At 40.5% G+C, this 72,089-nt stretch overlaps 2 protein-coding genes across 5 annotated transcripts in view; both read right to left on the reverse strand.

Annotated features, from left to right (window-relative positions):
* The window catches only part of TTC17 (tetratricopeptide repeat domain 17), a 149,007-nt gene extending 141,707 nt beyond the window's left edge, over positions 1 to 7,300 (reverse strand). For all 3 annotated transcript variants that reach the window (XM_023215819.1, XM_023215821.2, XM_023215820.3), the window contains exon 1: positions 7,077 to 7,300. In XM_023215819.1, coding sequence (XP_023071587.1) covers positions 7,077 to 7,235 — 159 coding nt within the window. In that variant the 5' untranslated portion in view covers positions 7,236 to 7,300. The remainder of the gene's footprint in view (positions 1 to 7,076) is intronic.
* Positions 7,301 to 15,379: 8,079 nt separating this feature from the next.
* API5 (apoptosis inhibitor 5) lies at positions 15,380 to 48,448 on the reverse strand. 2 transcript variants are annotated; one of them, XM_023215823.3, is made up of 14 exons: positions 48,195 to 48,448; positions 41,059 to 41,220; positions 39,389 to 39,482; positions 38,839 to 38,904; positions 38,177 to 38,328; positions 36,396 to 36,602; positions 33,097 to 33,201; positions 31,794 to 31,883; positions 30,794 to 30,975; positions 29,658 to 29,751; positions 29,150 to 29,206; positions 24,495 to 24,571; positions 23,898 to 24,034; positions 15,380 to 17,481 (listed from the first exon to the last, which is right to left on the reverse strand). In XM_023215823.3, the coding sequence occupies exons 1-14, from the start codon at positions 48,261 to 48,263 to the stop codon at positions 17,459 to 17,461; spliced, it is 1,515 nt and encodes a 504-aa protein (XP_023071591.1). In that variant the 5' UTR covers positions 48,264 to 48,448; the 3' UTR covers positions 15,380 to 17,458. The 2 variants fall into 2 exon arrangements, with proteins under 2 accessions (XP_023071591.1, XP_023071590.1); XM_023215822.3 differs by having other exon boundaries at positions 15,380 to 17,486.
* Between the last annotated feature and the right edge of the window lie 23,641 nt (positions 48,449 to 72,089).

Below are 72,089 nucleotides of genomic sequence, written 5' to 3' on the forward strand. Positions count from 1 at the left end.
TCTGAATTTTTTTTTTTTTTTGAGGCAGAGTCTCACTCTGTCACGCAAGCTGGAGTACAGTGGCATGATCTTGGGTCACCGGAACCTCCACCTCCCGGTCTGAAGAGATTCTTCCGCCTCAGACTCCCAAGTAGCTTGGATTACAGGGGCATACCACCATGCCCGGCTAATTTTTTGGTATTTTAGTAGAGATGGGGTTTTACCATGTTGCCCAGGATGGTTTCAAAATTTTTAATTACATAAAACAAAGGACAAGAACAGGAAGCTGTGGCAATAATAAGATGGCCTGAATTAGAGTAATGATAGTAGCTAAGGGAAAAAGTAAAATATAATTAGTAAAACAAAGATCTTGGTAAGGGCTAAGGGAGACAAAGGAATTAAAGACAACTGGATTTCTGACATGAACACATAGGTAGTTAGTTGTATTAGTCTGTTTTCATGCTGTTGATAAAGACATGCCCGAGACTGGGCAATTTACAAAGGAAAGAGGTTTAATGGAGAACTCACAGGTCCACGTGGCTGGGGAAGCCTCACAATTATGGTGGAGGAGATTTGGGTGGGGACACAGTCAAACCATATCAACAGCGGTTGGTAGTATCTTTCATTACATTAGCAATAATACGGTTTGATGCAATTTAGGGGTAAAAATGAGTTTCAACTTGGTCATTTTAGCTTGAAGTACTCAGGAGACATTCACATGGAATTAAAACTTATAGGCTGGGTGTGGTGGCTCATGCCTGTAATCCCAACACTTTGGGAGGTCGAGGCTGGTGGATCACCAGGTCAGGAGTTTGAGACCATCCTGGCCAATACAGTGAAACCCCATCTCTACTAAAAATACAAAAATTAGCTGGGCAAGGTGGCATGTGGTTGTAGTACCAGCTACTCAGGAGGCTGAGGCAGAAGAATTGTTTGAACCCAGGAGGCGGAGGTTGCAGTGAGCCGAGATTACACCACTGCACTACAGCCTGGCGACAGAGCGAGACTCCAATTCAGAAAACAAAAAAAAAAAAAGGTCTTAAATCTACAACTCTGGAGGAAAAAAAATACATTACAAAAGGAATGCAGATCCTCTCAGCATATATATGGTAACTGATGTCCTGAGACAAGATGAGGGTGCTCAGGTGTATGCAGAGAGTTTAAAAAAACTAGAACAGAGGGTGGAATTCTAAAACTGAATTTCTTAGACTGATGTGTGGTCTACCTGCGTTATACTCTCCTAAGGAGTCTGATAAAAACGTAGAATCCCTGGCTTTACCACCAACCTACTGAATCAGATACACTGGGTGTCCTGGAAATCCACATTTTAAGCAAGCAACTCCCAACTCCCCAATTATTTCTGTGCAAGGTAAAGTCTGAGACCTACTGATTTAGAGGTTGAGTATGAAAAAGAGCAAGGGCAAAAAACCAAAAACAACAAAGTTGAGAAGGAGATGAGCTGGCCAGGCATGGTGGCTTACGCCCGTAATCCCAGTACTTTGGGAGGCCAAGGCAGGTGATTGCTTCAGCTCAGGAGATCAAGATCAGCCTGGGTGACATGGTGAAACCTTGTCTCTTCAAAAAAATACAAAAATTAGCTGGGTGTGGTGGCACATGCCCGTAGTCCCAGCTACATGGGAGGCTGAGGCGGGAGGATCACTTGAGCCCAGGAGTTCAAGGTTACAATGAGCCATCATCATGCCACTGAACTCTAGCCTGAGCAACATGATATAACTCCATCTCTACAAAAAATAAAAAAACTAGCCAGGTGTGGTGGTATGCACTTGTAGTTCCAGGTACTAGGGAGGCTGTGGTGGGAAGATCACTTGAGCCCAGGAGTTCAAGGTCACGGTGAGCTATGATGGTGCCACTGCACTCTAGCCTGGGTGACAGAGTGACCTTTAAAAAATAAAGAACATTATGGCGGGGTGCGGTGGCTCATGCCTGTAATCCCAGCACTTTGGGAGGCTGAGGCAGGCGGATCACCTGAGGTCAGGAGTTTGAGACCAGCCTGACCAGGAGAAACCCCATCTCTACTAAAAATACAAAATTAGCCGGGCATGGGGGCGCATGCCTATAATCCCAGTTAGTCAGGAGGCTGAGGCAGGAGAATCACTTGAAATCAGGAGGCAGAGGTTGAGGGGAGCCGAGATCATGGCATTGTACTCCAGCCTGGGCAACAAGAGCAAACCTCCGTCTCAAAATAAATAAATAAATAAATAAATAAATAAATAAATACATAAATACATAAATACATAAATAAATACATAAATAAATAATAAAAAATAAAATTGAAAAATTGAAAAAGTAACTGGGAAAATTATTTAACGTTCTAATTTATCTCTGTATATTTCCAAGCTCCTTTCACTGCCCTACAATATAAACAAAGTCTGAATCTGGGTAATTTATAAGACGAAAAATAATAGTGGACAATATCTGAAAAAATGGACTGAATGAGAATCACTTTGAAGCGAAGGTCTTGGACAAACTGCAAAGGTTTGCCAGACGCCTAGCAAATTGGTGAATAACCGCCATGACCTGTCCAGGTGTAACTAAATTCCAGAGTATATAAACATAGAAAGTCTTCTATGACAAAAAAAGATGAGTTACTTTTGAAAAGCGCAGAAATAAAGCTGTCAGCTTCACAGTGCCATATGGATGCTCTCTCCCAGATTAACCAAATTACTTAACATCAGACCAAAATTAAACCAGGCCTTCACTTACAAGCTATTAATGGCTGGGCACAATGGCTCGCACCTATAATCCCTGCACTTTGGGAGGCCAAGGTAGGAGGATTGCTTGAAGCCTGAAGTTTGAGACCAGCCTGGCTGACAAGAAACCCTGTCCCTACTAAAAATACAAAAATTAGCCAGGTGTGGTGGTGCGCACCTGTAGTCCCAGATATTTGGGAGGCTGAGGCAGGAGAATCGCTTAAACCCAGGAGGCCGAAGTTGCAGTGAGCTGGAATCACACCATTGCACTCCAGCCTGCGTGATAAAGTCAGACTCTGTCTCTCTCAAAAAAAAAAAAAAAAAAAAAAGAGGATCTGTACTCTGAAGATGTTGGCCTGACTGAAAGGCAAAATGATTAAGTAAATGCCAAATGAACTCACACTTACTTAGGACCCTTTCACACCCACTTACCCTGAATCTTACATTATCACAAAACATTCTATGGAGATAAAGCAAACTAGAAAATAAGATATCTTTACTTCATTCTTTCCATTTTTGCTTTTATGTTTCTTTGTAGTCCTTCATTTGTAGGTATTATGAGAGGAAAAAATGTACTTGAAACTTACTGAGTACAAAGTGCTCACCTGCATGCTACTGCAGACTAATCCATTTTTATTTACTATTGCTACCAAATGCCACACATTAGTTACATGACTTTGAGTGACTTTCTCTCTTAGGAGTTGTACTATATAATCTTTAAGAATGTTTTCCAAATCTGAAAGTCTACAGTTCTAAGTAAGATTGGAGAAGAGGGAAATGGTGACAAAGAATACAAATATTCAAATGTATAAGACAGTTGATACAGATGATACTCTTTATTTACTTAAATTTTTAGCCCTTCACTTATGAAGAAAAAGAATATCCAGAGGCAGAGAACTCAGTGCTAGCAATACAACTTCTTGATTCAATAAGGCTACAGCTAACAAACTGGTAACATTTCAAGAGTTTCTCTGTTAGCTGCTACCTAGAACATGGAACATATTTTTTTTTCAACGAAATGATGTGCTATAGAGTGGTTAGGCTCTTAGGCAAATGCACAAAAGTTTAACCTTTGATGCAAGTACCTTTATTGTCTGCTAAACCTTGAAATATAAAAAATCAAATGAATTTTCATCTCTCCTGGTAAAGACTCCTTGCTGTGCTTAAAAAGTTATAATGGCCAGGCAAGTGGCTCATAACCGTGAATCCCAGCACTTTGGGAGGCAGAGGCAGGCGGATCACAAGGTTAGGAGTTCAAGACCAGCCTGTCCAGTATGGTGAAACTCTGTCTCTACTAAAAATACACACACACACAAATTAGCCGGGCGTGGTGGCGCGCACCTGTAATCCCAGCTACTCGGGAGGCTGATGCAGGAGAACAGCTTGAACCTGTGAGGCGGAGGTTGCAGTGAGCGGAGATCGCACCATTGCACCCCAGCCTGGGCAACAAGAGCTAAACTCCGTCTCAAAAAAAGAGAAAGTTATAATGACGGAAAATGTCCGTTTAAATCTGTATTTTGGGCAATTCAGAATTTTAAGTCATAAGTATTTCTTTATGATCACTGTGGAAAACAATGACCCACGTATCTACTTTGGATAGGTTTAATATCAAAGGTTCTCAAAAGGTATGTACCACTCTAATTTTCTAAAAGCTGTTAATCCAGTTAGCCCTTAGCCCTTTCCCTGGTAGTAGGTCACTTTAAAACTGAAATCACACTTTTGCTTTCATTCAAATATTGTAACCAAGAATAAGTAGCAAGAATTTGGTATGTCAGTTAGGACAAAGGAGACAGATGGTCCCCACCTTACCATGGTTCAACTTACAATTTCTTGACTTTACAATGTTGCAAAAGTGATACTCACTTGGTAGCAACTGTACTGACTGTCCATACAACCATTCTGTTTTTCACTTTCAGTGAAGTATTAATGAATTACATGAGGTATTTTGACACGTTATTGTAAAAGAGACTGTTAGATGATTTTGCCCAAATTTTGGCTAATGTAAGTGTTGTGAGCAGTTTAAGGTAGGTTAGGCTAAGCTACAATGCTTGCTAGATGCATTAAATGCATTTTTGACTTACAGTATTTTTGACTTACAATGGGTTTATCAGCACATAACCCCTTCATAAGCTGAGAAGCATCTGTATATACTAAGCTTTTAATTATGTTTCTAAATGTACAAATAAATCTGCAATATATATGGATTTCATATACTAAAAGGATATTTCAAGTCCTTAAGTACAGTATACCCAAATGTGATAATTAATCATGACCTAAATTGAGAGTTTGGATTCTACCTACATACAAATTATTGCCAGGAAGGGAAGCATGGGTCATGCACAATCAGCTATCAGAGTGGAACTCAGCAGCTCACCACAGCACCCAACTCCTTTGCTTTATTTAGATGTGGCACCTTTTCTTCAGATTAAATCCAACTTTCCTCCCCTGGTCTCTTATTGTTACACTGTAGACATCAACCTTATTTCTTCTGGCATAAAATATTGCGGCTGCCTGAACATAACACTGTAAATGTTATGTATAGCAAATACTTGGAAAATTCAATGAAAAGGATCACTTAAAAAGTCATGTAATAAAGAAATCTTACTTTTTAAAATTTAAGCCTAATTACTGAGTGCAGGAGTGACTTGGCAGAGATCCAAAAGATTCTTCAGCTCTCCCCCTCTTCTGAGGCAAGTTTCCAGTAACCCCTGCTTTTGCCCGTTAATACATATGTATCCAAAGTGCAAAAAGAAGGGATTTGTTAAAAAAAAAAAAAAAAAAAAGACTCTACTTTCCCATTGCAATGTTAAGCATATACATAAAACATTGCCACCAGCTTTCACTTTTTAGATGGGCTACTTTTTCAGCTGGGTGGTAGGACACCAAAATGGGAAGGAGAAGTCAATGTCATAGAGTATAAATAGCTGTGGCCAAAAACAATATTGCAGAAGAGCCAACAGGAGAAAGGCTCCCCAAATTGCAGCAGGAGTGACTTAATTCCACGTCTCCCTTCATAAAGACCTCAGGGAAAACCACCATCAGGAAACAAAGAAGGGTGGAAGCAACCAGCACTCACATATGGACTTACAGTGTTTTCTTGGGTTTCTGAAACACATACACATATATTCAAACTCTCAGCTAGTACGGCAATGAAAAGGAAACTGTTCTTTATGTATGTCACATAGAAAATGTTACCCAATAGGAAGACGGTCTTTTCTCAGATATGCTGAAAAACAATCATGAATACCTAGGCGGATTTTTAATTATATTTAATTTACTTATTATATTTGAGATAGAATTTGCTATTACATTACACGGCAAATCTAAAGGTAAACCTCACCTTAAACGTTGCAATGTGCTCCTATCATGATTCATTACACACAACCCAAAGGACCAGTAATTTCCCACTACACTAGTTAAAACGTTTTAGATCAGTGGGCTAAACTGCATGGGGCACACACTTCACTTTCTATATGTTTGCTAGACACTTCAAGATTGTTCTCCAGTGTTCGAAGTCAGTAAGTTTACCAAGGTTCTGTAGCGGAATACACACGTACACACTCCTTAGGCATCAGCAGCATTTACAAAATGCAGGCAATCATAAAGTTATATAAGAAAAGCAGTCTCGCCTCTGAGGAATTAGTTCAGGCATACAAGAATCCAGGAAATCGCATATCCTCCATGCAAGGCTGGGTCACAGGAACTAGGTAAAGAAACAAAGCAAAGTACACTGGGAAACGAGGGCAGTAACAGCTGAAAAGATGCAGGCAACGCCACCAGCGGCATCTTCAAGCATTCCTTCGGAAGGGGAGTGTTTCTATATTGTTTCTAATGAGCCACTGCTGACCTAAGTAACGGTACAAGCTGAAACCAACACAGCCAGAACGAAATCCACCATGCGGTAGACGAGACTAGGGGAGCAGCATGAATGGTCCACAGGCTAGGGGTGCAGAGCTGTCACACACCCTGGGACTCGCGCACACCCTGACGCTGCCACCTGCTTTCTATTTCCTCGGGGAGGGCCGGTGACGCGTGAGCCCGAGAAGCACCAAAAGCAGGAATCCTGAAATCTGTGATTTCTAAACCCCGAGCCAAAAAACGGTCCGTAGGGCCCGTCCCCCGCAGCCTGGAGACTCTTCCCTACGCGGCGCGCGACCCGCGAGGTGGAAGGGTGAGAACTTCCACGCGGCCAAACGAGGACCAGGAGACAAGTGGGGAGTGGGAAGTGCCTGGTCCGAATGCAGGGAGGCCGGGGTCGCGGTGCCACCACGGTGTGAAGGTAGGCTGGGGGCGGGGCCGCGCGGAGCCCAACAGCCAGGGGCCAAGCAGGGGAATCCCCCCGGGGCGAGGGCGGGCACGGGCAAAGAGGGACGCCCCGGCCGCTACCTGCTGCTGGATCTTCCCGTCCTCCGTGACGACCCAGTGCGTGGTGGCGAAGGCCCCTCGTGCCGCTACACTCAGCAAGGTTGAAAGGCTGAGGAGCCAGCCTGGGCCGGAGCAAGGCGGCAGCTCGTACCGGCCACGGACCCCTACTGCCACCGCCATCTTGCCCCCCCTGCCGGGCCACTCACACCGGAAGCGGAAGCTAGTCTCCGACGCCTGCCATCTTGGAGAGGTCGGCGCTGGAGGAGGAGCAGGAGGAGGAGTCGAGAGGCGTCGGTCGCTGACTATCAGGTTTCCTCCTCCTGGGTTTGGGCGGCCAGGAAGCGCGACATTCGGCTCTTTTCCCACCTTGGCTTCAGGGATGGAGACCGCTTTTTTAGTTATTGTTTTTCTGTGGGTGGTTCGATCTCGGAGCGTGGGAACCGGAAGGAGAGAAAAGCAGTGGCTTAGGTGGAGCTTAAGCAGAAGTGAGAGGAGTCAGTTTTGTTGTTTTTTAAATCTTTGATTTTTCGTTTTATTTCTGGTAAATAGTTGGGGAACAAAAGGTGTGCTTTCGAACCACCTATGGGAAGAGAGGTGTTGCTTTTATTCTTAAAGTCTCACAATACTGGAAGCTTCAGAATGGAGACGGTTGTTAGTCTAGCGCACCGCTGTCCGGTAATGCGAGCCACGTGTGCAATGTAAAAATAGAGGGAAGTAATCCTACTAGTACATTTTATTTAACTCAAAATACACAAAATATTAATTCAGTGTGGTCGGTACACATCATTGAGGTAATTGAGGTAGTTTCCTTTTTTTTTTTTTCTTTAAGTCTTGGAAATCGGTATTTTACACTGACAGCTTATCTAGTTATATTTCAGGGGCTTAATAGCCGCATGTGCCTACAGTACTGGTCAGCACAGGTCTAAGCTAGAGGTCTGGGTCTGGAGACCAGAAGCATTGGCATCACCTGGGAGCTTTTAGACATGCACATTCTCGGCTCTTCTCCGTCTCCCTGGCAACCTGCCGAATCAGACTACAGTTTAGCAGCAGCCTCAGGTGACTGGTATATATATTAAAGTTTGAGACCCACGTCCCTCTAGTGAACCAGCAGGCAGGCAGGTGACAAGCTTGGCTGCCAGCTTCTTGCTAGATACGTCATTTTAGGTCTTTCAAGATTGTCCTCTGTGTTTGTTATTTAAGGTTGGTATGCTTTTGGTTTTCTCCTTGGGAAAAGAAGGATGAAAATATTGTTTAACCACTTCCTTACACAAGTGTATGCGGGAGAGCAATTGCTAAGTGTTTAAACACCACGATATAGAAATATAGAAACAACCACAGCATTGGGTTTTTTATGTTGTTGTTGTTTTTTCTTCATTCCAGGAACAGCTTTTCTTAAAGGCTTGAAGACTGAACATTCATTTCATTAAAAATATATGGCTTATTTGCTTTTTGCCTGGTACTCTGATAGTCTCTGGGTTTGGAAATGTCACCATTGAGCAGTGTGCAATATAGTGAGATACTATTGGCAGGTTAACAATTAAAATACAGGATAATGGGGGTGTATGAAGGCATATGTACAGGAGAGAGCAACCAACCAGGTGAAAAAAGGCTTGGAGCTCAGGTACTGGTTCAGGCAGAATAATAAGTGAAAAGGTGAAGTCAGCCACGCACGGTGGCTCACGCCTGTAATCCCAGCAGTTTGGGAAGCCGAGGTGGGTGGATCACGAGTCAGGAGTTCCACCTGGCCAAGATGGTGAAACCCCGTCTCTACTAAAAATATAAAAATTAGCCGGGCGCGGTGGCGGGCGCCTGTAATCCCAGCTACTCAGGAGGCTGAGGCAGAGATCACACCACTGCACTCCAGCCTGGAAGACAGAGCGAGAATCCATCTCAAGAAAAGAAAAGGTAAAGTCAGTGGCATGTTGTAAGAGTTTCTTTCTTAGAGTTTAGACATAGGCAACAGGGAGTGTTTCAGAATTTTATTTTATTGTTTGTTTATATTTTTGAGACTGAGTCTCGCTCTGTCGCCCAGGCTGGAGTGCTGGAGTGCAGTGGCACGATCTTGGTTCAAGCTCCGCCTTCCGGGTTCACGCCGTTCTCCTGCCTCAGCCTCCCGAGTAGCTGGGACTACAGGCGCCCGCCACTACGCCCGGCTAATTTTTTGTATTTTTTAGTAGAGACGGGGTTTCACTGTGTTAGCCAGGATGGTCTCGATCTCCTGACCTCGTGATCCGCCCTCCTTGGCCTCCCAGAGTGCTGGGATTACAGGCGTGAGCCACCGCGCCCAGCCTCAGAATTTTAAAATAGAGAAGTGGCAAATGATGGAATCCCTTTGGTCTCAGCATCTTACTTTGGGGGCATAGAGGTCAACCCTCTTTCTTGTGTATAAAGCTGACATCATCATCATCATCTAACATTTCTTGAGTGTTTAATACATCCTGGGTCCTGTACATGCATAGTTCCTATTTATCATCACAACTTTCCGAGCTCTGGCTAGTTAAGTAAGTTGGCCAAGATTGTATTGCTAAGTGGTAGAGCTCAGGTTTGGACTCAGATCCACCTGACTCTAGATCTGAGAACCTGAAAATGAATGAAGGATAGTGAGGAATTTGAGAAAGTCTCCAGCATCACATATTTTGCTATCAGTAATTTCTTCAACCTTCACAAGTTAACCTCTAAAGGGGTGGAATTATAGCTTCTATAGCTTTATTATACCACCTACCTATTTTCTGTAGATAACTCTTGTCTTTTGAGATTCTGTATTAGTTTTCTAATGCTGTGTAACAATTGCCACAAACTTAGCTTAACACATTATCTGACAGTTTCCTTGGGGCAAGAGTCTTCTGGTGAGGTGTGACTGAGTTCTCTGCTCAGTGTCACAAGGCTCATATCAAGGCTTCAATCTCATCTAAGGCTTGGGGGTTCTCAGTCAAGCTCATTCTTCAAGTCCTTGGCAGAATTCAATGTATTGCCAATGTAGGACTGAGGGCTCCATTTTCTTACTGGCTGCTGATTGTGGCCATTAACACTGAGGCTACCCACAATTTTCTGCCATGTGGCTCTCACAATGGCAGTTATTCCTTGAAGGCAAGCAGGAGAATATTTCCACTGCTGAAATCTCTTTAATTCCTCTATCTCTAAGCCCAGACTTAAAGGGCTCATGTGAGTTGATAAGGTCTGTCTGAATAATATCCCTTTTTATTAACCTCAGATCAACTGGTTAGTAACTTTAATGCCGTCTGCAAAAATTTTGTTTGCCATATAACATTATCTTAGTCCATTTTGTGTTGTTACAACAGAATACCTAAAGCTGGGCAATTTATAAAGAAAAGGTTTAATTGGCTTATGATTCTGGTGGCTGAAGAGTCCAAGACTGGGCAGCTGCATCTGGTAAGGGCCTCACATTGCTTCCACTTAGGGAGGAAAGCAGAAGGGGAGTGGGTGTGCATAGAGATCACATGTTGAGAGAAGCAGCAAGAGAGAGAAATCAAGAAAGCCAAACTCTTTAACAACCCACGCTCATGAGAACTAATTCATTCCTGAGAGAGCAAGAACTCACCCCTGCCCCCTGCCCCACCATGAGGGCATTAATCTGTTCATGACAGATCCACCCCCAGTACCCAGAAACCTCCCCATCTCCCAACAGTGCCACATTGGGTACCAAATTTCAACATGAGTTTTGGCGGGCCCTAAGCACATCCAAACCTATAATCACAGGAGTGATATCGTATTCATGTTTTCCCCACATAGTCAAGTTAGCAAATTTCCCCCTTTTCTACTCTATTAAGGTGAAATAGACAAAAACTGTATATATTTAGTGTACAACATGATGTTTTAATATATGTAGGGGAGATTTTATGAGGGCAAGGACCATTGGGGGTCGGTCATCTTAGAATTTTGCCTACCACAGATCCTGACTGCCAAGTACCATTCTTCTAGTCTTTCACTGAACTGTTTTAAGTATCACAGACTAATTTAGACATACTTTTGCTTCTGTTCCCTGCCTAAAATCCTTTCCTCATGCTGCTTTCTCAAATCTATTTAAGATACAGTTGAAATCCTAGCCTGCAAAAATGTCTGTCAACTTGTTTGCCGCCTCTGAATTCTGTAGCAGTAACATGACAATAGTATGCTGCAGTGTGACATTATTTTATAAACTTTGAACAGCCAAACTTGAGTGATTCTTGCCAAAGTTCTTAGTTCTAATATGGTGAGACCGAATGCTCAAACAGTAAGTCAGGCAAAGCAAATTTTTTACGAATAGGCAGCAAAGATACACAGAAATGGAGGATCCATGGTTAGCTGATCCCATGGCTCAGGAAAGCTGCCCTGGGCAGATAGATAGAGCCTCATCTGCATATACCCCATGTTGCAGCACAGATGAGGGACTCCAAAAACACTTTGGGTTTTATACCCTGGATATGACTGAGATTGCTGAGTACAAGTGTTGCAGAACATCCTGTTTTAGGAAAAATGAGGATATGGCCCAGGTTGTTCTGGAAGCTTCCTCCTTATCTCAGGATGTTGCATTCTCAGTACATTCTGCCTGAAAATAGCAAGCAAGTGGGGGAAGAGTTGGCATGGCCAAGGCCATCCAGGGACCTGTCATCTTGCAATTCTTTAATTACCTACACTAGCAACTGAGGGCAGGAAGCATCTCCTGTACTAACATTTTTATCTTCCTTGGAGCTTCCGTACAAAATAGTTACAGGTTTTTAGTTCCCCCAAATGTAGCATTCTCATTTTGTGTGAATAAAACAGTTAAACATCTTAACCTAAATAAAATTGTTCCTACTAATTTTCTACATCCGGATCACTTGTCCCTGTTATTTTATTCTGTTGTTCTAAAATCTGATGTTTCTTTTTTCATTGTACTTTTCCTTAGATGAAACTTACAGAAATACAGGATGGCAGTTGACAAAATTGCTGATATCTCAAATTGTGATTCAATTCTCAGTTCAACAAACGATAGGCAAGCCCCTAACTGCATGTAATTTAGTCTTTGAACATATTTTAGCAAATAGGTCTTTTATTTACTATCACTATAAATCTTAGAATTCTTGAAGTTATGAATTATAATTCATTCTGTTGATAGAATGAATGATCTTTCTGGATTAACTTCCTCCCTTGGGCCACCTTACCTGAAAATTGCAAAGGATTTACATACTACCTATTCCTTAGATAAAATATTTAAGATATAAATACCCCTAGGGAGGAGGGTAACACTCTTTACATTCTGTTATCTTTTGCTTTGTAATGAAACCAACATAAGTCTTAGAGATTTAAATTTTAAGTCTTAAAACATGATTTATTATTTTTCAGTTTGTTGGACTCTGCTGGGTGTTTCTTCTGCTACTCCTGGTGTTGGCTGGGGTCACTCTTATGGCTGCATTCAGCTAGGAGCTCAGCTGAGGCTGAAATGTTCCAAACTGGCTCCAACACATCTGGTGCTTTAGTTGGAGTGATTGAAATGGCTGGGGGTAGCTGGGCCTCTCTCAGACAAGGTAGTTACACAAGCTTCTTACAGGGTGGCTCAGGTTGCTGAAAGAATAAACGGAAGCTGCCAGGCTGTCAGAGGGTCAAGGCCCCAGAAGTGTGGCAAAGCATCACTTATGCATTCTCCTCATTAAGGAAAGTAACAAGCTTAGCCCAAATTCAAGTGTGGATGGAAACAGACTCATCTTGATAGGAGAAGCAGCATGTTTGAGTAGGAATGGAATTATTGGCATCCTACTACATATAATTAAGTCTTTAAGAGCAATTTTGAATTGATGGGAAGCAGGGTCGGGGGGAACAGGTTGGAAAGGAGCCTGGTTATAGCAAGAAGGGCTTTACTTGTGTAACTCCTCAACATCAATATGCACAGTGAGTGAAGAGGATTTTTTAAAGGGAGGTAGAGGATACCTAATACAGTAATTTCATTTAGAAATCATTTGTCAAATAGATCAGGGAATCTTAAGTATGAGGGCTACCATGGATGAGACCAAGGATTCAAACTCACAGTGACACTAGGGCTGCTCTGAGGATAGCAAGATAGTCATCTTAGGTTTTTATTGATACGTTAGATTTTATATTAGTTTAAGCTTTAGTTTCCATCACACTGATTACAATGATCTCTCTCCTGCTGTCTTTTACCTACTGAGGAAGCACATAATAGGTGGTCCTATAACCAACTTGAGAGGAAAGGCATCCCAAGGAGGGTCAGATTTTTTCAGACCTGAATCAGCCAGATAAATGGGCAGAATCAAGGAACCATGATTTTCCAGAGGAAAAATGCCCTAATGTTAGAAAGAGCATGGTGTTAACTGTCAGTTACTGAAAGCAGTTCACTATTGTAGTAGTGGATGAATTTAGGACTTCTGAGGTCAAAGTTAGGAATCTTAGAACTTGGAGATAGCCCATTTTCTAGCACAGCTTGGCACATTCTTAAAAGCCAAGTGTCCTGCAGATTTTGTTGCCTTGATCTCAAATGCTTTTCCTTGAGGTCTTCACGAGACTGGCTTGGTATCATTATCCAGGTCTCAGCTCAAATCAATCACTCAGAGGCTTTTTTCTGACCATTCTTTCTATACTAGCTGAAGCACAATAGAATGCTTCAGTATCCTTATAGCACTTACTACTCTGGTACAGGCTTAAGTTTGTCAGGATCTGCATAAGAGTATGTAAACTCCATGAGTTTGCCTGTTTTGTTCACTACTATATCCTCTAGGCTTAAAACAGTGCCTTCAACTTACTATGAGTTGAAAGCTTACTATGTACAAAACACTGTTCTGGATGTTTGGGATTATGAATCAACAACATGCAAAAATATTTACTTTTGTTGCATTTTAGCCACATTATATTCTAGCAGTAGGGGACAGATAGGATTAAGGTTAGCTTCAAGGATGTGAAAAAGGAGTTAGATGTGTGGATATAAGGAACAGTGACTAGAGGGGACAGCTAGCTAATGCAAGGGCTGTAAGGCAGGAGGATGTCTTTGGCCTGCATGAAGCTAACTGGCTGCGGCAGTGAACAAGGGGAAGAATAGCAGCTGAGGTCAGAATTAAAAGCCATGGTAATGTTCTTGATTATTATTTTGAAATGGGGAGCCAGTGAACAATTTCTGGCAGAAAATTAGATGTGTCTTTGCTGCTGTGTTTCGAGCAGATTGTAGAGAGTTAAGTGTAACAGCAGGGAGATCAATTAGGAGGTTATTATGAAACTCCAGGCAAGAAATAATGGGGATACAAATTTGGCATTCCTTAGCTATAGGCCTGGAAGTAATCCCAGCACTTTGGGAGGCCGAGGCTGGTGGATCACCTGATGTCGGGAGTTCGAGACCAGCCTTGCCAACACGGTGAAACCCCATCTCTACTAAAAATACAAAAAACTAGCTGGGCTTGGTGGCGGACACCTATAATCCCAGCTACTTGGGAGGCTGAGGCAGGAGAATCACTTGAACCTGTGTGAAGCGGTGGTTGCTGTGAGCTGAGATCATGCCACTGCACTCCAGCCTGGGCGACAAGAGTGAAACTCCATCTCAAAAAAAAAAAAAAAAAAAAAGCTGCAGGCCTGGATGTGATCACCTTATCCTGATCTACTTAAAATCCGACTTTCAAACACTCACAACCATCCTTGTTGCTACTTCAGGAATACTTTCATAAAGCCTGGCAGTTAAATTACTAAGTTCCAACTTGCTTTGCACATTATCTGAAGATAGAAATGATTTACTTAATGATGATTTGGCAATTATCTGATGTTTTGCTTTGGTTAAAAAACACACACACACACACAAATCCTTTTTTTCAGAAGATTATATTAGCTCCTAAAAATAAATTCAAATCAGAACTTTGAGGGATCAAAATAAAGATAATTTACCAAATTATATCAAGACTGAACTCCTTATGGGCCGAGCATGGTGGCTCACGCCTATAATCCCAGCACTTTGGGAGGCCGAGGCGGGCGGATCACGTGGTCAGGAGATCGAGACCATCCTGGCTAACAGTGAAATCCTGTCTCTACTAAAAATACAAAAAATTAGCCAGGCGTGGTGGTGGGCACCTGTAGTCCCAGCTACTTGGGAGACTGAGGCAGGAGAATGGTGTGAACCCGGGAGGTGGAGCTTGCAGTGAGCCAAGATCGTGACACTGCACTCCAGCCTGGGCGACAAAGCAAGGCTCTATCTCAAAAAAAAAAAAAAAAGACTTAACTCCTTGAAGGTAGAGAGCAGTTCTTGTCCGTCTTTATATTTTCAGCCTATTGGCACAGCAGAAGCAATCAGTAAGTGTTAATGAATATCCAAGAATCTGAAGTTACCATAATTATAACACATCAAGACACAAAACAAAATTACAAAAGGAAATTTATTTCAAAAGCATAAGGGGACATTTACATTTAAACAAGGCGATAAACAGGTGTCTTGCAAAAGAAAAAAAAATCCATGGCATTAAGTTTTTCATTCAAATTCGGAAGCAAAAATAACCTAAGTTGTGCACTATTACCTTAGGAAAGGGAAGGGGAAGGGTGAGGGATAAGTGAACAGTCAACTCAGTATCAAACTTGAGAAAGTAAAGTCACTTCTGTGCAGTTTTGAGTTTACAAATATGCTTATAAAGAGGAAAGGTGGTAAAATTATACTTAATGTTCAAATTTATGTAGTTGTAGCCTCAATACAATTTCTGTACTTGAAATGGCTTTGGGCCACTGGCTGATCTATCTCTGAGGTCCAGACTAGCTGGTCGTTTTCAAATGACAATTTTATATTCCTTTGTTCAGATTCCAAGGGAGTTTAGGTTGAGCTCATGGTCTTTAGGAATGTTTAGAGATTATTGCCACCACTCCATAGCCAAGCTGACCAACTTTTGCTCACTTATATCATTCTAGTCTTTCAAAACTATTTTCCCCATACACATGTGCAGTAATTCTAATAAAGGAGTTTTGCCTCCTCTGCAGTGTAGAGGTAATGGTAATGAAGACACCTGCATTGGAATCACAAACTATTCCTCAAAAAAATACATCAGACTACTAGAAATGTCATTCAGGCAGTTGATTTGAATAGCAAACTTGGGGAGGGAAGATTAACTGTGAAACAAAAATATACAAAACATTCAAATGCAGAACAAAGGGTCTATGCTACTAAAAATGCCCATGACATTAAACACTCCACAAACCCCCCATCTGTTGTTTTAACCTAAAAATTCTATTGGCTAACTTATACAATAATTTTGATTAATAACCTGAGAAGTTAAAATCTTGAAAGTGGCAAAAGCAAACCGAGAGAGCATCCCTTACTTATTGGTACCATGTTATCAAGTCACTTTTTCTGGGTAGCCCTGGTTATTAAATCTCCAAATTCTAAATTATACTATCTCTTCCTGTAGAAACCTGTATGTACATCAAATTCAATATTTTGGTTGTATTTCACCAATAGCAACTCCAATTTATCTTTGAAAATGCAGTCTTTATTTTTAGTTTTAAATAACAATAATCATGTAAGTGCAACTGACTTAGAATCCCTTGCTAGTGAGAGTAAAAACCTAAATAACAAGTTAACGGATTCAGCCTCAAAAGGATAATCACCGTGTCAGACTACCCGTTCCTGGAATTTAAAAAGTGATTTATGTTGTGTAGTCAAGTTTCACAGCATGCATATATATATATACACACACACACACACACATATATGCTTATGTATGTATGTATATTATACATACACATTTCTATTCAAATAGTAAGATTCCATATTCAAAAGTTTGTATCACAATATATGGAAAAGAATTAAGTAAGCAGTGCAAAGCAACTTACTTTCTCCTAAAAATGTAATGTCATTCCTATATTTTAAGAAAGCTATGTAAGTATTTTGCTTTTATGACATTAGGTAGGAATGCTGCACCACTGCCCAGCAGCTTTATTAAACAATTAAAACAAAATGTTAAGATTGACCATTTCTCTTCTCCATATATTGGGCAAAAAACTAAGAGGGAAGAGGAAAATCAGTGACCTTTCAAAACTGATGATCTTTATCAGCAGAACTAGACTGAATTTCATTACATTTTAGAATGAACAGCTCTCAACAACAAATTATCAAGATGTTTAAAAGTAAAAGATTCACAAGTTGAAGTCTGAATAATGATACTGCAAAAACAAGTCAAGATTGCAGACAAAGCATCCAAAAATATCACTGTGGTTTTACCTTGGACACAACCATGGTCTGTTACAAAAGTAGATCATACATACAAAGGTATAAAGAACGTTAAGTTTTTAGCTGAAGGCAGCAGTCTGTTTAAAGGGACATCCCCGGCAATCCAATGAGTAGTAGAATTTAAGTATATTAAGCTCATGACAATGCTGAAGAATGCTGATGTCTTATTCAGTAGAGTCTTCCCCGACTACGATTTCCTCGTGTGCCCCAACCTCGGCCACCTCTACTTCCCCTGAAGGCTCCTCTCTGCTCTACGAAAAAGCGAACAAGGGTTTAGGTCTTGCTTAGGATTTCATGGTACAGCAAACACAGAAGAAATGTAGCTCATAACTCTGAATACAGCAGTAGGCCCTATAAGAACAGAACTAATATTCTGCTATTCCATCTACAAATTTAGCCTGTACATAAAACAAGAGCAACATATATACTGAAGTACATAAGGCAAGGTACCAACTACATTTGTGATAGTTGCTTAATTAAATGTATCCCAGTAACAAAGTTGTTTCAAGGTGATGTTACGATAACTACACTTTTTTTTGGAGGGTCTTGCTGTGTTGTTCAGGCTTGAGTGCAGTGGTGCGTTCACAGTTCAGTTCACCATAACACTGAACTGGAGTGATCTTTCTGCCTCAGACTCCCCAGTAGCTAGGTCTACAGATGCACACGACGTTTTTTTTTTTTTTCTTTTTCTTTTTGTAGTGACGGGGGTCTCATTATGTTGCCAGGTGGATCTCAAACTGCAGGCTTCAAGGGATCGTCCTGCCTCAATGCTGGGACTACAGGTGGGAGCCACTGTGCCCTGCCCGTACACTTTTTAAAAAACTTAATTATTCAAATTCACAAATAATAATTCTACATATTCATGGGGTAGCATATTTTGATACAAAGAATGTATAGTTATCAGCTCAGGGTAACAAGCATATCAATCATCTCAAACACCTATAATTTCTTTGTGTTGGGAATATTTGCTATCCTCCTATTTGAAAGTATATATTAACTATAGTCATGCTATACTGGTACAGAACACTAGGACTTATTCCTATGTTACTTTGCATTCTCCCTCAAATCTGTCCCTATCCCTTCCTTCCCCCTATCTTCTCAGCCTATAGTATGTGCTACCCTACTTTTTACTTCTATAGGATTAACTTTTTAACACTTCCACGAGGGAGAACATTCATTAATTTTCCATTGCTGGCTTATTTCACCTACTAAAAGTCCTCCAGTTCCTTCCCTGTTGCTGCAAATGAAAGGACATTTTTTTTTTAATGGCTGAATAGTATCCCATTGTGTATAATACCACATCTTGTTTATCCATTCATCTGCTGATGCACCTGTTGATTCTGGGTTGATTCCATGTCTTGGCCAATGAATAGTGCTACAATAAACATGGGGGTGCAAATGTCTGACTTTTACTTTTAATCACATTTACATATGATTTACTTATGATTAAATATGTAAATGAGAAATATCTTCACTGAACTTCCAAACTTCCTCATTGTGGTTTTGATATGTGTTACCCTGATGCTTAGTAATGTTTAGAATTTTTTCATACATTGGCCATTTGTATATCTTCTTTTGAGAAATGTTCAGATCCTTTGCCTGTTTTTAATCTACATTTGTTTTGCTATTAAGATGTTTGAATATCTTCTATATTCTGAATATTAATCCTCTGTTGGATGAGGAGGTTACAAATATTTTCTCCCATTCTGTAAGTTGTCTTTTCACTGCTGATGGTTTCCTTTGCTGCACAGAAGCTTTTCAATTTGATATGATCCCACTGGTTTATGTTTTTGTTGCCTGTGGTTTTAGGTCTTAGTCATAAAATCTTTTCCCAGACCAATGTCCTGAGGTGCTTCTCCTGTTTTCTCTTATGGTAGTTTTATTGTTTTAGGTCTTACATTTAGGTCTTTGATCCATTTTGAGTTGATTTTTGTACAGGGTGGGAGGTGGGGATCTAGTTTCATTCTTCTGCATATGGATACACAGTTTTCTCAGCACGATTTATTGAAGAGACTATCCCTTTTTTTGTCCTTCCAATGAGTGTTCTTGCTACCTTTGTAAAAAATCAGTTGGCTGTAGATATGTGGATTAATTTCTGGTTCTCATTATCTATTTTTATGCCAGTATCATGCCGTTTTGGTTACTACATCTTTGATTTATATTTTGAGATCTGGTAGTGTGATAAATCCAGCTCTGTTCTTTTTGCTCAGGATTGCTTTGGTTATTTGGGGTCTTGTGGGTCCATATAAATTTTTAGAATTTTTTTTGATGGCAATTTCTCTGAAGAATGTCATTGTTATTTTGATAGAAGTTGTACTGAATCTGGAGATCACTTTGGGTAGCATGGTCATTTAAAATATATTAATTCCTCTAATCGATGAGTGTGGAGTGTCTTTCAATTTGTTTGTATCCCCTTCAATTTATTTCATCAGTGTTTTGTAGTTTTCCTTGTATAGAAACCTTTTCCAGGCCGAGCGCGGTGGCTCACGCCTGTAATCCCAGCACTTTGGGAGGCCAAGGCGGGTGGATCATGAGATCAGGACACTATTCTGGCTAACAAAGTGAAACCCTGTCTCTACTAAAAATACAAAAAATTAGCCAGGCGTGGTGGCGGGCACCTGTAGTCCCAGCTACTCAGGAGGCTGAAGCAGGTGAATGGCATGAACCCGGGAAGCGGAGCTTGCAGTGCGCCGAGATGGCGCCACTGCACTCCAGCCTGGGCAACAGAGTGAGACTCTTGTCTCAAAAAAAAAAAGAAACCTTTTCCATTCTGGGTTAATTTATTCCTAGATTTTTTTTCATAGCTATTATAAATGGGATTACCTTGATTTCTTTTTCGGCTAGTTCATTGATCATGCATAGAAATGCTACTGATTTTTGTATACTAATTTTGTATCTTCTAACTTTTCTAAATTTATCAGTTGTATGAGTTTTTTGGTAGAGTCTTTAGTTTTTTTTTTTTCAAATATATATATAACATCATGTTATCTGCAAAGAGAAACAATTTGACTTCTTTCCAGTTTGGATGGCCTTTATTTCTTTCTCTTGTCTACTTGCTCTGGCTATGACTTCGGTAACAACTTCTTAGTTCTTTATTTTATTGTCTATCATTACTAAAGGTAACTCATATAACTATGAAAAATAAATTATCAATTTTGAAAATCAGGTTAGACTAAAAAATGTCCCTCTGAATGCAATAAATATGCAATTTTTGTTTTGATCACAGTATTTCACGCAACTGGACTCTCACAAATGTAGATCTAAATGCTGAGTTTTTTTCACTGCTTTACCAGCTACATAAGCTTCTCGGAGTACTGCCAAAAAGGTGCTATGTGTGTATGTGCGTCTGAGTGTGTTTCAGCTACTGATACAAACTAAGCATATCTTTTGCTGAAACATCAAGTCACTTGTGTTATACAGTAGAACAAGTCTCTCTGATTCATTGGTCAGTCACTTTTATAGCCACAAAGGTGTCGTCCCCGTGAAGAAAACTGATTGAAGTTATCAACAAGGCTGATAACAAGGCTGGACTTTTAATCATATGTAAATGAGATCAAATCTCTTCATTAACTTCTAAACTTCCTTATTATAGCAATCTTGTTAGCAGCAATAGAGAGAGCTTGGTTTTGCTGTTTTTGATCCACAATCTTGGAGGCTTGAAAAATACCTTTTCAGTCAATATTGCAATAAATTATTTTGCCATTATGTCTTATTAGTAGGGCGATGTCTTGATGTCTTTTTTTTACCCCCCCTTTCTGCAGAAAGAAAAGTAATTCAGTTCTAAGACAGGAAACTCAATGGACCTTTCCCCAATTTGGCTAATATTTATCTGTATAATAGAATGGGTCTGATTCAAAGTCACCTTCTTATGCCATGACACATTTTTACAAGTTGATTAGTATGCAAACCATTTGAAAATGAAATCATTATATTTATTATCCTAGTGAACACATTCAGAAAATCAGAAGTGATTTCTCCAAGGGCAAGAAGCTCCCAGAGACAGACGCAGTAACTATGGGGGCATTAAGGTAGGGCAGTAGCCTTTTGTGGGCCATGACTTCTACATTTTTGACTGTTCAGACTTAGAGCCACCTGTGCAGATGCCTGCACATTTCACCGTACCATACTCATTATTCACACCAACACACTTAACACTGTCATAGATACCATTATTAGCTTTAAGCCAAAAGACTACTACAGTCCACTCTTTCAATTTTAGTATGAATTTGGATTACACTCTATTCAGCTGTACCTAATGAGGAAATTAAATACACTGTATGAAGGTACTATTTGACGTAGTTATCTTTTCTATATTGGCTAATGCTTTTTTACCTCCAATTGATACAGCCATTTCTATAGTACAGAGATTCACCAAATTTTCTTTTTGAAGAGCTTCATCCTAAAAATACTTCTGCATTTTCATGATTTTTTCAATGGTTTCAAGCTTACATTTTTTTTAACTCACTGCTCCCAGTTTAAATTAAACTTTAAGGATTATTTTTATATTCCAAAAAGTAAAGAACACAAGTCACAAAATGTAGAACATTTAGTACTTTTAGGTTACTAGGGGAACTTTGTGCACTGGAAGGAAAACTAAACGTGGGTATATGTTTATGAATGCACTGGGAAGTTGAACTAATTTGTGAGAACCAATACCATGTTTGTAAAGCAAAAAACAGAGATACTGGTTAGTAAAGCAATAAATTTGGATACTGAGAACTGCTTTCATTTCAATAGGTGAAATAAAGTCAAGCAAATGCTTCAAATTTTGTTGTGAGAATACCTATGACCTGATCACATTAAATTCTCAAATGTAAAATAATTGCAGAAATTCATTGTTCTTTCCAATAAGAAGAGTCAGATTTTAGTTTGCTTTTGCAGGTTTGCTTTGCCCTTCTGTTATTTTGAAGACTGGGAATAACTGAAGTAGTGACTCCTGGATTTTTGTCTTGAGTAAAACTTAGATTATGTTTTTCACATTGACAGTTTTTTTTTTTTGTTTCTTTTTAAAAAACATTGTATACAATCTAAAGTATCAGATTTTTCACATTCTTTTTCCACAAGCATTATATCACCTGATTCTCACTATTGAGCAGGCAATGAGTTTCACACAATAGAATCCTCATGTAAAATCAAATTGACTTGCCCAATAAAAAGGAATACAATTCTTGTATTGCCACAGCTCTTGATTACTTTCATTAAAGCCACATTCTCCCAGTATGTGAGATAACTGTTGATTTTAAGAACAGTACTGTTAGACACATTAAATCATACAAGTGACAGAGAACGTGATTCAACCAAGTAACAGAGAATCCTTTCCCCTTACAAAATACTTTCACAAATATTGTTATTAGAAGGCTGTAAGAGCTGTTACCTCATTTTCAGATAAGAGGCAAGGAGATGCACATTTACATACTGTTATGTAAGTAAAAGAGTTCAGTGATCATCCTTAAAGATGTCTCAGAGTCTGGAGGGGAAGGGTTCATGTTTCAGTCTAAAATTGGCTTTCTATAATCTGTTTACTCAAACATTAGAAGAATTCAACTGTTACAGAAGTAATTTACTGGTAAAATTATCTCACCTTGGAAACAAAATTACAGGTATGGTTCAGAATCTACTTTTTTTTTTTTTTTTAAATTTTAAGAGACAGGGTCTTGCTTGGTCCCGCAGGCTGGAGTGCAGTGGCACCATCATAGCTTACAGCAGCTTTGGCCTCCTGGGCTTCAGCGATCCTCCTGCCTCTTGCCTCCTGAGCAGCTGGGACTACAAGTGCGTACCACCATACCCAGCTAATTTTTAAATTTTTTTGTAGAAATGGGGTCTTGCTTTGTTTCCCCAGACTGGCCTCAAATTCTTGGGCTCAAGTGATCCTCCCACCTCGGCCTCCCTAAAGTGTTGAGTTTACAGGTGTGAGCTACCACGCCTGCCTAAACTTTGTCTTCTTAAGCAAGGTAAGGAACTGACCTGATATTTCTCTCCATTCTTTTAAAAAAAAGATCCATGAAGAAATAAGCTAATGAGAGATAAACTTTACTTTTGATTCAATAGCCGTGGGAGAGGATGGACTGGTATGAAGCTCTCCTGGCTCTAATGGCTAAAGGGTTTTAGGAAGCACTGATAGGAGGATTGCATTCCGGGTAGAGGGAGAGACTGCAATAGAACACATCTTCCTTGCTAGATGATGCCTGAACATCTGACTCCACTTCTGTGACTTCTTTTCAACTAGCTACAAACGATGGGAGTATAGGCAGCAAGCTGACAATGTCCAAGAAAGAGCATTCATACTAATATCTCTCAGAAGCTATACCCATCCCTGAGGGAGAATGCACAGAATGCCTTGCCTTGAAGCTGCAACTGGGAAAGCATGGAAAGAATGGTTTGGTCAACTTCTTTTGTTTCTGTTGGTTCCTCTGAATACAAAAGGCGTATTTTTCTTTAAGTGCTTACTGTTTAATGTTGCATGCTCAATACAGTGAGCCCACAAGGGTGAATGAGAAAGGAATGGGATAAATCGTTTCCTCAACAGCCCTAGTTCTCCAAGCTAATTCAGAAAAGTCATCGGATAGAACCATGACACTGTATATAATTACTAATTAAAATAAAGTACAACACAATTTCTGCCTAATCTCCCATATTGCTTGTACCCAAACGGAAACGCTCACCATAATTAAAGTTGCCCAAATTGCTGCTATATTTCCCACTGGGAGGGTTATAAATCTGCCTGGCATCTCTTTTTGGTCCTGCTGAAGATTTCTTGGGTGGTGAACCTGAAGTTGTATCTTCACTGGCTCTCTTTTGCCTGTAACAATAGGAAGAACAGCAATTAAAAAACATTCTATTATGCCAAAATCTATCAATACATTTATAATTTAGCATATCAGTTATGAAAAACATCCTAAAGAGGATAATCTCATCAGAAAAAAGGAATTAACATTTGATGTCATCAAATTAACCATAGTTTGGTTATGCAGACGATGTCAGAAGGCATTTACAAGGCTTTAAAATAATCTGAAATATGTAGCTTCACAGACTTACATGCAAGTGACTCACTTTAAAAAACGTGTCAGAAAAAAATCGTTTTGTTACAGGAATACAAGTAAGGCCGAAAGTTCCAGGGTTGCCTCCCACCAGTTTATTTTACAAATACTGAAATCAGATTTTTATATGAATCATTTAACATTGCACCCTTTTGAACAGTAAATGTAACTACTGAATTAAGTTTTGGTAGTACTCAAATCTCTTTTAAATATATTTCTTACCCAATCTCAACCTTCTGTACAGGTTTCCAGGATAGTGTTACTGTGCTCTTATAAGAAGGAGGAATGTGGAAGAGATCCTGGAGAGACAAAAATCAGACAAGAATTCTAATGTATTTGTTGGTGGCAGGGAGTGGTGGTGAGGGTAGGAAACGAAGACAGATTTTAAAGATTAAATTTAGGAGACAGAGCTTACTGCAACAGAAAATTAAACAGGAACAATTTTGTTTACAAATCACGTCTATTACCTCATTAACATAACTTTGTGCACATAACAAACTATAGTGTAGCTAATTTTTTTCTATATGTCAGTATACACTTCAGAATAAAATATATCAATATTTATCCACTTTAATAAACAAAGTCAGCAAATAAATTTTGTTTTGGTTTGTTTTTGCACAGATGCAGTCACCACGGTGCTTTAAGGAAAATACAATGGTGCAATCTGTACATGCTTTTGCAAATTTTTAAGTCGTTCAAAATTAGAAAAAAATCTAAAGCTTTACTGCCAGCACCATAGGTAAAGTAAAAACAAACAAAACACCACTAAAGCTCTGGCTAATCATGTTTCCCCCTGCCCTAGGAAATATCTGTAAATTATTAATAAGGCAAAAAAAACCCTGTAAGATTTAAATACCGAATGATCAATGTGCTAGGAATGCAAATGTTTGCTGAACATGTTAAAATAACCTGGAATTCAAATAATCTAACCTCATAATATCCTCACAACTGAATAAACCGCTAAACACATTTATTCTTAGTAATACTTCTTACCAGCTTTACCTTGATTTTTGTATATAGGTAAAATTAAATAAAAGTAAACTTTTCTCCCAGTTAGAACTAATAAAAAAATCATCCCTGGTATATAAACTTAAGTCCAGTGTACTATATAAATGTAGGGAATTGGCCAATGCAACATGCTTTGAATAAAAAATGCTTGAGATTTCTAACTGGAGTGATTTTGCATATTATAATGTTAACTGAAAAAGGGACCACATGAAGAGGAAAGGACAACTCTTCACTTATAAACATGTTAAATCTCAGATGACAACAGGAAAATGGTGTATAGTTTGGGGATTCATTAAAATCAAAATGAAGTTATGAAATTAGATGAGTCTGCCTGGTAGGTAAAGACTGCAAAAAATGTCAAGGATGGATTAAAACATACCTATGTTCTCCCTAAAACCAAAAATTTACGATGTCACGTATTTCTACCCTACTTAAAGACATTTCAAGATTTTCAGGTAAGGCACCTGTGATATTATGTGGTATGTACAGTTTGCCCGCTGTGTCCATGGTTCCTGCATCTGTGGATTCAAGCAACTGTAGATGGAAAATACTCAGAAAAAAGTTGCATAAAATTATAAAAAAGCAAAACTTGAATTTACTATGCTGAATCCTTGAGAATGAAGTGATGTGTAGGTATTGTATTAGGTGTGTAAAAATAAAATTTAAGGTTCTCCTAAATTTATTATACCAAGGGGAGAAGTTAACTCTTGGAAACTAACTCATAACATGGCTGTCTTCTTCTCTGATGCATGACCGTTGCCTTCCTGACCTCTGTGTTGAGACTGCATGAACCAGAGTCTACTCTTTACTTAAACCTAGACTAAATGAGGGAGATAGAGACCACTGTGACTATTACCTCTTTAAAATAAAATGTTAATACCCTTAGAGTATAATCAATAGTAGCCAATCATATATCTATCTGTTAGCCTTTGTATGGAAAATGTCATTCTTTTTAGCACCTCAGTTTATGCCTGTATCAGTTTTTGTCCATATAAACAATCCTCATTTTCCCCCATACCAGGAGCACTGACCAGCATTCTTTGGTGTAATTCTGCTCGCAGATGGCCAATCTCACACTTTGTACCTGAATAAACTCTTTTAATTGGACCCTGGGACTTTTAATTATTTTAGGTTGATAAGTATGATAAATAATCTAGAGATGCTTTAAAGTATAGGGGAGGGTTTGTGTAGGTTATATGCAAATACTATGCCATTTAATAAGGGTTAATCTGAGGGTTTTGGTATCCAGGGGGGCCTGCAACCAATCCCCCTTGGATACAGAAGGACTGTATTGACTGCATTTTGGTTTCTGTCCATGATTCCTGGCTTATAGCTCCAATAATTCTTGAAATTTCCTAAGTGACTAGAGCAATATGATTATCTTTTGCTAAAACATTTGGCCCTTTGTTACTGTTTCCCGAGAAGCTCCAGAGCAATAAAGGTGAAAGACAATCTTTTATTTTTAACAAGCATCTTTCAACCACATCTGGATTTATATTAATAAGGTGATTTTTGGAAAGTCCCTAGATAACCACAGGATGGGGGAGGTAACTGCCTGGGGAACCTACCACATACTTGTAGGGTTGGAACTCAGTCCAGCCCCACCTCCAGGGAGGAGAGAGGGGCTGATTTAACACCAATAAAGGTCTATCTATCACTGATGGCCAATGATTTAATCAATCATGCCTATGTAATGGAGCTTCCATAAAAACAGAAAAGGACTGTGTGTGTGTGTGTGTATGTGTGCGTGTATGAGAGTGAGGGGGGTTGGGCGTTCCAGGACGGAATATGAACAAGAACACATCCACGTGCTGGGAGAGTAGACGCCCCAACTCCATGGGGATGGAAACTCCTGCACTCAGGACCCTTCAAGACCTCTCCCTATGTATCTCTTCATCTGGTTGTTTATATGTATCCTTTATAATAAACCAGTAAACATAAATAAGTGTTCCCCTGAGTTCTGTAAGCTGCTCTAGCAGCTTAAGTTTGGTTAAATTGTGGGAACCCCTATTTATAGCCAGCCAATGAGAAGCATGGGTAAAACAACTTGTAGCTTGCAACTGTCATCAGAAGTGGTCTTGTGGGACTGGGCCCTCAACATGTGGAATCTGATGCTAGAAGTGGAATCTACCACTATCTAGGTAGATAGTGTCAGGACTGAATTGGAGGACACACAGCTAGTATCCACTGCACAACTATTTACTTACTTGATGTATGGGGAATAACCTCCACCCATCTGGTGTTAGAAGTGCATTGTGAGTATAGCAGGAGAAACTGACTTTCTTCCTACATTCACAGAGCACTCTACACACAGGTTGCTGACCCTATTCATCTCTCTTTCCCCATATCTTCCTTTAGATAACTTACAGATTCCTGAAAAGAACATTTTCTCATCTGCATGCAGGTAATAAGCATTTGCTAAGTTTAAAATGTTCTTAACACATTGTATCTTCAACATAGACATGTATCAGCGGTTCAAATACAGTCAAATCTCACATTTTTATATATGAATTTACTATGCAAAATAATTACTTATATTTAAGATTTGTAATAAATGGCAGCTAATGGAAACATTTCCTTAGGAGATTAGTATAATATTCTTACCTCTTCTGTGTTTAATGCCTTTTCACTTTTCTACTTGGCACTATGATACTCCTTCCTCAACATCTAAATCAGAGCTGCTTTTTCTCAAATGCTTCCCTCTCTCTCCTGACACAAACTGCAGTTGACCCTTGCACAACTTGAATTTGAACTACATGGTCTCACTTATACGCAGATTCTTTCCAATAAAAATTACACCTAGTGTGCCTGCCTCTCCTTTTACCTCTTTTGCCTGCTACCCTGAGACAAGACCAACCCCTCCTCTTTCTCCACCTATTAAATGTGAAAATAACAAGGATGAAGACCTTTGTGATAATACACTTCCACATATTTTCTCTTCTTTATGATAAAACTTTTTTTTCTGCAGCTTTATTGTAATACAGTATATACTACATATACAAAATGTGTTAATTAACTGTTTATGTTATTGGTAAGGCTTCTTGTCCACAGCAGGCTATTAGTTTTTTTAAATGATTTTTTATAAAGCCAGTCAAATTTAGCAGTGGGGTGGGGGTTGTATACCAGTTTTGGTGATGATAATGTTAATAAGTTCTGATAACCCACTACCATTGTACCAGCCAGTGGTTAAGTTTTGGGGGAGTCAAAAGGTATGCATGGGGTCGGTATCCCTAAGCCCTTCATTGTTCAAGGGTCAACTATAATTATTCCATATCATTTTTACATTAGCTTTAAGGCATACTAGTCCCAATTTTTGTTACTGGCAGGTTACGTGCTGTAGGTGTTACAAATACCATTTCTTTTTCCCATCTGGCACAATACAATTAAGCTGTAATTGTATTGTATAATACAAGTGATGGCTACTTTTTGATTTTTTCTGGTTCTCTCAGGTTATTATTTTATTTAGGCTAGCAGATACTTGGGAAGGGTAAAGAGAATCGAAAAGTAATTATGGCTTAATGGAAAGGTATACCCTAGCCTACAGTACAGAAAGCTCTCAATTTATTACGTAGTCAAGTTTATAAAAAAACAAACACAGGAAAACATTTCATTGTGCTACACACCACATGTCCATTCTTAAGAGTAAGCAAAACAGGGATTTACTAGCCACTCAAAGGAACCCAATAGCATTAAGACCACTAGAACTTAAGTCACTGAAATTTCTTAGACTGTATCTATCTGTTTCAATGCTTTGAGATAGAAGTTTGCAAGCCTCCCTTTGTTGAAAGTATCTTATGTAAAACTTTAAAATAAATAAATGTATAATTTTGTGGTAACTGCAGAAATGTCACTTGCTATTACAGACTTACCTTGATTAAAACATTGATATTGTTTGTTATTTTCAATGCAACGACTTTAATCTTGTTCTGCAAAGGGAAAGGAAAATTAAGACAAACTGCCAATAATTTCTATGAGGGGTAATCCATTCTGACACAGAACTAGAGTAATTACACTTCTCTATCAGAATCACTTGTACAGTCATTACATAATTCCTTGGTTTAAATCTATAGATAATGTGTATTCCTATTGCTTGACTCTAAACAAATCTAGATGTGGCAAAGAAAGTAAATAATCTGTGTTCCCTTGACAGGTTAGAATGTACCTAAAAAATGAGTAAGGTCACATACACATAGAAGTTGTTTTAAAATAAATCAGGTTAAGTTATAGGAACACAACGAAAATCTAAAATATTTCATTAGGACTGGGATGAAGACTGTTAAATTAGGTGAGATAAGGGAAAATGAAAAACTCCCAACACAAGTCTATATAGTTTTGTATGGAGCTAGCAGTTTATGAAATGTGAGCCAGTATTCTTACCTCTTCTGTTTTTAAGGCCTCACCCGTTTTACCCTGGAGAGCTAAGCGAAGTTGTCTGATATAAACTTGCAGGCCCCGTGCAAAGTACTGCAGCCTAAATGAAAACGTATTTGTTAATTAGCAATTCATCACTTCAATTTTGTTTTTAAACTCAATCTTATACTATAGCAAAATGATCCTAAGTGCAGAAATGGCTACACGACCAATAAATTAAAGAACAAAATTTTAAGTTGCTTCTGATCAAGAGCTTCATCAAGTATCAAACTTCCGCCTTACCACATGGTAGAGGATAGTAACAGGTAACACAATGGCTCAAGCATTTCAAAATTTAAGATGTGAATTTGTTAATGGAACAATTCAATAAGCAGTCTCTTTGTGAAAACTACTTATATTGACTTCTCCAGGGCTGCTGCTCCAGATATTATTAATAACAGCAGCTACAGTTTACTAATACCTACTACTTGCCAGGTACTGTGCTAAAAGCTGTACATTCATTGTCTTATTGAATTCCCACAACTCTATGAGGTAGGTACTATTATCATTTAACAACTGAGAAAAATTTGGGGGGAATAAGAGATGTTAGGATACCTGCTCAAGATCATAAAACAAGTAGGAAGAGCTAGAGTCCTTTATCCCCCATGGATTTGTTAAGTCATTTCTGTCTTTTTTTTTTTCAAGTTTGCTTTTACTGTTCCTTTTTTTAGAGATATGATCTTATCGCCCAGACAGGAGTGCAGAGGCATGACTGCAGCTCACCGTAACCTCAAGCTCCTGGGCTCAAGTGAGCCTCCCATCTCAGTGTTGCAAGTAGCTGGGACTACTGGTGTGTCACCATGCTCTGCTAATTTTTTTAAGTTATTTTTTTTAGAGATAGGCTCTTACTATGTCTCAAACTCCTGGCGTCAAGCAACTCTCCTGACTTGGCCTCCCAAAATGCTGAGACTACAGACCTGAACCACCGTGCCTGGCTCACTTCTGTCAAATGTTTACAAACATGTAATCTGAACCCTCCATTCTGTACCACTGGGGTAAGGCAGGATACGGAGAAAGCTCTCATAGAACAAAAGCAAAACCCAAGGAACTTCAAGATAGCTACCACCTTTGCCAAGGATTGAGCCACCTCAATCATATATCACCTGATTTTGAAATCTTTGAGCTTTTCTGCATTCAGTTTGGCTGTTAAGAAATCTGGAAGTTTTCGGCCCAACTGGTGAAAACTGTACAACAAACATTCCACATAACTGAACTGTAGCTTGGGTTCCTCATTACCAGCATTCTCTCCATTTTCTGCTTCTTCTGGAGGGAGGGGCATGTATTCCTAAGAGAGAAAAATATACAGATGTTTCCAATCTGCTCTACATATTCGAATTATAAACAGATATTCAGGGAATTATAGTGCATGTTTTTAAGACATAGAGCATTAAAAACTACCAAAACCAGACACTTGGATTTCTTTTTAACTTACTGGATCAACTCTCTAGCCTCTCAGTGCTCCATATTAACCTGTTACAGCTGCTATTATTAATAATGAAAACTAATGTAGCTATCATTTATTAGGCACTTACAGATAAAGGTACTGATGCCCTGAGAGTTAGAGTAACCTTCCCATGGTAACAAAGTTAATAAACTAAAGAGCCAGAATTCAATCTAGGTTTGACATCAAATGTTGATGCTCTTAACGACTATACTATGCTTACTACAAATATCTTTTCTGAACATTAGTCCATATTAAGTACTGACTCATTACAAGCAAAGTGCTGCCAATGGCATTCAGTATCAGTGCTGTAACAACCCAGTAAGTTACATCTGGACGAGCATCAGATGTTGATGACTCAATTCATGCTAAGGACCTAATGCTTATCACTGTGTTAATTATACAAATACATGAAATAAGAAAATCACTCAGTGATGCTGCTAATGATTTTATCAGACAGCCTATTTTCTCCCTAATTATAAGAAACACCAAGATTAAAATAAAGTAGACAACAACATGTGGCCTAAGAAGCTAACAATACTTGTTAGGATTACTGTTTAACTGAAATTTCAAAAACTGGTTCTTGTAATCTAGAAATTAATACTAAATTAGACTTTGAGCTATATACTGACTATCCCATAAGGAAAGGAAAAAGTTCTTACCAATAACTTATCAAATAGTTTCCTTAAATTTGTTTCTAGTTTTTCCATGTCACCACAAAATGAACTCATCTCCGCCAACAATTTCAATACCTAAAACACACAATTCACTATGACTGTTTTTTTGAATAAGCAAGGGTTATAAAATGAGAGTAATTCTAGATAACGATTTAAGACTTTACTTATTTTCAATTATGCTTTTACAGAATTGTTACAACGTTTGAAATGGAAGAAAACCTTAGAGATGCAGCCCAACATTTTACTGTGAAGGAAAGTAAAGGTCAGAGATTATGTCGCTCGACAAAGTCACAGGGAGTAAGTGGCTGGGCAGACCCTAAAACCCAGATCTCATGATTTCCAATGTATCTGTGAGAAGAAGTATGGAAAATAATACATATGACACTTTCTGCTACAGGTTAACGATAGTGCTAATTACAAGGCAAAAATGATAAATATATTAACTATAAAGACACAGTAGTAAGAACTCTCAGCAGCTAAGAACTAATTACTTATGGTTAAGGTGGGCCTCATTTCCTATTAAATTTAGTCTCTGGATATTTACTCAAACTATTAGTAATGACCACTATTCTCAAGGTTCATTCCCGCATTTCCCAATCCCAGTCTGATAGGCCTCGCCCAGCACATTTGAAGCAAACTACCTTGCCAGTGCACAGTGAGATTCTTCTCTATCCCAAAGACCTATGAGGGAAATGGCACACGCATTTCCGTATTTCAGTCCAATTCAATAATCACTAATGGGTGCTTGATTCAAAATCAAGTTTTGTGCCAGATTCTGGGGATACAGAGGTGAATCAGGTTAAACGTAGGGAGAGATTATAAATGTAAATTATTACAGATGCTGTGATAATTATTATAAATGTAAAGTATTACAGATGCTGTGAAAAAATGTTTATATACATTACGGTTGAGATACAAAGGTGGGAGGAGTAGTGAATTCTATTGGAGAAGAAGGAATAAAGGATATTTTGTGTTAATCCAGTTTAAAATTGGCTCTATCAGTTATGGATACAAATGGATGAATTAAACACCTTATTTAAAAATATTAAGGCTACAAAGGTAGAGACCGACTATAAAAACTACAGGCAGTGCTTTCCCACTGCAGCAAACCTTAATTGAATCCATGAAGCAGTCCTAATGCAATTAATTCTGGTCTAGGGAGATTACTGGCTGGCCATTACCAGACATTTAAACTGCTCCCTCTGAAATCAGATCTAAGTTAGTGGTTTACATTTTTGTTAAAATATAAGAATGCCTTATCAGTGCTAAAGCTGAAATTTTTGCTTACCTCCAACTGTATATCAAGACCTTCCACTGGGGTAGTCAAGGTACTGAGGTTAGGGAGAACCTGCTCACAGAAATATGTCACAAACCTTGTGGAATGGACATTTTTCTGTAAGAAATCAAAGAAAATGCATTGTCAAAAAACAAATATTTGCTCAAATATTATAGGATAATTTCATTCAATAAATGCTGAGTGCTACAGCATCAAGTATTCTGACTATAAAGACAATATAGTGCACACCCCAGCATGCCCCAGATATAACCTCAATAGGTGAGCTATGAAGGGGCTTCAGTAAGTTCATGGAAAAATGTAATTAAAAGACAAAGAATAAAAAATATAAACTTTATTTATCAACATAAGCTCCATCAAGGTTAAGACACTTTTGCAGGCAATGATACCAGTCATCCCAGAGAACTGAGGGTCCTAGGAACTTAACTATGTCAATGCAGTCTTTTTATACTATTAACTAAAGAAATGTGGGTGCCCTTTAACGATGTGTTTAAGATTAGGCAACAAAAAGAAATCAGAAGGGCCCAAATAAGGACTTTAAGGTGGATGCCTAATGATTTCTCATCAAAACGTTTAAAAAACTGTCCCTGTTTGATAAGAGGAATGAGCAGGAGCACTATGGTGGTGGAGGACTCTGGTGAAGCTTTCCCAGGCGTTTTCCTGCTCAATCTTTGGCCAGCTTTCTCCAAACAAGCTCATAAAAAGCAGACGTTATTCTTTAGCCCTCCAGAATGTCAACTAGCAAAATGTCTTCAGCATCCCAAAAAACTGCTGCCATAACCCTTCCTCTTAACTGGTCTCTTTTTGCTTGGACTGGGCCATTTTCACCTCCTGGTAGCCATTGCTTTGACTGTGCTTTATCTTCAGAATTGCACTGCGAAAGCCATGTTTCAACTCCTGTTCCCATTCTTCAAAGACATGCTTCAGGATCTTGATCTCACTTGTTTGCAATTTCCATTGAAAGCTCTGTTCTTAGCCGGGCGCGGTGGCTCAAGCCTGTAATCCCAGCACTTTGGGAGGCCGAGACAGGCGGATCATGAGGTCAGGAGATTGAGACCATCCTGGCTAACACGGTGAAACCCCGTCTCTACTAAAAAATACAAAAATCTAGCCGGGCAAGGTGGCGGGCACCTGTAGTCCCAGCTACTCCGGAGGCTGAGGCAGGAGAATGGTGGGAACCCGAGAGGCGGAGCTTGCAGTGAGCTGAGATCCAGCCACTGCACTCCAGTCTGGGTGACAGAGAGAGACTCCGTCTCAAAAAATAAAAAAATAAAAATAAAAATAAAAAATAAAAAGAAAGCTCTGTTCTTGTCTGCAGCTAATCTGAGCGCGGTGGTTTTGACACTCATCGAGTAGGAAGTTTGTTAAACTTTAATTTTTCAGTCAGAATTGTGTAAGCTGAACCAACTGAGACGTCTATGATGTTGGCTGTTATTTCTGCTATTAATCGTCAGTCCTTTTCATTTAGGGCATAAACAAGTTAAATTTTTTGTTGCAAACTGATCTGCTGCGATGGGCTTCGACGTTGTCTTGTCCTTTCTAAAAATGAGTGATCCATTTGTAAACTGTTGATTTCTTTGGGGTCATTGTCTCCATAAACTTTTCATAAAGCATCAATGATTTCACCATTCTTCCACCACGCTTCACCATAAATTTGATGTTTGTTCTTGCTTCAACTTTAGCAGAATTCATGTTGCTCTGACAGGTGCTCTTTTTTCAAACTGATGTCTTACCGTTCTTAGTTCCCCAAACTATATCCTGTTCAGACATGTTATAAATACAAGTTTATTTTGGTGAAAAATGTTTTGAAATCCATGCATAGATTTTTTTTCATAACATGCATTTTCCAGGAACTTTCTGAAGACCCCTTATATACTTTACTGCAAAGTTATCTGGAGCATTGGGACATCTATACATTTTGTTCTCTTCCTTGATTCTCAGATCAAATTTGGGACATGGCCAGGCATGGTGGCTCATGCCTGTAATCCTAGCACTTTGGGAGGCTGAGGCGGATGGACTGCCTGAGCTCAGGAGTTCGAGACCAGCCTGGGCAACATGGCGAAACCCCATCCCTACTAAAAATACAAAAAAGTCAGCTGGGCGTGGTGGTGTGTGCCTGTAATCCCAGCTACCTGGGAAGCTGAGGCACGAAAATTGCTTGAACCTGGGAGGTGGAGGTTGCAGTGAGCCAAGATCACGCCACTACACTCCAGCCTGGGGGACAAAGTGAGACTCTGTCTCAAATAAATAAATAAATAAATACATTGTGAGAACCTTTTAGTGTTGGATTTTCAGACTGCACATTTCTGAAAAGGGATAGTTCTATTATTTAATTTTCTTTGTAGAGACAAGGTCTTGCTATGTTGCCCAAGCTGGTCTTGAACTCAGCCTCAAGCATTCTCCCACCTTGGCTCACAAAGTGCTGGGATTGGGATTATAGGCACAGGCCACCACACCTGATCTAGGATAGTTCCTTTAAATTGTGTTTTTCAAATGAATGTATGCACATCCCAGAAGATGCAATGGCCAGAGGAAACACACAGCCTGAGACAGAATACAGAATCCTCATGACTTTTAAAAAGTCTCTGGGAAGACTAAAAATTTTTATTGGCCAGTCGTGGTGGCTCACACCTGTAATCCCAGCACTTTGGGAGGCCAAGGTGGGCAGATTGGTTGAGCTCAGGAGTTCAAGACCAGTCTGGGCAACACGGGGAAGCCCTGGCTCTACAAAAATTACAAAAATTAGCCAAGTGTGATAGTCCATGCTTGTAGAAGCAGCTACTTGGGAAGCTGAGATGGAAGGCTTGAGCCTGGCAGGTGGAAGCTGCAGTAAGCCAAGATCGTGCCACTGCACTTCAGCATAGGTGACAGGGCAAGACTGTCTCAAAGAAAAAAAAAAATTCTTTCAAAAAAATTTCTTGCTGCTTTGGGTTCTCACCAATTCCACTGTGGCCTTTATAAACACAGACAAAGCATCCCTCATCTGAAAATCCCAAATCTGAAATGCTTCAAAATCCAAAACTTTTTGGGCACCAATATGATGCTCAAACATCATGCTCAAGGGAAATGCTCACTGAAACATTTTAGGTTTTTGGATTTTTGAATTAGGGATGCTCAACCAGGCACAATGCAAATATTCAAAAATCTGAAAACACTTCTGGTTCCAAGCAAGCATTTCAGATAAGGGACACTACTAGAAAGGTTTAAGGGGAATGTTAAAGTGAGTATTTATGGAAATATATACAGCTAATACAGTAATCCAAATACCAGGTGTGTAAAAATAAAGAGCTTACAGAGAAGAGGGGTACTGCCTGCCGAGTGCACTGTAAGAGCCTGTCCACACAGTCAGGATCCGAGGGATTAAAGGTCTGTTCTAGGTCGGCCTGTTCAGCCACCAACTCTACAAGCTGCTGTCTTCCACTCACTGTCTGTAAGCTTTTTAACCCAGACAGTATCTTCATAAATAGAACAAATTCTTCACCAGTCACATCTTCTAGGACCTGGAAAAGAGACAATTCAGAATAACAGTATACTCATCATTTGAATGGGACAGATCAACAGTGAAAGAAAATAGCTAATTTATTTCAGTTACTAAGTCAGTTTGATATTAATGCTTCCAAAATACTGAAGAAAAGGCAACTTCTAGCTTCAGTCAATTGAACTTCAGAGTAAACCAGGCATTCTCCAAAGGGGCAAAAATTGGTTCTTAGAAAATGTTACATTTTTATGTACAAAGCACAGATATACATATAGTACCATAAACAGATATACAGTATATATGTGGCATTAAAATTTCAAGGAAGAGCAGTTAAGAAAAAAAAAATTTTTTTTAATTCTTAAATTGGCTATTCAGGGGAGTGACTTTAAAAAATGGCTGGAAAAATTCTGTAGCAAACTGTTGAATCAGATTGTTTCCTATATTTAAAAGCAGTCTAATTCATATTAATATGGTAATTGTTGTACACAAAATAGGACACCTTGCAAGTCTCATGTTAAATCTTCCATATCAGTGGGTCTGAATTTTTCTATTCATGGACCAAAGGAGCTCATAATCACGACATGCTCTACCAGATTACTAGCTGGGGCATAGGTAAAATAGTCTGATACTCCCAGCTAAAGATCTGTCTCTTTCTCACTGAAAAATAATCTTATCAATAAGGAAGTGGGTAGTAGTAGTCTGAAATTTCTATAGCCTGAACCATAAGAGTGATCACATTCTTTAGAGAAAACACTGAATCTTCTTGAACATATTGCTCAAGCCTGTAATTCCAGCACTTTGGGAGGCCGAGGTGGGTGGATCACGATGTCAGGAGATTGAGCCCATTCTGGCTAACACGGTCAAACCCCGTCTCTACTAAAAATACAAAAAATTAACCAGGCGTGGTGGCAGGCGCCTGTAGTTCCAGATGCTCGGGAGGCTGAGGCAGGAGAGTGGCGTGAACCTGGGAGGTGGAGCTTGCAGTGAGCCAAGATCGTACCACTGCACTCCAGCTTGGGTGACAGAGCAAGACTCTGTCTCAAAAACAGAAGTAAATTATTCCCAAACTTTGGCACATTAAGATGAATGAAAAGTTAATTGTGACACACCTTGCCAATCCTAGCGTCTACAATTATGCTAGATGCTGGGAGCAAAGACAAGCATGGTTTCACCCTTGAAGAGCGGATAGTGTCAAGGGCTAAGGTGAAAAGAGGTCACTTTGATGTGATAATATGTTTCATTTTGAAAAATTCAGAATACTATGAGAGAGTATCCTAAAATGGAAGAGAGGGGTAGGACTTAGAGAAAGTTTCCTGAAGGAGGTGATTTGCAGAGGTTGCACACATTTTAAAGACACTACCACAAAAAGTTTAAATGTAATCAGATTCCTTTAAATTACCAAATTGATTCATCATTACCACTGACAAAAGTGCTAAATACAATCTAAGAAAAACTCAGAAGTTCTATGGTGGTTCTAATGGGATATATGATATACCACTTTATACACAAGCCACACATAACATTGAGGAATACTGCCAATGTCATGTATGCTCTTTTGCTTTAGAGTATTTCCACCAAATGAAGACCAAAGCTCACCTTTTTGGATTCAGTTAGTATAAGCTCTTCCACTTCCTTTGTTAAGACTTCATCTGGTAAAGTCTTAAGTTTTGTAGAAAGGAATTTAATTGCTCGTTCTCTAACAATGTCCTCTCCTTGAAGTATTTGGCTGAACAACCCACCTAAAGTCCCTGCAAAATAAAATAGTTGCCTGTAGGAAGTCAATTCTATAGTGTAATGGTGTTTTCCCATTTAACTCAACTTATAGTATTTCTTCTCAAATAAGTTAATGAACTTCCCAAATATCATCCTCATTACTAGTTAAAAGTAGTCTGAAATTTCTACAGCCTGAATCATGAGAGTACTTTCTTCATGAAGACATAAGTCAACTTGAGCATAACTTTCCTTTTTTTATCATTACTAATAGTAAAACCCAAGTATTTTGTAAGAATTTCTTTAAAGTGTCAAAGGGAGTTCTTCCAACAGATTTCTAATGGAAAAATTTGATCTGTTTTTGCAGTTATTTCTGCTGGTTTTTCTAGTTATAAACATCTTGACCTAAGGAGACTTTTTTCACAATACTTAAAATTTTTATGAAATAGAACTCTGGGTAAACCCTATAGTGTATTCTTAATGAGTAACACCTAACTTTGTGATTCTGTAAGACATCAAACACAATTCAGAATAAGAACTGGCCTTACCTTTTGCATCCATTTTAAATATACTTAACAGGGCATTGTTCACTAGGTTAAATTCTGCAGAGTCATCTGGATAAAGAAAAAGTGGCATAATGAATATAAAACATATCATCTGCTTCAGTTTCAAACTTGATTCAACATAGTTTCTCAAGGTTACATTGACAGGAAACTTATAACTTAAGCCATTTCCTCAAGTACCAAAAGGATACATGTTCCTTATAAGGGTAGAGAACCCCATCTGGCATGCCTGAAAAACTTTTATTAAGATGCTACAATTATGAAACGACAGGAAATTGGGGGAAAATTATGATACATCAAAATGCTCAAAAGAATCTAGTCATTACACCTTAATAACAATTAAAAACAAAACAATACTAGGAATTAGATAACCAGAAATCATTACACTTTAAACTACTGAAGGAAAGTAGGAAATTTAATCTCTATCAGATGTAGGACCTCCAGCTCTCCTGCACCCCATTCAAAACCTAAAAACAGAGTCAACATTTCAGAAAGAAGATATATATTTAGAGAAAAAGGTAATAAAATCCCTTACCTGTCTGCAAAAGTTGCGTCAGTATATCGGCCACTCGAGGAAGATTTTCTCCAGTGGCAAATTGAGGCAGTTCTTTAATTGCTTGACGTCGAATCTGGGCATGATTTCAAACAAAAATTAACCAAATACTATATCACCTTTAAAATAACACACACACAGCTTTTTTTTTTTTTTTTTTAAAAGACAAGGTCTTTCCCTGTTGCCCAGGGTGGAGTGCAGTGGTGCAATCATGGCTCACTGTAGCCTTGACCTTCTAGGCTCAAGAGATCCTCTAGCCTCAGCCTCCTTAGTAGCTGGGAGTAGAGATGCAAGCCTCCACGCCTGGCTAATTTTAGAGGCAAGTCTCCCTATGTTGCCCAGGCTGTTCTCATACTTTGGGAGGCCAAGGTGGGCGGATCACAAGGTCAGGAGTTTGAGACCAGCCTGGCCAACAGAGCGAGACTCTGTCTCAAAAAAAAAGAATTTGCTCCAATTTAATATTCAAGTTACACAGAAAAAAATTTAAAAAGTGATGTTAACAATGTCTGGCTGAAGGAGAGACTTCAGATTATAAACAACTGTTGACAGGCTAATTAATGCAACTGTTAGGTTTTTACTACCTATGGGCTTATAATATAGTATTCCTTAAAAATGGCTACTGTGGCAATGTTATATCTAGTTAACTATTTACTTTAGAATTTTCAGTATTGACTACTAAATACAACATTTGTGCCTATATCCTGCATGTTTAATTCCAAATACTGATCTTGGCTTATTCGATTTTTACATAAAAAATGTACAGCAGGCTAGGTGAGGTGGCTCATGCCTGTAATCCCAATGCTTCAGAAGACCAAGGTGGGAGGACAGCTTGAGGCCAGGAGTTTGAGACCAGCCTGGACAACACAGCAAGACCCTACGAAAAAATTAAAAATCACCCGGGAACGGTAGCCTGTGCTACTTGGGAGGCTAAGGTGGAAAAAATCCATGAACCCAGGAGTTCAAGGCTTCAGTGAGCTATGGATGTGCAACTGCACTCCAGTCTAGGCAACAGAGTGAGACCATCTCTATTAAAAACACACAAAAAAGTATATCCAGCAAATTCTGCATGAAATGTTGGCAATTCACTGTTTCATCTGAAAAGACAAGAGCTAACAGTTGAATATTCTTAGGAACCTGTGTCAGCAGCCAGAAATATTACCAGTTAATTCTGTTCAAAAAAAAAAAACCCAAAAAACAAAAACTATTTCTTTTAATCTAGTAATCCTATTCACTTATTACACAGACCATTTTTCTGCCATGCAAAATATATAAGGGTAGTGACAGTACATTTTATTTTATAACACTTAATAATTTAAATAAGTAAGCACAAATTGATTAAAAACAGTCTAATTTCATATGCACAATGAATAACAATCTATGAAACAAGATGTGGGCCACAATCCATTTTTAACAGTGGACAAATAAGCAAAACTAAGTATTTTGAGATTCTATGCATTTTTCATAATTTAAAGGTGGTGAAAAAGGCTAATACATTTTATCATATGTAAATTTAAGCCTGGGTATGATGCCATGCCAGACCATACTGTAGTATTTTATTGTGTACTCTGATATATCAGATTGCTACTCCAATTGTGTTAGCCAAACACAGAAACATCTGAAAGACTGCTATAAAGTGTCACTCATATACTTACAGATACATCTTCATCCTCACAGAGGTCTAACTGTGCATTGATAGCAGAATCGGCCAATTCTGGAAAATGCTTAAAGAATTTTGGAATAAATTGAGCTGCTAATCGTTTTTCCTTAGTACCACCTTTCACACCATCCAGTATCACTTGATAGGCATCTTTATGCTGAAATAAAGAAAGACACATGACTTTGAAAGATGGGAAGCTAAGTAAAAGACCATAAAACATGTTAGTGTGTGCTTTAAATTTTTACACAGGCTAAGAAATAAAGTTGATTTTGGGAAGTTTACTACTTTTTTTTTGAGACGGAGTCTCGCTCTGTCACCCAGGCTGGAGTGCTGTGGCCGGATCTCAGCTCACTGCAAGCTCCGCCTTCCGGGTTCACGCCATTCTCCTGCCTCAGCCTCCCGGGTAGCTGGGACTACAGGCGCCACCACCTCGCCTGGCTAGTTTTTTGTAGTTTTTAGTAGAGACGGGGTTTCACCGTGTTAGCCAGGATGGTCTCGATCTCCTGTTCTCGTGATCCGCCTGTCTCGGCCTCCCAAAGTGCTGGGATTACAGGCTTGAGCCACTGCGCCCGGCCTTGAGGTTTACTACTTAAATGGGACACTTATCTTCCCAATTCTGTTCTTCCTCCATCTTTGGTTAATTTTTGAGTTGGGGGAGATGGACGAGTCTAATTTTAAGTGGAAAAAGCATACGTGTGTTAATATACCAACGCTTCTTCATTCTAGTGATTACTGACTCTAGCCTTGTGACTGTGTCATGCTTAAAAAATTTGTAATGGGCTAGGTGTGGTGGCTCACGCCTGTAATCCCAGCACTTTGGGAGGCCGAGGTGGGTGGACCACCTGAGGTCAGGAGTTCAAGACCAGCATGGTCAACATGGTTAAACCCCGTCTCTATGAAACACAAAAATTAGCCGGGCGTGGTGGCATGCACCTGTAATCCCAACTACTTGGGAGGCTGAGGCAGGAGAATTGCTTGAGTCTGAGAAATGGAGGTTGCAGTGAGCCGAGATTGCACTACTGCACTCCATCCTGGACAACAGAGTGAGACTCCGTCTCAAAAAAAAAAAAAAAAAAAATTGTAATGATGGCCAGGTGTGGTGGCTCACGCCTGTAATCTCAACACTTTGGGAGGCCAAGCTGGGCAATCACTTGAGGTCAGGAGTTCCAGACCAGCCTGCTAAACATGGTGAAACCCCTCCTCTCTAAAAATACAAAAATTAGCTGGCGTGGTGGCAGACATCTCTAATCCCAGCTACTCAGGAGGCTGAGGCAGGAGAATCACTTGAACCCAGGAGGCAGAGGCTGCAGTGAGCTGAGATCGCACCATGGCATTCCAGATTGGGTGAAAGAGCGAGACTCCATCTTAAACAAGTAAATAAATCATAATGAATACCACAGACTTCACAAAGAATTGCACCATATTTACTTAAAAAAAAATTTACCTGTTTCCAATTAGCACCATGAAGAAGGTGAAGGGAATACATTCCAGAAATTTAGCAATTCCAGCAATGTTAGGAAGTGTAGCTTAATTTTACCTCATAGCAGTATATGAAAGCCATGACCATTCCATAGAGCCAGACAATTTTGGATTAAGACAGACTCTAATGTCACATGTTTAAACTTTTTATTGGAACAATACACTCAAAGCTCATTTGTTTCCTTAAAAAAAAAATCACAAGTGCTCTCCCTCAAATACTCATAATGGGAGGAATCAATAAGTTCCCAATCCTCCTTAAGTGCTTGCCTCTAAACCAGTTGTTTTATGAAATGATGCTGATAAAGATGGTCAATAACAGTAACAAATACAGAAAGACTACACATATATCTTCTGTTTGGACATATTAATAAAAGTAACTGGAAAAAAAACTTAAAAATTATAATCCTGACCAAACGTATACACAGTATAGTGTTTATTATGTATAAGGAGTGTTCTAAGTGCTTCAGACACATGAGCTTACTTCACACCATCTAGTGGGGAATGACCAATAAATATCCAATGAACTACAGAATTCCCAGATTTATTTTACTGTGATTCTTTTTGTGGATAATGCTAAGTGAAAAAATAAAGCAGGATGCAAAGTTACAGAACAACTCCCAAATAACAGAAATTTCTGTGAATAAGGTTAGCTTCTTCATGAAATGCAGATGTATCAGCCTTCAGGAGTCATCACTGAAAAATGTATTATAAACACATCCAGACCCCGTCTCTCCAAAAAATATAAAATTAGCCAGGCATGGTGGTGTGTGCTTGCAGTCCCAGCTACTTGAGAGGCTGAGGCAGGAGAATCACTAGAGCCCAGGAGATAGAGGCTGTGGTACGCTGTGGCTGCGCCACTGCATTCTAGTCTGACAGAGCAAGACCCTGTCTCAAATAAAGAGAGGTGTATGACATACTTTTCACCGCAAACATTCAAAAAAGAAATCATGCTGACTTCTCCACCACTTTACATTCCTGTGGTTTGCCTCAGACTTCTAGGCAGGCTTCATAAAATCAAAGTTTGTTCTGACATCCTTACTTTTTGCAGGGTATCACAAATCTAATTCCCTGTAACTCAAACTTACTTATAAAGCCATCTGAAGAAACTCCTTACGCTGTCCAAAATTAAATGAAAAAAAAAAAAAAAACCTACTTAAAACAAAACTTCCTTTTGCCAAGAAAAAAATATTAAATCTGGAATCAAATAAAAAGGAATCATTAGCAACATTTATTGAAAGTCTACCAGGGACTGAGTGATTCCCTGTCTATATCATGACAGGTGTTACTACTACTCCTATCTTCTAGATGAGGAAACTAGGGCTCAGAGAAGCGAAATAAATACTTCCACATATTTCTGAGGGATTACGAACTTGGTTAGTCAGTGGTTTTAGCTTAATCATACAAAAAACGCTACTACAAGAGTGGTATTTCAAGAAATAAAAGTCCAAGAAGCCTACACGCCAACCCTGCAAAGCTAGTGTACTCAATAATTGACAGAACAGGAGGAATCAGGGTTTCAGCGTTATAGACATCTCATCAGCCAGACTGCCGTGGTCTTTTAACAGGTGTCTGATACATTTTTTAACTTTTAAGATTTTGACTACATCATACAAAATTAAGTATATTTTAAGTAAATTCATAATAATTTGAAACAGAATTTAAAATAATGGTGGGCCCACAACTTGCTCTATTATGGCTAGTCAGGAGCCCTGGGCAGAGTGCAGCAGAAAAGGAGATTAGAAAGGTAAAGGAGCACACAAGAGTGAGACCTGAAGGAGTGGCAGAGGCAGAGTGGAGGAAAGGCAGGATGAACGCATAGGCAGAACATGGGGGTTACATGAGAAGATGATAAGACTGGAAGATTTGAGGTATTAAATAATTCTGCACTTAGAATTTGTCATCTGCAGTTTGCTTATTAGAATATACGTGCTCATAGATGTACGTATGTGTGTATGATAAAGTTCCCTTTATCCATTAGAGATAATCTGTGTAAATGGTTTTTCTTTTATTTTGTAAATGGTTTCTCTGTTCCTTCTTTGAATACATTTCTTCAACTATGAAAAAGAAATGCTTACTGAAGGGCAAGGTACAGTGCAAGAAGAGAATCAATCAATCAATCAATCAATCAATGGATTTAACCCTTGAGACGTTATAATGTAAGTATAGGAATAAGAAATAAAATAAAATACAAGTCTGAAGTATTGTTAATAAGTACATCGTGCCAAGGGGTTCAAAAAGAGAAGGATTTGATCTGCTTTGGGGAAATTAGCTGATAAAACCTCAGAGGGCTTGTGTTTACCCTTATATATTTAGAAGGCACTACTCTGAAAGGAGTATTGACAATAACGGGGAGGGACTAGTCTGTAGTGGCAGCAATCAGAAAAACTGTTGTGCTCACCTCTCTAGTAAAGGATGATAATCAAAATAAAAGTTAGAAGGAAGTCAAGACTGACAAACTTGAATGCAGTCTCAGAAGTATCCAGACACGTATTTGCCAGGAAACTTAGTACTGATCATAAACCTCGTAAGTTGACCTGAAAATCAGGCTTTGCTACATCAGGAACATGAACACGGTTTTCTCTCCTTAAAAACAAGTGAAATGGTGTCCTCTCTACTAAGTTGGCTTTTGCATTTGTTAGTTAAAATTACAAGCAATATCCTAAAACCTACTGTTTTTTAGTAAGTGATTTTAGGCATTTTATCTAAAAGGGAGAACTATAACCCAACAGAGCAAAATTAGTAGGCATTATCTTCGGTTCTCCTAAAATTCACAATGTTTGAGCAGCCTGAGCTAATCACTACATCTCATTATGCAGAGATAGTTTAGATAGTCGCTTGACAGCTGTCAATACAGAACACGTTGATGACCCATAATCTACAGGGAACTGTGTTAAATTCCAGTGTCCAGCCGGGTGTGTGGTACATGGTAGGTGAAACCTACTGAATAAAGCATGAGTTCTCATTAAAGTGTAGACAAAGTTATCCTTTTTCATTTTTTCACAAACTTGTCTCTTAAGTACTCTTATTAAATAAAGAGTACATTTTTGGCCGGGCGCGGTGGCTCAAGCCTGTAATCCCAGCACTTTGGGAGGCCGAGACGGACGGATTACGAGGTCAGGAGATCGAGACCATCCTGGCTAACATGGTGAAACCCCGTCTCTACTAAAAAATACAAAAAACTAGCCGGGCAAGGTGGCGGGCGCCTGTAGTCCCAGCTACTCGGGAGGCTGAGGCAGGAGAATGGCGTAAACCCGGGAGGCGGAGCTTGCAGTGAGCTGAGATCCGGCCACTGCACTCCAGCCCCATGGGCTACAGAGCGAGACTCCGTATCAAAAAAAAAAAAAAAAAAAAGAGTACATTTTTGCTGCAAGTACATTTTTGCTCCAAGAAAGACATTTTGACTCCTTGGGGGAGAACTCTCAATTCAATATGGTTTTTATAAAGATGACATGAGAAGGAAATGTAAGCAAGTCTCAAAATTAAAGTAGGGGAATGGGACAGCACTATGTATACGGTTTCAAAGGCTTCTTAGAAAGATTCCTGAGAGAACCACAGTTCTAGCTTTCACCCTATCCCCTCTACTGATGTGCAATAAAGTCAAACACAGGTAGAACAATTTGTTACAAAGTTACCCAACTAAGTCCCAGATAAATTATACGATTGAGAATATCTTCACTACTGGTTCTTTTTAGGAATAACAAATTCAAACTGATTGATCCTACATAGTTTTTATCTTTTTTTAAAAAAAATTTTTTGTTTGACATGGAGTCTCACTCTGTTGCCTAGGCTGAACTGGAGTGGCCTGGTATCAGCTCACAGGAACCTCTGCCCCCCAGGTTCAACTGATTCTCCTGCCTCAGCCCCCCCCCCCCCAAATAGCTGGGACTTCCGGCGCATGCCACCACGCCTGGCTATTTTTTGTATTTTTAGTAGAGATGGGGTGTTCATCATGTTTGCCAGGCTGGTCTCGAACTCCTGACCTCAAGTGATCTGCCCACCCAGGCCTCTTAAAGAACTGGGATTACAGGAGTGAGCCTCCGTGCCTGGCAGTTTTTATCTTCTTAATGAACAGAATATTCCTCCTTCACAACCGACCTACACACTCTATCCACATGTACAACAGAATATCCGTACACATTTCTCACTGATAAAAGTGAATTTCCCTACTGACAGGGAATGAAGGAAAAAAATCATTTGCTATTTCAAACTGGTATATTCACAATTCTAGATTAAGCTAAAATAAAGCTCCAACATGAATTTTTTTTTCTTTCAGTTCAGAAAGGTCTTATTTGAATTATGTCCAGAAAAGGGGACGGGAAAGGTACTCCCACGACTGTTAATAGACTAGAATCTTCCACTTTCTCCAAGAAGGGATGCGTAAGCAGAAAAATCACAAAGTTCTAAGCACTGAAAAGCTATGGTGTGGGATTTCTAAAATTATCAAAGTTGTCTCCAGGACAGCCTGGTTCCTTTCCCAGCCACTTATCAAGTTCAATATACTCCGGTACTTGAAAACTCATACATGGAACAAATGGCTCGTACGGAGAATTCAACACTGCTGAGAAACTGTGTATCGGCGGCAAGCATGGCAAGGGCGCTCGTAAGAGAACTCCATTCAGAGCTGCACTCTCACACACTCCTTCGCCCAGCTCTGTTTTATTTTCTTCAAACACGTTTCATTAAAAACAATAAATAAAAAAAAACAAAACTTTTTTTTTTGACGGGGTCTCGCTCTGTCGCCCAGGCTGGAGGGCAGTGAAGCGATCTCGGCTCACCGCAACTTCCGCCTCCCAGGTTAAAGCAATCCTCCCACCTCGGCCTCCTGAGTAGCCGGGATTACAGGCGCGCGCCACCACGCCCGGTTAATTTTTGTATTGTTAGCAGAGACGGGGTTTCACCATGTTGGTCAGGCTGGTCTCGAACTCCTGACCTCGTGATCCGCCCGCCTGGGCCTCCCAAAGCGCTGGGATTACAGGCGTGAGCCACCGCGCCGGGCCTCAGGATGCCTTTCTTATTTATCACTCACTACACTCCCTCCTAACTGTACATTCTGAGAGCGCGCGGACCTTTCCATCTGTATCTCTAGCGCTCCGCGCTCAAAAAATGTACGGAATAAATGAAACCGTCAGCCCTCATCAAAGTCTGGACCAAAGAGTCCCTCTCCTGTTTCTCACAAACTTCTGTCTCTTAAACACTCTTCTTCAACTAGTAGCAGAATTTTGCCTCCAAAAAAAACAAAAACAAAAACAAAAAAACAACACATTTTGACCTCTTGAAGAAAACTCCCGATCTAATCTTGGAAGGACTGAGCTCCACCGAAAAGGAAAAAGGCTTAAGAGAATCCTGTAGAGGAAAGCTCGGGAGGAGAATTAACGTGAGCCTGAACGGGCTGAGTTAGGTTACGCCACGGTGGGAAAATGCTGGGCGAGGGAGGCAGGGAAGCCTGGAACCCTGGGGACCGCGGTCTCCCTGGTGAAGCCGGAGTCTACACTCCCAGAGAGGCCCACCCCGATGAGACGGCCTGGGGAGGCTAGGAGCTCCCCCGGGAGGATGAAGCCGCAGCCCCCGCCCGGCCCGGGAGAGCGCGGCGGGCAGCGCTTTGGAAAGGCCGCGGAGCGCCGGGCCCTGCAGGCCGCCCGGGGACTCACTCACCTGGCCCACTTGCTCCGTGGCATCGGCCAGGATGCCATAATTGCGGTAAAGCTCCTCTACCGTCGGCATGGTGAGCGACAAGCCCAGGGCCCGCTTCCGCTATCCTTGTCCTCACCGGCGCCACCGCCGCCTCGGAACTTCTCCAAACCCACTACCTGCACTATTACACCTCCAGCTGCCGCCAGTGCCGCCGCCAGTGCCGCCGCCAGTCACCGCTCACAGCGCGGCTCCGCCCCCGACGTCTACGTAAAGACGCGCACGTCGGGAGCGGCCTTCAGTAGAATCCAATGCGCCTCCGCGATTTTTGTCGCCCTCTAGAGCTTGGAGGAGCAAAAAGCGGCAAGGATGATTGGACTATCTCACGCCTTTTTGAAAGCTTGAGCCTGGCTGGCGGCTCTGGATGGGAGGGGTGGGGGTGGGCGGGGAGATTAATACAGAGATAATTGCGTTTCTGCCCTTAGAAGATCTTACATATGAGAAGTCACAAACGGTTTCCTCCTGATTCAAGAAAGGTAATATTAATCAGTGGCAATAGAGGGTAGTGGGTCCGGTGGGAAGCAAAAAGCATTCCTATGCCATTAAAAAACCCTCTGTGTCCACCACGCTAATCAAGTGTGGGGTCAAATTCGGCCTGCTGGAAGAATTTGCTTATCTTTGCTGCCAGTGTAAAGAATTGGGGCCACCTGATTATGTATAGTATCCAAGAGAGTAATAAATAAATGAAATCACGTACGCTTACTGATAAGAATTTCTAAGATACAAGTTTAGATGATATTTTATATATATATTATATAATTATCGTATCTATATGTAGCTGGGCGCTGTGGTTCACACCTGTAATCCCAGCACTTTGGAAGGCTGAGGTGGGTGGATCACTTGAGGTCAGGAGTTCAAGATCAGCCTGGCCAACATGGTGAAACCTGGTGTCTACTAAAAATACAAAAATTAGCCAGGCATGGTGGCACGCACCTGTAGTCCCAGCTACTTGGGAGACTGAGGCAGGAGAATTATTTGAACCTAGGAGGCAGAGGTTGCAGTGAGCCCAGATCATGCCATGGCACTCCAGCCTGGGCCACAGAGCAAAACTCTATCTCAGAAAAATTTAAAAAAAGTTAAAAAGCAGGTATAAGATGATCCCATTAGGTAAAACATACAAAGCATACAAAACAAAGTTATGTGTGTATGTGTAAAAGAATGTTAAAGGATGTTAAAATTTCAGGACTGAAACATCAAACTCTAATAATACACTGTAAATTTCAAAGTCAGATCCACTTGTACAGAATATACACAGGAAATGATTCCAAAAAACTCACTGGCTCTTGTACTTCTCAGTTACATTGAGGATAAATTTCAAACCCTAAAAAGGATTAGAGCTGAGTGTGATAGCCAACAGTCCCAGCTATTTGGGAAGCTAAGTGAGGAGAATCACTTGGGCCCAGGAGTTCAAGTCCAGCCTGGGCAACATAACAAGACCCCTGTCTAAAAATAAGAAATCAAGTGTAAAATTCAATATTAAAAAGATTACAATTTGGACTTTCATGGAGAAACAGAAAAAGAATTAGGGAATGAAATGAGAGCAATTGGTGACAAGATCTTTTTATTTTTATGTTTTAGAGAAAGGTGTTCTCGTGAGTACATTGAGGGCAATGTCTTTCCCCTTCCCTCAAGCGTGGGGCCATTTTGAGGAGCCTCAAATATGGTCCCAGGTGGTTGAGAGACACAAAGGACTGGACATGCCTGATAAGCTCAGGTTACCCGTGGCTGCAGAGTGGCCATGTTGGGATCTACTGTGTTCCCAGATTTTGCTGGAGCGAGGGGGGGGGAGTGATTCCCTTATAGCAGAGATGAGCCCCATAAAAGAGAAAGAGATTCTGGATTCATTTTGAGTCCTTCTGCCTAAGAGTAAGAAAGCCCCCACGGCAAGAGTCAATGGCGGCAGAATGAGAGTGGTGACTGCGAGCAGCACATCAACACCTCATGGGGTCACTGTTGGGAGTGGCCTCTAAAGGCCCTTGGAGTGGCCACAGGACAGACCTGGTCTCTATCAGACCAGAGAGCCTGTGGTACTGCACCGTCCAGACCTTTCCGAGGTTCTACTCTTCCTTTCTTCTCATGTTCCCCTCTCGGTGCATTTGCGCAGGAGGGGTCAGAAGCTGCCCACCAAACTGAGTGGAGGATATAGAGAAAAAAGGCAAAATGGGGAGCGACCTCAGCTGGAGAAGAGAACAAGATCTGGTTGGAAATTAAGTTGGGATTCACATGTTGAAATGGATGTTTTAATTTCTGAAGCAGAAAAGGCCTGGTTCTGCCAGAATTTCTCTCTAGGGCTGGAATGAGATGACCCTACCTGCTATGGTCTGAATGATTGTGTCCCCTCAAATTCATATGTTGAAACCTACCCCCAAAGATGATACTATTAAAAGGTGGGGCCTTTGACAGATGATTGTGTCCTGAAGGCTCTGCTCCCGCTAATGAGATTAGTGCCCTTATACAAGAGGCTTGAGAGAGCATGTTTGCCTCTTCTATCCTGTGAGGACACACAGAAGGCACAATCCATAAAGAACAGGCCTTCATCAGACACCAGATCCTGCTGGTGACTTGATCTTCGACTTCCCAACTTCCAGAACTGAGGCAATAAATTTCTGCTGTTTATAGATTATCCTTTCTAAGGTATTTTGTTATAGTAGCATGAATGGACTAAGAGACCACCTGAATAAATTTTAAAGAGGTGGTGGAAGACAATAAGAAAGCTATATATATATGTGTGTGTGTGTATATTTTTATAAAGACAATAAGAAAGCTATATATATGTATATTTTTATATAGAGACATATATAGCTATATATAGCTTTATTATTCTTGTATGTTTTTATATATTATAGTTTAATATATAATATATATATATATATTTTTAGACATAGTCTGGCTCTGTTGCCCAGGCAGGAATGCAGTGGTGTGATCTCGGCTCACTTCAACCTCAACCTCCTGAGCTCAAACCATCCTCCCACCTCAGCCTCCCAAGTAGCTGAGACTGCAGGTGCATGCCACCACACCTGGCTAATATTTGTAGTTTTAGTAGAGACAGGGTTTTGCTACGTTGCCCAGGCTGGTCTCAAACTCCCGAACTCAAGTGATCCGCCTGCCTTGGCCTCCCAAAGTGCTAGGATTACAGGCATGAGCCACTGTGCCCAGCCAATAAAGCTGTATTTTGATCACATCCTTCAAGTTAGGTATTTGATGTAGTAATACATATATGTTTAAATGTAGAAAAAGCAATCTGGGGCAGGAAATAAAGCTGTGTTTGCTTGGGGGAACTTTGCTTTGGCTTAATGTTTTAATTCCTTACAGTAAGTATGCCAGTATATACACATAATATATTTTATGTATCCATTTTTAAAACAAATTTAAGAAGAGGAAAAAAACTGGTGTTTCTATGTTCTAAAATATAGCTATTCATACAAACTCCTTTAAAACTGACCCTTGATGACCAGGCGTGGTGGCTCACACCTGTAATCCCAGCACTTTGGGAGGCCAAGGTGGGAGGATCACTTGAGGTCAGGAGTTTGAAACCAGCCTGGTCAACATGGCAAAACTGTCTCTACTAAAAATACAAAAATTAACTGGGCATGGTGGCAGGCACCTGTAATCCCAGCTACTTGGGAGGCTGAAGCAGGAGAATCGCTTGAACCTGGGAGACAGAGGTTGCAGTGAGCCGAGGTGGTGCCACTGCACTCCAGTCTGGCTCAAAAAACAAAAACAAAAACAACCACCAAACAAACAGAAAAAAACCCTCACCCTTGTCTAAGTTGCCAGGCAGTTTCATTCAACACCGCTCTTCCTGATGCAGTCTATTACTTAGCCATGTTTGTCAGGTTTATGAATGCTTCTTGGTCTTCTTTTTCCTCTGTAACAGTCCTGGGGTTTGCTTTAAATCGTTTCCTATTTTTCTCTATTTCTAGCTGGCCACTTAAGCTAAGGGCTTTTGATTGGTCCTAATGATAATAATGATGACAACATCGATGACGATGCTAATGGTAATGATATTGGGAGTCATCCCAATAATAACCAGCATATATTAAGTGATGGCAGAGTTCTGAGCACTTCATGTGAATCAATTCTCAAAAACTCTATGGGCTAGGACATACCATTATTATCTTCACTTTACAAATGAGAAAATAGACAGACGTCAACTAACTGGTACCATGTTCCTTAACTGAGATGAGTTTTGAGTCCTGGTGTGTCCAGAATTGGTTCCTTCTTTTGGGTTCTTGGTCTCGCTGACTTCAAGAATGAAGCCGCAGACCCTCACATTGAGTGTTACAGTTCTTAAAGATGGTGTGTCTGGAGTTTGTTCCTTCACATGTTCAGATATGTTTGGAGTTTCTTCCTTCTGGTGGGTGCGTGGTCTTGCTGACTTCAGGAGTGAAGCTACAGAGCTTCGCGGTGAGTGTTACAGCTCATAAAGGTAGCGTGGACCCAAAAAGTGAGCAGCAGCAAGATTTATTGTCAAGAGCGAAAGAACAAAGCTTCCACGGCCTGGAAGGTGACCCAAGCAGTTTGCTGCTGCTGGCTCAGTATGCTGCTGCATACTGGCTGTGTATGTTAAAAAGATGTGTGAGTTTGTTGTTTTCATTTTCCCATACTCCTAGACTACTTGCCAAGGTAGCTCCGGTGAGTGGCTGGAAAGCGGTGTTGGGAGCAAACTGAGTGGCTCCCTGTGTTCTATTTTCCCATTGGAAGAGAAAACCATTTTGTATCTACTAGGAACCATTTGAGAGAGTGATTAAAAGAGGGGATGAGAAGGCTTTCACTAGTGATGGGGACGCTGCTGCAGGGAGTCCAGGGGTGGATGGTCATGCAGGGAGTATGTTTGCCATTACAAAACCTGGACTGTTTGTTAAGCAGGGAGGAGGTGATGATTTTTTGGGGCCCTGAGAAGTGGACAAGACATCTGAATGGAGCTGTTTGGGTGACTCGGAAGTTACCATGATCAGTTGGGGCTTGAAGTTGTAGGGTGTAATTACACTGATGGGTAGTAGATGCCCCAGGGGCAGGCCTGATAACAGATTGCGTTGGATGCCTAAAGGGGCTTAGGAAAGTTAAGATGGTATTTGTAGTTACAGGGCTGTGTGTGGGCTTTTCATTGCTTGTGTAATAGGTGAGGTTGGAAATGTAAGAACGCAAAAGTTGGATTGCACGTCCTGTTACGGTATTCTTGGTCCTATCAGAGATGGGGAAGTCAGCTAATGATTGCAGATTTAGAAGTCGGAAAGGGTCTTTTCCTTCATAACGAGGGTGGTAGGTTAAGTTGGTAAGGACCCAGTATTTTTTGCGGGAATGGGAGTGGCAACGTAAGCAGAAGTTGGTAGAGAGATACAAAGCCAGCAGTCATTTGTCAGGGAAGGATTGGACTGGTTTAACAGAGAGTGGGTTAAGTTGAGAGTCTTGTAGAGGTAATTAGGAGCTAGTAGAAGGAGAAGGGTAATTGTATGAGGTATCCAAGGAAGCAGGAGGAATAGATAGGCAAAGAATAAATAGGAAGGTAAAGAGTGTGCTCTGGAAGACGAGATCATCTTATCTAGTCTGAGTTAAAGGTAGGAGTAAATTGCTGTCAGAAGGAAGGGAAATAGAAAGAAGGTTGATGTGATTAGGATTTTCATCCCGACAGGAGCTACAGTATATAGTCCTATCGCAAAGAGTATGGTTAGTATGCTGCTTAATAATAAGATGAAATAGTAAAAGGATTCCATTGAAGGGGCAAGGAGAGGTGTTAAAGATAAAGATTATGTAGGTTTTCACTTATCGTTTTTAAGGAGGATGGGTTTTTCTTCAGGATCAGTGGTAGGAGCCTTCTTAGTCTGGAATGTTTCCTTCTGAAATAGGAGATGCAAGTCCTCCAATGGTTGGCAGGTGTATCGAGGCTGGTCTGCCTGATCTTGGGACTCCTGAGCTGACAGTCCTGCAGGTTCCTCAGGGGGTGTCCAAAATTTAACTTGGGTGTGGTGAATCCAAGATTCCACTCCTGCCACCTTAACTGCAGTGGGGATAGAGGATTACTGAGTACAGTACTTCCCACAAAGAGTCCATACATGGGGAGGTAGAGGGGAGAGATTTGACCAACACGAGATCTCCTGGTTGAAACAACTCTGTTCCCTTTTCTCTGTGACAGCCTTCAGGTAGGCTTTTAAGGTTTTGTTGATATTTTTCCAAAGAAGTTATATGTTTGACCAAGTTGGCCATTTCCTGATCAAGTAGGAGGTCATTTGTGAGAAAAGGTCGTCCATACAGCATTTCATATGGACTGAGCCCCATTTTGTGAGGAGAATTTCAGGTTTTCAACAAGGCCATGGGCAAAAGAGTAGGCCAGGGGAGATGAGTTTCTTGTGTTAGTTTCCTTAAGTGGCTCTTGAGTGTTTCATTTGCCTTCTCGACCTTCCCTGAGGATTGTGGCCTTCGGGCACAGTGAAGGTAATATTGTATTCCTAGCGCCCTGGAAATTCCCTGAGTTATTGTGGCTTTAAAAGCCAGACAATTGTCACTCTGTAAGCTCTGGGGAAGCCAAAATCTAGTAATTATTTCATGAGTTAGGACTTTAATCACTTCCTGAGCCTTCTCTTGCAGGGGAAAACTTCTATCCAATTTGTAAAGGTATCAACACAGACCAACAAGTATTGAAATCCCTTTGACTTAGGCATATGGATGAAGTCTAACTGCCAGTCCTCTCCAGGATAGTGACCTATTCTTTGTTTCCCCAAAGGGGCCTTATGATGGACCAAGGGATTATTCCTTTGGCACACCTCACAGACTTTGACTACCTGTCGGATGGTCCAGAGGAGATTTGGCCCTGTAGATAGGGATTTGACCATTTAATGAGTGTTTTCAATACCCATATGAAAAGTCTGGTGGAGGATTTTAAGTATTTTCCACTGGCTTGCTTCAGGTATAAGTACCTTTCCTTCTTCTGTCATTAACCACCCCGAGGCAAGAAAACTATGCCCCCATGAAAGTTCCCATTCTGTTTCAGTTGGGGAATACTGGGGCTTAATCTCTTGGAGTGGTTTGTTCCATACCAAGGGTCTTTCCATAGGTATTTCTAATGGGAGGTTCTGCCTGGCAGCAATTTTGGCCTCAGCATCTGCCTGAGAGTTTCCTTCTGCCTTTTCTCCTTCACCTTTCTGATGGCTTTGGCAGTGTAAGACTGGCACCTCCTTCAGTTTTTGCGTGCAATAACTCCATAATTTCCTTGTGGTATTTAATGGGGGTTCCCCCAGAGATTAGGAACTCACTTTCTTTCCATATTGCAGCATGAGCATATAGGATTAGGTAAGCATACTTGCTATCTGTATATACATTTATTCTTTTTCCCTTTCCAAATTCTAAGGCTTGGGTAAGTGCCACTAGTTCTGCTAACTGGGCGCTGGTCCCTGGGGGAAGAGGCTTACTTTCAAGTATGGTTACATCACTAACTATGGCATAACCTGCCCTTTGTATCCCATTCTCCACAAATGAACTTCCATCGGTATGTAGGTTAAGGTCAGGATTAGCTAAGGAGACTTCTAAGAGATCATCTCGGGTGGGACTATAATTTGTTGGCAGTCATGCTCGATTAGTTCCCCATCCTCTGGGAGAAAAGTGGCAGGGTTGAGAGCCATGCACGTGCATATTTGAAGCACCAGTCCCTCAAGGAGTAGCACCTGGTATCTAAGTAGGCAGTTGTCTGATAGCCATAAACTTCCTTTGGCACCTAGTATGCTATTTACATCATGAGTAGTCCAGACAGTGAGATCCTTTCCTTGTATTATTTTGATAGCCTCTGACACTAAGATGGCCACCGCCGCAACTACCGCTAAAGAGTGAGGCCAGCCTTTTGCTACTGCATCAGTTTCCTTACTTAGGTATGCCACTGGTTGTGCAGTTGTCCCACGAGTCTGAGTAAGGACTCCAAGAGCTATCCCTGCTCTGTGACATACAAAGAGAAGTTTTGTCCTGTGGGAAGGCTTAAAGCTGGAGCTTGTACTAGGGCCTGCTTTAAGGTTTTGAAGGCTGTTTCTGCCCCTAGTTCCCATTCTACTAGATAAGTATTTGCCCTCTGGGTCTCCTTGATTAGAGTATAGAGGGGCCTGGCTATCTTGCTGTATCTGGGGATCCATAGTCGGCAAAAGCTGGTGATTCCAAGGAACCCCCACAACTGTTTTAATGTCTTAGCGCAAGGATAAGCCAGTATAGGCTGTATGCATTCCTTGCTGAGGGCCCTGGTTCCTCTGGCTAAGATTAGGCCTAGATATTTGACCTGCTGTAGGCAAAGCTGGGCCTTCAACCTAGTAGACCCTTTGTACTCTTGATTAGCTAGAAAGTTCAAGAGATCTAGAGTAGCCTGCTGGCATGAGGTTCCGAACTGGTAGCCCAAAGTAAATCATACTGAAGGACCAGAAGGCCTGGACTTGAGAAGTGGCCTAGATCTTGGGCCAGTGCCTGACCAAACAAATGAGGGCTATCCCTAAACCCTTGGGGCAAGACCATCCATGTAAGTTGGGACATGTGGTCTGTGGGCTCCTCAAAGGCAAAGAGAAACTGGGAGTCAGAGTGTAGGGGAATACAGAAGAAGGCATCCTTGAGGTCCAGAAAAGTGAACCATTCTGCTTCCTCTGGTATTTGAGAGAGCAGGGTATAGGGGTTGGGGACAACTGGATATAGAGGAATTACTGCCTCATTGATGAGTCTAAGATCTTGCACTAGTCTCCACTGACCGTTTGAGTTTTGTACTCCTAGAATTGGGGTGTTGCAGGGACTGCTGCATTTCCTTACTAAGCCTTGAGTTTTTAAATGTTTAACACTATCCTGTAATCCTTTATGAGCTTCAGGCCTTAAGGGATATTGCCTTTGATAAGGAAAAGTGGTGGGATCTTTTAGCCTGATTTGGACTGGGCAGGCATTTTTTGCCCTTCCAAATTGTCCTTACAATGCCCAGACTTCAGGGTTGATTCCCTCCTCAAGTAGGGGACAACAAATGGGTAACTTGTTCCCCATATTCATGTAGATAATCGCTCCGGCTTTGGCTAATATATCCCTCCCTAATAAGAGTGTGGGACTTTCAGGCATAACAAGAAAGGCATGTGAAAAGAGCAAAGTCTCCCAATTACAACTGAGGAGGTGGGAGAAATACCTGGTTACAGGCTATCCCAGGATTCTTTGGATGGTAGCAGACCTTGAGGACAGTCATCCAGAACAGGAGATTAACACTGAGAAGGCCACGCCAGTGTCCAGGAGGAAGTCAATTTCCTGGCCCCCAATGGTTAAGCGTACCTGGGGCTCAGTGAGGGTGATGACATGATTGGGTACTTGCCCCAGGCACCCTCAGTCCTGTTATTGGATCATCTGGTTGGGGGCTTCTGGCCAAGAGAACCATTGCACTCTGGGGCAGCGCGCCTTCCAGCGATTGGCTCAGCACAGCAGACATGGACAACCGGGTGGCTTGTTTCTCGTTGGGCAATCTTTTCTAAATTGTCCTCATAAACCACACTGATAACAAGCCCTACCAGGTGATTGGCCTCCTCCATTTTCTGTCCTGTCTGAACCACCAAGGTTTGTTTGTCTGAGGGCCATGACTAAGGCTGCGGCCTTTCTCTGATCTTGTTTTTCCTTTTGGGCCTGTTCCTCTTGGTCCCTTTTATAGAACACCGAGGTTGCCAGGTTTAATAACGCCTCCAGATCTTGTTCAGGGCCCAGGGCTCACTTTTGGAGCTTTCTCCTGATATCTGCGGCTGATTGGGTATCTTTTAGGATCAATTTACCCTCTAGTGTGTCAGGTGACAGGGCAGTATATTTTCTTTTTTTTTTTTTTTTATTGTTTGTTTGTTTTATTATTCTTTAAGTTCTAGGGTACATGTGCATAACGTGCAGGTTTGTTACATATGTATACTTGTGCCATGTTGGTGTGCTGCACCCATCAACTCGTCGGCACCCATCAATTCATCATTTATATCAGGTATAACTCCCAATGCAATCCCTCCCCCCTCCCCCTCCCCATGATAGGCCCCGGTGTGTGATGTTCACCTTCCCGAGTCCAAGTGATCTCATTGTTTAGTTCCCACCTATGAGTGAGAACATGCGGTGTTTGGTTTTCTGTTCTTGTGATAGTTTGCTATTCACAATAGCAAAGACTTGGAATCAACCCAAATGTCCATCTGTGACAGACTGGATTAAGAAAATGTGGCACATATACACCATGGAATACTATGCAGCCATAAAAAAGGATGAATTTGCATCCTTTGTAGGGACATGGATGCAGCTGGAAACCATCATTCTTGGCAGTGTATTTTCTTAAGGCCTCCTGTAGCCACTTGAGGAAGGCAGAAGGATTTTCTTCCTTTCCCTGAGTTATGGTAGACATAATGGAATAATTCATGGGCTTTTTCCTAATTCTCCTTAGTCCTTCTAGAACACAGGTCGACAAATGTTTACGACTCCAGTCCCCACGATCTGAATCGAGGTCCCAGTGGGGATCCATAATGGGGATGGCTTGCTGACCAGTGGGGAATTTGTCCCTTTCTTCAGCTGTCATTCTATCATTTACTTGACTAAGATACCAGGTATGTCCAAACTCTTGGGCTGCAGCTAAAGCCTCATTCTTTTCATTAAAGGCCAGGGTTTCATCTAAGGATAGCATGGCATCTCTCCAAGTGAGATCGAAGGTTTGCCCTAGACCCTGTAGGACATCTATGTACCTATCAGGATCATCTGAAAACTTCCCCAGGTCTGCCTTGATCTGCTTTAAATCAGAGAGGGAGAAGGGGACATGTACCTGGGTTGGGCCAAATTCCCCTCCCCCTACAGCTTGAAGGGGACATAACCAATAGCCCAGGGAGTTTTGTGGTCCTTTGGAGATCTCTTTGCTTATTTCTTTCTGGGCTGAGGAGATTAGGTGATATGCCCGCCTTGACCTCCCAAAGTTCTGGGATTATAGGTATGAGCCACTGTGCATGGCCCCTGCCAGTACTTTTTATGCCTTATATTTTGGATCCATCTTTTGCCTACATTCTGAGAGCTTTTATTTTAAATTTCCATCTTCCAAGGAGGTCTTTTTAATTCTAACAGAAAAGAGATCATGGCTCTCTGGAAGAAACCAAGAAAGATTTCCAAATTAAGGTCTAACTAGGTCTTAATTCAACTAATGATGATGATCATAGCAGATATACATTAAGTTTTGACCGTGTGCATGATAGCATGTGTGTTACAGTAGTAGCTAAACCTTGTGGAGTGACTGCTATCTGTCAGGCTTTGTGCTAAGTGCTTTCGATGTTCCAGCTCAAATGATATTCACAATAACTTAATGTAAGGTTATGTAACTTTATGTGACCCTGTCTCCAGGGCCACACAGCTGGTGACTAGAAGTTCTTGGGTTAATATCCAGGTAGTCTGGCTCTGATGGCTGCACCTCTATCTACTAAACTGCCTCTTATTTAAATACGTTTATTTCTAAGTCAGGTGTGGAGCCTCCCAGTTCCTTATCAAGACACTTCCAACCTCTAATCCAATTTGGGTCTAGCCAGGGAAGCTTCACGTGATTATGAATACTATCTACCTCTAGGGTTGTTGTGGGGATTAAATGAAATAATACAGGCTAGTGCTTAGGACAATACCTCCCGCAATGTTCACTTCCTTCCCTCATACCATTTTAGGTCTTATTAATTTATATTTCAAGAATGAATGATCTTTGGTCACTGTCAGTTACTCTTTGGTGATAAATTTGCTCCCTCTGATTGCATCTCAAATATGGGAAACTAGGGTGTATTAGTTTTCTGTGGCTGCCATAACAAATGATCATACATGTGGTGTCTTTAAACCATTTCGTGTTCTCACAGTGCTGTCACAGTTCTGGGGGCCAGAAGTCTGAAATGCAGGTGTTGCTAGCAAGACCACGTTGCTTCCAGAGGCTCTCAGGGAGATTCCGTTTCTTGCCTCTTCCGGGTTCTGGTGGCTGTCAGCATTCCTGGGCTTGTGGTAGCATCACTGTAATCTCTGCATCTGTCTTTACACAGCTTTCTCCTGTGTCTACCAATTGAGGGGCTCCTTGGTCACAACACCTGGGAACCCGACCTGGGTTCCTAAGCACTAACTAGTAGTAGGGTAAACAACTCACTGGAAAAGCTGAATTGTTTGCCTGAAAACAAGCTCTAGACGTACCACCTACTGAAGAACAGTTCACCTCCTGCTGGTCTGCTGCCCATTGCAATGCAGGAGCCCCAGATGTTGCCATTATTGTTCTAGCTACAGAAGAACAGGGGCGAGAGAGAGAGAGAGAGACAGAGAGAGAGAGAGAGAGAGACAGAGAGAGAGAGAGACCACTAGCAGTTAAGAGCACTGGATTAGAAGGGTGACAGAGGGGACCAATGAAATATTATCCTTGGGACTTTGAGCAAGTTAATAAAGTACTCCAAACCTCAGTGTTCCCATTTTAAAATGGGAATAATAACAGTGCCATGTCATAGGGCTGTTGTGAGGTTAAAATGAGAGCTCACTGTGCAGAGCCTGTTACATAGAGTCTGCCTAATAATAATGATAGTAAGTATCATGTTTTGAATGTTTTCTCTGATGCGCCCCTGGGTATCCCTACTTTACAGATGAAACAGGTAAGGCTAAGGAAGACCAAGAGAGACGACCAGGTGTGGTGGCTCATGCCTGTAGTCTCAACACATTGGAAGGCCAAGGTGGGCAGATTGCTGGAGCCCAGGAGTTTGAGACCAGCCTGGGTAATGTGGTGAAACCCCCGTATGTACCTGTAGTCCCAGCTACTCTGGAGGCTGAGGTGAGAGAATCACCTGAGCCAGGAAGATTGAGGCTGCAGTGAGCCATGATCACGCCACTGCACTACAGCCTGGGTGACAGGAGTAAGACCCTGCCCCCTGCCTCAAAAAACAAAAAAAAAAAAAAAAAAATCAAGAGAAGAGAGATTATTAGTGGCAGAAATAATAATAATTATTACTTGAGGCGGAGTTTCACTCTGCTGCCCAGGTAGGAGTACAGTGGCACTATCTCGGCTCACTGAAACCTCCACCTCCTGGGTTCGAGCAATTCTCCTGCCCCAGCCTCCCGAGTAGCAGGGACTACAGACACACACCACCACGCCCTGCTAATTTTTGTATTTTTAGTAGAGATGGGATTTCCCTCTGTTGGGCAGGCTGGTCTCACTCCTCAAGTGATCCACCTACCTTGGCCTCTTGAAGTGCTGGGATTACAGGCGTGAACGATCATGACCTGCCAAATTATATTATTTTAAATTTTTAATTTTTGTGGGTACATAGTAGGTATATATATTTATGGGGTACATGAGATGTTCTGATGCAGGCATATGATGCATAATAGTCATATCAGGAAGAATGGAGTATATCCATCCCCTCAAGCATTTATCCTTTGTGTTACAAACAATCCCAAGTATACTCTTTTAGTTATTTTAAAATGTATAATTGAATTATTATTGACTATAGTCACCCTGTTGTACCATCAAATAGCAGGACTTATTCATTCTTTCTTACTATTTTTTTGGTATGCATTAACCACCCCCATCTTCTCTCCCCCTCCCCGCTACCCTTCCCAACCTCTGCTAACCATCCTTCTACCCTCTATCTTTGTGAGTTCAATTGTTTTGATTTTTAGATCCCACAAATAAGTGAGAACAGTGGCAGAAATTATTATTATTAATGCTTTTTGGGCCACTCAGTTACATTTACTCTTTTAGCCTTCTTTCTCTATCTGCAGAGAAGAGTAATTCCTACATTAGTGTACTATGAAGATTTAAAGGACAAAAGTACTTCGAGGGTGATCAGCTTGTTTTATTTTTAGCAATTTTGGCTCACATTTACTTAAACGTATTAACAGCTGGCATCACTCATTTCATGCTTTTGAAAAAGCCTTACATGTGTAGGGCCACTTTGTTTTGCAAAATGCTTAAAGCTTAGGAAATTTGCTCTGGATTTCTTAAATAGCTAGGGAGTTTGGAAAGCGGGAAGGAAATAATTGAGAATTTCTCCTTGAGCTGAAGAAAGTCCACTTTGTCTGAGTTATGGCATCTTCTTCAAAAGGCATTTTATATAGTGCAAAGTGTTTCATATAGTCCACTATTGATCATCAGGACATTTAGCTGTTTGGGAATTACTAGTAAAAAAAAGTGCAGTGGAGGCTGGGGCTGGTCTCACCTTCCTAGCATGGATTGATTACCAACCTTTAGGGTCTTGGGGATGGAGAGAACCTGGAGGAGGAAGGGAGAGCAGCTGAGATGATGCAGCAGCTACTACTGAAAACAATGGTAACAACAGTAACAAAAACAACAGCCAACATATATCGAGTGCTTTTCGTATGCTGTGCAGCTCCATGCTAAGTGCTTCCTTGTGGGATCTGCCCCTCTCTCCAGGTTTGGGAAGTATAGATTTAATTCTGCACATAGCAGAGAGATCATGAGGTCATATAAGTTGCCCGAGTTTATTAAGGTTTATTAATTGGTGATAGAAGCAAGATTTGAACTCAGATCCTTTTGACTTCAAAGCCTAAGCTCTTAGATTCTTCTTCTTTTTTTCTTTTTATTTTTCTTTCCTTTTCTTTTCTTTTTTTTTTTTTTTTTTGAGACGGAGTCTTTCTCTGTTGCTCAGGCTGCAGTGCAGAGGCCTGATCTCGGCTCACTGCAACCTCTGCCTCCCGGGTTCAAGTGATTCTCCAGCTTCAGCCTCCCAAGTAGCTGGGATTACAGGCACCTGCCACCACGCCTGGCTAATTTTTGTATTTTTAGTAGAGATGGGGTTTCACCATGTTGGCCAGGCTGGTCTCGAACTTCTGACCTCAGGTGATCCACCCTCCTCCCAGGTTGCTGGGATTGCAGGCATGAGCCACCACGCCCGGCCTTCTTTTTTGTTTTTTGTTTTTAGAGACAGAGTCTCCCTCACCCAGGCTGGAGTGCATGGCACGATCTTGGCTCACTGCAGCCTCGACCTCCTGGGTTCAAGTGATTCTCTTGCCTCAGTCTCCCATGTAGCTGGGACCACAGGCATGCACCACCACTCCTGGCTAATTTTTTAAAAAGTTTTCTCTAGAGGTAAGGTCTTTCTTTGTTGCCCAGGCTAGTCTCAAACTCTTGAGTTCAAGGGATCCTCTCCCCTTGGCCTCCCAAAGTGCTTGTATTATAGGTGTGAGCTGCCTTGCCCAGTCTAGCTCTTAGATTCCACAGCTTTACATCTTTTCCCACTATCCTGCACTGTAGCAACTAACTGGAGCTGGAGAAAATTATTTGCTCTCTTTGTTTTCCCTTCCTGGAGAATGAGCAGATTCTGTACATCTTTATTCCTTCCATGTTCCTCCTTCATTCATCAATACAGATAGCAAGTACCTGCTGCATGGAAAGGGACAGAAGTTGGTATCAATTTTGTTCAGCAAGGCAGAATGGTCCCAGAATCAATTCCCAAATATGAAATGGAAGAGACATTGTGGCTGGCTGCGGTGGTTTGTTCCTATAATCCTAGCAGTTTGGGAGGCCTAGGCAGGCAGATCACCTGAGGTCAGGAGTTCGAGACAAGCATGGCCAACATGGTAAAACCCTGTCTCTACTAATAATACAAAAATTAGCCAGCCATGGTGGTGGGCACCTGTTGTGCCAGCTACTTGGGAGGCTGAGGCAGGAGAATCGCTTGAACCCAGGAGGCAGAAGTTGCAGTGAGTTGAGACCGGGTCACTGCCCTCCAGCCTGGGCTATAGAGTGACTCTGTCTCAAAAAAAAAAAAAAAAAAAAAAAAGATATTTTTAAAAGTATGGGTAATTTTTACATTTTAAAATTAAAAATGTAGTTCTTATTCACTGAAGAAAATTTGAACCCCAAAGAAAAGTACAAAGAAGGAAATAAAAATTACCTACTATCCTATGCTCAGAGACAACTTCTGTTCACACTCCAGTATGTTTGCTGAAAGAAGTGAAAATGCTCTTCCTGTTTCTTTTTTTTTTCTTTGAGACACGGTCTTACTCTGTTACCCAGGTTGGAGTAGTTTTTCCTATTTATACATAAAAATATAAATTTTAACTTATAGAAAACATTTAAAATTTTTATTGGGGTATATCATGTTGTAACTTGTTTTTCACTTAAGTCAGAAACCTTTTCCTATATTGTTAAATATTTTTTACATTTTTTTCCTTTCATTGATATATCATAATTTACATATTGATGGTGTATATTAATTTACATATTGATGCTGTACATATGTTACATGCGAAGAATGTCGTAATGATCAAGTTAGAGTAATTGAGGTATCCATCACTTCGAATGTTTATCATTTTTATATGTTGGTATCATTTCAAGACCTCTCTTCTAGTTACTTTGAAATATACATAATATGGTTGCTAAGTATAGTCACCCTAGTCTGTTATTAAATATTAGAACTTATTTCTTCTGTCCAACTATATGTTTGCTCCCACAACTAACTACTCTTCTCTCCCTCCCCCCACCCCCACACCATTCACAGTCTCTGGCGTTTTTCGTTCTATTCTTTATCTCTATTAGACCTCTATTAGATCAAGTTTTTTAACTCCCACATATGAGTGAGAACGTGTGGTATTTGTCTTTCTGTGCCTGCCTTATTTCACTTAACATAATGACCTCCAGTTCCATCCGTATTGCTGCAAGTGATATGATTTCATTCTATTTTTAATGCCTGAATAGTATTCACTTGTGTATATGTACCACATTTTAAAAAATCCATTCATTCATTGATGGGCACTTAGGTCAATCCCGTATCTTTGCTATTGTAATAGTGCTGCAATAAATATGCAAGTGCTGGTGTTTCTTTGATGTACTGATTTCTTTTCTTTTGGATAGATACCCAGTAGTGGGATTGCTGGGTCATATGGTAGTTCTAATTTTAGTTTTTTGAGAACTCATACCGTTTTTCATAGGGGTTGTAATAATTTACATTCCCATCAACAGTGCATAAGAAGTCCCTTTTCTTCACATCCTTGCGAGCATTTTTTTTTTGCCTTTTTAATAGTAGCTGTTATAACTGAGGCGAGATGATAGCTCATTATGGTTTTGACTTTCATTTCTCAAATGATGTTGAACTTTTTCATAGACCTGTTGTCCATTTGTATGTCTTCTTTTGGGAAATGTCTATTCATGCCCTTTGCCTACTTCTTTATGGAATTGTGTGTTTTTTTAACTGTTGAGATGGTTGAATTCCTTGTATATTCTGGATATTAGTCTCCTGTTGGATGAGTAATTTGTAAATACTTTCTCCCATTCAAAAGGCTGTCTCTTCACTCTGATGATTGTTTTGCTGTGCAGAAGATTTTTAGTTTAATATAGTCCAATTTGTCTATTTTTATTGCCTTTTAAGGTCTTAGCTATAAAATCTCTGCCTAGACCATGTCTTGAGGAGTTTTTAAAACATTTTCTTCCATTCGTTTTATAGGTTTGGGTTTTAGGTTTAAGTCCTTAATCCATCTTGAGTTGACTTTTGTGTATGGTGAAAGATAGGGACCAAGTTTCATTCTGCTGCCTATGGCTAGCCAGCTTTTTCAGCACCATTTATGGAAAAGGGTGTCCTTTCCCCAGTGACTGTTATTGGCAGCTTTGTTGAAGATGAGTTCGCTGCAAATATGTGGATTCGTTTTTGGCTTCTGTATTCTGTTCTGTCGGTCTATCTGTCTATTTGTGTACCAATATCATGCTGTTTCGGTTACTGGAGCCTTGTAATACATTCTGAGGTCAGGTAGCGTGATGCCTGCAGCTTCATTCTTTTTGCTAAGGATTGCTTTGGCTATTCAGGCTCTTTTTTGGTTCCATATGAATTTTAGGATTTGTAAAATATTTCTGTGAAAAATGATGTTGCCATTTTGATAGGGATTGCATTGAATCTGTAGGTTGCTTTGGTCAATATGGTCATTTTAACAATATTAATCCTCCCCTTCCATGAGCATGGGATGTTTTCCCACTTGTTTGTATTGTTTTCAATTCCCTTCATCAGAGTCTTGTGGTTTTTCTAGTAGAGATCTTTCATCTCCTTGGTTAAATATATTCCTAGGTATTTTTTGTTGTTGTTGTTAGCTATTGTAAATGGGATTGCCTTCTTGATTTTTTTGTCTTTTCATTACTGGTGTCTAAAATGCTTATGATTTTTGTATGTTCATTTTGTATACTGCAAATTTATTGAATTTATCACTTCTAAAAGTTTTCTGGTGAAGTCTTTTATATTTTTCTAGATAGAAGATCATGTCATCTACAAAAAGGAACAATTTTTTTTTTTTTTTGAGACAGAGTCTTGCTCTGTCACCCAGGCTGGAGTGCAGTGGCACCACTTCGGCTCACTGCAAGCTCTGCCTCCCGGGTTTACACCATTCTCCTGCCTCAGCCTCCTGAGTAGCTGGGACTACAGGCGCCCACCACCATGCCTGGCTAATTTTTTGTATTTTTAGTGGAGACGGGGTTTCACCATGTTAGCCAGGTTGGTCTCTATCTCCTGACCTTGTGATCCACCAGCATCGGCCTCCCAAAGTGCTGGGATTACAGGTGTGAGCCACTGCACCCGGCCAAAAGGGAACAATTTGACTCCCTCTATTCCAATTTGGATGCCTTTTATTTCTTTTTCTTGCCTGATTGCTCTGGTTAGGATTTCCAGTACTATGTGAAATATGAGTGGTCCAAGTAGGCATCCTTGTCTTGTTCCAGTTCTTATGGAAAAGGCTTTCAACAAATTCCCATTAAGTATGTTAGCTGTGGGTTTGTCATATATGTCCTTTACTATTTTAAGGTATGGTCCTTCTATGCCTAGTTTGCTTAGAGTTTTTATCATGAAGAGGTGTTGAATTTTGTCAAATGCTTATCTGCATTTATTGAGATTATCATGTGTTTTTTGTCCTTTATTTTGTTGATGCAATGAGTTATGTGTATTGATTTGTGTATTTTGTTTGTTTGTTTGTTTGTTTTTTGAGGCGGAGTCTTGCTCTGTCGCCCGGACTGGAGTGCAGTGGCCGGATCTCAGCTCACTGCAAGCTCCGCCTCCCGGGTTTACGCCATTCTCCTGCCTCAGCCTCCCGAGTAGCTGAGACTACAGGCGCCCGCCACCTCGCCCAGCTAGTTTTTGTGTTTTTAGTAGAGACGGGGTTTCACCGTGTTTGCCAGGATGGTCTCAATCTCCTGACCTCGTGATCCGCCCGTCTCGGCCTCCCAAAGTGCTGGGATTACAGGCTTGAGCCACCACGCCCGGCAGATTTGTGTATTTTGAACCATCCTTGCAACCATTATATAAATCCCTCTTGATCATGGGATATGATCTTTTTACATGTTGGATTTCGTTTCCTAGTATTTTGCTGAGGATTTTTGCATTTATATTCATCAGGGATATTGGGGCTGGTAGTGTTCTTTATGTGTGTGTGTGTGTGTTCTCATCTGGTTTTGATATCAGGTTAGTGCTGGCTCTATAGAATGAGTTAGGGAGCATTCCATCTTTAATGTTTTGGAATAGTTAAAAAAGAATTGGTACTAGTTCTTTTTTGTACATTTGGTAGTTTTATGCAGTGAACCCATCCACTCCTGGGATTTTCTTTGTGGGGAGACTTTTTATTACTTATTCCATCTTGCTGCTGGTTATTGGTCTGTTCAGGTTTTCTCTTTATTCCTGATTAAATCTTGGTAGGTTGTATGTTTTTAGGAATTTATCCATTTCCCTTAGATTTTCCACTTTGTTAGTGTACAGTTGTTCATAAGACTCTGATATTTTTTTTTACTTATGTGATATCAGTTGTAATGTCTCCTTTTTCATTTCTTTTTTTTTTTTCTTGGTTAGTCTAGTTAGTGGGGTTTATCAATTTTATGATCTTTTAGAAGAATCAGCTTTAAATTTTATTGTTCCTTTGTACTGTTTTTTAGTCTCTATTTACTTCTGCTCTGATCCTTGTTATTTCTTTCCTTCTACTAATTTTGGATTTGGTTTCTTCTTGCTTTTCTAGTTCTTTATGGTGCATTATCATTCGATGGTTTATTTGAAATCTTTCTTTTTTTATATATATATAGGTGTTTATTGCTATAAACTTCTTGCTTAGCATGGCTTTTGCTATGTCCCACAGATTTGGTATGTTGTATTCCCATTTTAATTTGTTTCAAGAAATTTCTTGATTTTCATCTTAATTTCTTCATTGACCCAATGATCATTCAGGAGCATATTGTTTAATTTCTATGTATATGTATAGTTTCCAAAGTTCCTCTTGGTATTCATTTCTGGTTTTACTATATTGTAGTCTGAGAATATACTTGATATCATTTTGATTTTTAAAAATTTGTTGAGACTTGTTTTGTGGCATAGTATATAGTCACTCCTAGAGAAAGTTTTATGTGTTCATGAGAAGAATGTATATTCCGCAGTTGTTGGATAAAATGTTCTGCACATGTCTGCCTGTTAGGTTCATTTGGTCTAAAGTCCAGTTTAAGTCCAATATTTTTCCCTGTCTAAATGGTCTATGTAATGCTGAGAAGGAGGCATTGAGGTCTCTCACTATTATTGTATTGCTATCTCTTTCTTTAGATCTACTAATATTTTCTTTATGAATCTGAGCACTCCAGTGTTGGGTGCATATATATTTATAATTGTTATAGACTCTTGCTAGATTCATCCCTTTATCATTGAATAATGACCTTCTTTATTTCTTTCTATGCTGTTTTTGACTTAAAGATTTTTAAAATCTGATATAAGTATAGCTACCGCTGCTCATTTTTGGTTTCCATTCGCATGGAATATCTTTTTTCATCCCTCTACTTTCAGTCTATATGTGTCTTTATAGGTAATGTGTATTTCTTACAGGCAGCATATGGTTGGATTATGTTTTATCCATGTAGCCAGTCTATGTTGATCTCAGCTGAGCTGGTTGCTCACTTCTTTCTCCTTCTGTGCCTCAGGTTTCCTGTAACTTCTCTGTTGGACTTTGGTGTTCTCTCCTGGATGTCCTATTAGAGGTGTGATTATCTATTCATAATTTTGGTTCTTCATTCTGGAGAGGGTGAGTGTCCAATGTCTCTAGTCAGCCATCTTGAACCAGAATCCTCTAAATATAGTTTTCACATAGCTACAATGAATGCCATTTCATTATAACTTATTTAATCATTCAACTGTTATTAGGCATTTAGGTTGTTCTGTTTTTCACTATTATCAACAATGCTTGATGGGCATCTTTGCACATACTTCTTGGATTGCATCTCCGATTGTTTCTTTATAATATATCACTATAGGTGGAATTACTTAAGAGAAGAGATAAGCTCATTCTTCAAGGCTTTTGGATCATGGTGCCAAATTGCTCTTTAGAAAGATTACTACTTTCCTGTCCCATTAAAGGGTTGTTCCAAGAAGACTTTTTATTTTATTTTATAAATCTTAAGTAAAGGCTTTCTTTCTCTTTGAGTTTTGATTTACAGACTTAATATTTCTGGGCAACTTCTCTATGCATGTCTATTTACTGTTTCTAGAGACAATGCCAAGATGGCGGCCAAAACACTACCATCTCTTTCTGAGTAGCCTCCTGTGACTAGCACTTTGACTGCATGTGATGGCCACTTTCCTATGTGGCAGAACCTGCCTCTTACTGCATATGCCAGTTCTTCATTTTTCTAACCTCTCTTATCAAGGCTTGGGCATATGATTTACCCTGGCCAATGAAACCAGAAGATAATTCAGGACTATTAAGGGAAAAGATTTTTAATCCCAATCAAGAGGTAATCTCCTATTTCTCCCAACCTTTGAATGTGGTTGTATGGGAATACAATTTTAGGAGCTGTGGAAGCCATATTGTGACTGTAGAGGGAAGACCAAGAGTCAAGACTAGTGATGGGAAGACAAATTGTTGGTGCACAGAATGATTCCCCCAAATGTGGCACTTTGATGTACTGAGTGCTTTGAGAATCGAAAGGCCTCAGAAATAAGCCATAGAACTAAGGCCTCTCTCCTATCTTCTACTCCCTTCCTATCTCTCTGATTCTCTTTCCCAAAGGAGCACTGGGAGGGACTCTTTCTAGAATTTTCTTATCTAAGAAAGCGTCTTTCCAAATGAACACAATTGTTCTTACTTCCTCCATAGGAATGTCATCAAATAACCAAGAAAGATCAATCGCTGGAGGAGAGAAGAGATTAGGAGTTGTCACTGCATCCAGACAGACTTTTCATCTGTTCTGTGGGTAGCTCTGAGAGACTACCAAAAAGAGCCAGTCACTGGGAGAGTGTTTTGGAAGGAGGAGCTATTTGTAAGTCGTTTAACTTCCTTATGCCTCAGTCTCCTTATTTGTAAAATCAGGATAATAATAGTACCTGATTTAAAGGTAGTATTATGAGGATTAAATGAATTCATAATGTAAAGTTAGATAAAAAAATTAGACAATTGCCTCGAACATGGTAAACCTGTTCTAAGTGTCAGCTATTGCTGTTGCAGTGGTAATGATGCAGGATTTTTCTCTGTCACTTTTTCAACTGGGGACCTGTGGCTGGTGATGCCCCTGCCTGAGCCTCACTCAGGCATGCTACCTGCTGCAGGAAGTGGCCTGACCATTCAGCCTGCCTGGGCTACACCTGGCTTGCCCACTGGCTCAGCCCCAGTCTGCCTGTGTAATAGCTCATATCTGCATTCAGCAGTTCTCAAGTTCTTGTCCTGCATCCAAGAAGAATAAGGATATGCTGGTGATTGAAGGGTGAGGAGGGCGGAGAAGAATTTTACTGAGTGATGGAACAGCCCTCAGCAGAGAAGGGATGTGGGGATGGCCACCCAACTTAAGTCTGGTGGTTTCTTCCCCCAGTGTGGCTGGGTCCTGGGATTTTATGGGCACAGAATGGGTGAGGGGTAGGCCATAGGTACTATTGGAAAAGGCAATGTTCGATTGGTTAAAAAGCATTATTCAGAAAGAACCAACTGGGAAAGGGTGGGCAAACAGGAATAGAAGTTCTCACTCCAGACTGCATTTTTCATCCAGAACCAGCAGTCTAGTCTTTCAGGCTTCAGGCTGTTTTTGGCTTGAAGGTGGAGTTTCACTGGAGATCCACTCCTATCTGCCTAGGCATTTGTCTGTCCCCTCCTGCTATCAGTAGTGGTGGTGGTAAGGAGTTCTATGATTCCCAAGGACTTGTACTTTCACTTTATGATGACCACTGCCTCCAGCTCCTGTGTGTGGTGGCACGAGCTGTCTCTAGTTCTCCCTGTGTCAACCTGTGTCTTGATACACAGCCCCTTCTCTAGTTTCTACTGAAACAAATATTTTCTTTTAAACCACAAGCAAACAAACAAATGAACAACAAATAAAAGCATATTAATAAATAATATAAACAGTTCCATTCTTGCTAAACATTCATAAATGCTTAAGCTCTACTGGAGACTTGAAAAGATCACAAGAAAGGGATATATTAGCATGCACACATCCATCATCTTGTTTTCCCCTTCTCTTTCTTTCCTCTATCTCCTTCTCTGGAGCAGGATAGTTTCTTTCCTCATCTTATGCCTAGAAACTTAGTTTCTTTCTTGTTACTTGAATATGTCATAAAAACTTGCTCTTTGCACCAAGAGCCTGTCAGTGATGCTGCACTGTTACTAAGAAATAAAGTCTTGTTATGTTAGGTTGTGTTATGTTGCAGTAATGAACATCTCCTAAATCTGGGTAGCTCAAAACAAGATTTATTTCTTGCTCATTCAAAGTCTCTTGTGGGATTGGGTGATGGTTCAGGGCAGACTTCCTGCATGTGGTGGCTCAGGGTTGCAAGCTATCTGTGTATACTGTCAAAATCACCGCAGTGGGGTAAGAGTGAGGTGGAGAGTTGGGCACTGGCAATTCAATACTTCCACCTGGAAGTGACAGGTTACTTCCTCTCATATTTCATTGGCCAGAGAAAGCTACACAACTAC

Source organism: Piliocolobus tephrosceles, chromosome 13 (assembly GCF_002776525.5).
Source record: "Piliocolobus tephrosceles isolate RC106 chromosome 13, ASM277652v3, whole genome shotgun sequence".
Taxonomy (NCBI): Eukaryota; Metazoa; Chordata; class Mammalia; order Primates; family Cercopithecidae; genus Piliocolobus; species Piliocolobus tephrosceles.

Bases quoted from the DNA above. Each gene is read 5' to 3' on its own strand.
- API5 (XM_023215822.3), bottom strand. From the start codon at position 48,263: ATGCCGACGGTAGAGGAGCTTTACCGCAATTATGGCATCCTGGCCGAT. The intron at 33,202-36,395 runs GTAAGCTCTTTA...GATTTCTTACAG, and splicing joins AGGCAGTACCCCTCTTCTCT to AAAAATGTCCATTCCACAAG. The intron at 31,884-33,096 runs GTAAGCAAAAAT...TGTGTGTTTTAG, and splicing joins GTCTTGATATACAGTTGGAG to GTATTGAAATTGTTGGCGGA.